The 72,089-nt window shown below is 39.5% G+C and overlaps 2 protein-coding genes and 1 long non-coding RNA gene across 4 annotated transcripts; 2 read left to right on the plus strand and 1 right to left on the minus strand.

The window, feature by feature from the left end:
* Positions 1-11,964: 11,964 nt before the first annotated feature.
* Positions 11,965-40,253, plus strand: fhdc2 (FH2 domain containing 2). The gene is made up of 12 exons (XM_062045821.1): positions 11,965-12,122; positions 16,863-17,361; positions 17,429-17,490; positions 27,888-27,990; positions 28,188-28,273; positions 28,508-28,608; positions 32,931-33,001; positions 33,168-33,275; positions 33,714-33,784; positions 33,988-34,105; positions 37,465-37,629; positions 37,699-40,253. The coding sequence occupies exons 2-12, from the start codon at positions 16,909-16,911 to the stop codon at positions 39,487-39,489; spliced, it is 3,129 nt and encodes a 1,042-aa protein (XP_061901805.1). The 5' UTR covers positions 11,965-12,122; positions 16,863-16,908; the 3' UTR covers positions 39,490-40,253.
* On the minus strand, positions 24,594-43,930 carry LOC133649065 (uncharacterized). The gene is made up of 3 exons (XR_009825977.1): positions 43,777-43,930; positions 25,552-25,582; positions 24,594-24,835 (listed from the first exon to the last, which is right to left on the minus strand). It is a non-coding gene; the product is annotated as an uncharacterized LOC133649065 (long non-coding RNA).
* Positions 43,931-46,802: 2,872 nt separating this feature from the next.
* rhogd (ras homolog gene family, member Gd) lies at positions 46,803-55,561 on the plus strand. 2 transcript variants are annotated; one of them, XM_062045806.1, is made up of 2 exons: positions 46,803-46,937; positions 52,758-55,561. In XM_062045806.1, the coding sequence occupies exon 2, from the start codon at positions 52,787-52,789 to the stop codon at positions 53,360-53,362; it is 576 nt and encodes a 191-aa protein (XP_061901790.1). In that variant the 5' UTR covers positions 46,803-46,937; positions 52,758-52,786; the 3' UTR covers positions 53,363-55,561. The 2 variants fall into 2 exon arrangements, with proteins under 2 accessions (XP_061901790.1, XP_061901789.1); XM_062045805.1 differs by having other exon boundaries at positions 46,806-46,937; positions 52,738-55,561.
* Positions 55,562-72,089: the final 16,528 nt, after the last annotated feature.

The raw sequence follows: 72,089 nt of genomic DNA on the forward strand, positions 1-72,089 counted from the left end.
AGACAGTCAGAAAGCCACTTAGAGATGGTCTGTAAAACTAACATGATGCAAAATTTTGACCCAAGCACCACCATTAAATGTTATGTAGACAACAAAGAAGTGTTTTAGAAAAAAATCATAATGTGACCCCTTGTGGTCAATACATAACATGTAATGGTGGTGCTCTGGTCAAAATGTTGCATGTACAGACTAGGGTTGTCCCGATACCAATATTTTGGTACCAGTAACGGTACCAAAATCTATCTTGATACTTTTCGATACTTTTCTAAAAAAAGGGTACCACAAAAAATTGCATTATTGTCTTCAGTCTAACAAAAAATCTTACGGTACATTAAACATATGTTTCTTATTGCAATTTTGTTCTTAAATAAAATAATGAACATACAAGCAGTGTTGGGTTAGTTACTGAAAACCAGTAACTAGTTACAATTACTAGTTACTTTATTTCAAAAGTAACTCAGTTACTAACTCAGTTACTTACACCAAAAAGTAATGCGTTACTGTGAAAAGTAACTATTTAGTTACTTCTTCCCCCCCCCCCCTTTTTTTAAGGCTCCCATTAATGCCCTTTTAGCCTTCATTTCAGTACTGTTATTGCACTGGAGAATAATACCATCTGTTGATCAACTTGACATGCATTTGCATCACTGAACTTAGAAAGCAATGTGGTCTACATACAACACACAAACAATGTGGTCTACATACAACACACAAACAATGTGGTCTACATACAACACACAAACAATGTGGTCTACATACAACACACAAAGACAAAGATATGTTTCAAAGGGCCAATTTATTTCAGGCCAGAAAAAATTGACAGAACTATTTTAAATAGCTGCAACATAATGGCACTTTAACTTGAACTCTAAGTAGATAGGATCTTTGATCCAAGACACAACTTACATTTAACTAAAATTGTATTTTCTTTGTGCTCGACAAAAGAAAAGTATTGAGAATGTCTCCATGTTAAAAAACTCGACTTCTGGCTTCGCCATGATGTCTTGTTAGTTGTTATGAGAGTATAGTGTGTGTCTGTGTGTGTGTGTGGCCCTTTAAGATATGACAGCATGAGAGGTGAGTGACGTCAGTGAGTGAGTGGGCGAGAGAAGTGAGGGAGCGGCGACAGTGAGTGCGTGCAGGTGCAAAGTTGCAACAAACCGCCGGGCTCGTCATTCACCCTCAGCTGTAAAGACCCTCTTCCGGGTAAAGTTAAGGTTGTTAGACCCTGCGGGGAGGCGTGCTTTCTGTGGGTGTGGGAAAGCACACCTCTTCTTTTCCACCGGAGCGCTCCAATAAAATACACTCAGATCTTCAGTTTCTAGCCGATACTACATAAAAATAACGTAAAATAACGCAGTAACGCATCATGCAGTAACGGTAACTGAGTTACTGTATGTAAAAAAATTACGTGTTAGATTACTAGTTACCGCCGAAACTAACGGCGTTACAGTAACGCGTTACTTAGTAACGCGTTAGTCCCAACACTGCATACAAGACAACTTTTCTTTTATTAGTAAGTAAGCAAACAAAGGCTAATTTAGCCGCTGACTTATGCAGTAACATATTGTGTCATTTTCCATTCTATTATTTTGTCAAAATTATTAAGGACAAATGGTAGAAAATTAATCATTAATCTACTTGTTCATTTACTGTTAATATCTATATTTTCTCTTTTAACATGTTCTATCTACACCTCTGTTAAAATGTAATAATCACTTATTTTTCTGTTGTTTGGATGCTTTACATTAGTTTTTGATGATGTATCGATCCGATACCAAGTAGTTACAGGATCATACAATGGTCATATTCAAAGTCCTCATGTGTCCAGGGACATATTTCCTGAGTTTATAAACATAATATACATTTTAAAGAAACGAAAAAAGATTTTGTGATGCTAAAAAATATCGACGTAATCATAGTAGTATCGACTAGATACGCTCCTCTACTTAGTATCATTGCTGTGGATGTCAGGTGTAGATCCACCCATGGCATTTGTTTACATTGTGACGCTGGTGAGCTACGGTGTGTAGCGAAGCATGTTTAGCTATTCCTCGTCCTGCAGGGATGATACTTGTAAGAAACTAACTTTATTTGTCGCCATGGAGGCGCGGATTAGTGATTTATAAGTAGCTAAAATACTGCAGACTGCGGCTGGACGTTAGCCGCTAGCTAGCCATTTCTTAAATCACCTCTTCCTGAGGGCGTTTCAGTGTTATAGCTTCACCTTTATCGTTAGTTTTTAAGCCAAAATGCCTCCGTTCCTGCTTGTAAGTACTCTGTGATTGTGCGCTGCCGAACATGCTCCTTTGCTCATAAAACCAGCAATGTCACGACGTGACGACGACGCGCCGTCAAAGGAGGGGGGGGGGTACTTTTTAGAGGCAGTATAGTACAGAATATGATTCATTAGTATCGCGGTACTATACTAGTACTGGTAAACCGTACAACCCGAGTACAGACCATCTTCAAGCCACTTTTTGCCGCATTAGTGGCCTAGTGGTTAGAGTGTCCGCCCTGAGATCGATAGGTTGTGAGTAGGGATGTCCGATAATATCGGCAGGCCGATCGGCAGGCCGATAAATGCGTTAAAATGTAATATCGAAAATTATCGGTATCGTTTTTTTTATTATCGGTATCGTTGTTTTTTTTTTTTTTTTTTTTTTTTTTTTAAATTAAATCAACATAAAAAAACACAAGATACACTTACAATTAATGCACCAACCCAAAAAACCTCCCTCCTCATTCACACAAAAGGGTTGTTTCTTTCTGTTATTAATATTCTGGTTCCTACATTATATATAAATATATATCAATACAGTCTGCAAGGGATACAGTCCGTAAGCACACATGATTGTGCGTGCTGCTGGTCCACTAATAGTACTAACCTTTAACAGTTAATTTTACTCATTTTCATTAATTACTAGTTTCTATGTAACTGTTTTTATATTGTTTTACTTTCTTTTTTATTCAAGAAAATGTTTTTAATTTATTTATCTTATTTTATTTTATAATTTTTTTTTAAAAGTACCTTATCTTCACCATACCTGGTTGTCCAAATTAGACATAATAATGTGTTAATTCCACGACTGTATATATCGGTTGATATCGGTATCGGTTGATATCGGTATCTGTAATTAAAGAGTTGGACAATATCGGAATATCGGATATCGGCAAAAAGCCATTATCGGACATCCCTAGTTGTGAGTTCAAACCCCGGCCGAGTCATACCAAAGACTAAAAATGGGACCCATTACCTCCCTGCTTGGCATTCAGCATCAAGGGTTGGAATTGGGGGTTAAATCACCAAAAATTATTCCCGGGCGCGGCCACCGCTGCTGCCCACTGCTCCCCTCTCCTCCCAGGGGGTGAACAAGGGTGATGGGTCAAATGCAGAGAATAATTTTGCCACACCTAGTGTGTGTGTGACAATCATTGTTGGTACTTTAACTTAACTTAACTTTTAGCTGCCTGTTAAAACAAGCCATTTTAAGAGGCTGAGTTATTAGATGCAAATGAACCCCCCTTTTAGCATTCAACTGTACATTTTGGAGCCAGATCAAGCCTGCAAGAGGGAACCGAATAAGAATTAGTTTGCAGTGCAATACAGTCCTAATCTAAGTCAACATTGGGTGAAAATGTTGCATAAAACTTCCTCACAACAACAATCTTTACGTATCAAATTTTGGTTATTGATTGATTGATTGAGACTTTAATTAGTAGGTTGCACAGTGAAGTACATATTCCGTACAATTGACCACTAAATGGTAACACCCGAATACGTTTTTCAACTTGTTTAAGTCGGGGTCCACTTAAATTGATTCATGATACAGATATATACTATCATATATACTATCATCATAATACAGTCATCACACAAGATAATCACAATGAATTATTTACATTATTTACAATCAGGGGTGTGGAGGGGGGGTAGGATATGGACATCAAGTAGTGGACATAGAGAGAGAGAGAGAGAGAGAGATCAGAAGGCATAAGAAAAAGTATCTGCATTTGATTGTTTACATTTGATTATTAGCAATCCGGGGAGGGTGTTAGTTTAGGGTTGTAGCTGCCTGGAGGTGAACTTTTATTGCGGTTTTGAAGGAGGATAGAGATGCCCTTTCTTTTATACCTGTTGGGAGCGCATTCCACATTGATGTGGCATAGAAAGAGAATGAGTTAAGACCTTTGTTAGTTCGGAATCTGGGTTTAACGTGGTTAGTGGAGCTCCCCCTGGTGTTGTGGTTATGGCGGTCATTTACGTTAAGGAAGTAGTTTTTAACATGTACTTCGGTATCAGGGAGGTGTAGCGGATTTTATAGACTAGGCTCAGTGCAAGTTGTTTAACTCTGTCCTCCACCTTGAGCCAGCCCACTTTAGAGAAGTGGGTAGGAGTGAGGTGGGATCTGGGGTGGAGGTCTAGAAGTAACCTGACTAGCTTGTTCTGAGATGTTTGGAGTTTAGATTTGAGGGTTTTGGAGGTGCTAGGGTACCAGGAGGTGCATGCGTAATCGAAAAAGGGTTGAACGAGAGTTCCCGCCAGAATCCTCAAGGTGCTTTTGTTGACCAGAGAGGAGATTCTGTAGAGAAATCTCATTCGTTGGTTAACCTTTTTGATCACCTTGGTTGCCATTTTATCACAGGAAAGGTTAGCCTCTAGAATGGAACCTAGGTAGGTGACCTCATCTTTCCTGGTGATAACAATGTCACCCACTTTTATGGTGAAGTCGTTGACTTTCTTGAGGTTGATGTGGGACCCAAACAGGATGGATTCTGTTTTACCCAAGTGTATGGATGTATCAAATCTCAGATGCAGATAGAAGGCTATGGTTTGACGTTTGAGGGAAAAAAGAGCCCTACTATAAATTACAAGGTTTCATGAATTGCAATATAAAAAAAAACCATGAGGCTCCCACAGAAATCTTACACATGAACACTTTCATGCACATTCTCTACAGCTCACTGTTAGGCAAAGTGACGGATGCCAAGTTTAAAAATCCCTTCCTCACTGACCCCTGCCACCGTGCCAGTTATACACGAGTGCGGGCGTACGAGGTGAAATAGTGCAGTCTTGGACTATAAAGCAGCTGTCTGTCAACAGTGGCATTTCCGTGCATTCTGGGAAGTGCGCTGTATGCTGGGACGTCGTGTCTGACTGAATAGAAAATGAAGTTTCCTGAGAGAAGTTTGTTCTGGCACGGCTACACTACAACATGCCTCGCTGCACAGCAACAACAATAGCCAGATCTGCAGGGTCGTAACCTCCTAATTACTTCAGCCCAAGAGGCGATGACATGTACTTGTCAGCGGAGCCTATGAAGGAGGCTACCTGAGATGGATTCAGCGGCGCTAGGTGATATAGAACGGGGGGCGGGGAGGGGATGAAAGGTTAATGCAACGGGTCCACCTGCCAGCACCTGGGCTATTTCAGCACCGCCTTGCAACTTCTAGCCTCTTGCCTTTCACCCGTGCTATCTTTTCCCCGAACTGATGGTGGGTCGCGGTGGAGATGTGGATATGTGTTCCCATGTCTGAGAGCCATCCACTCCTGCTCTCGGGTTCTCAGCAGGATATATTTCTTAGCATGATCAAGGTCTTCAGCAGCAGCACCAGATCACAGCACTGCTTGCCTCAATGACAACAGAGGCTCACGTGTAACCAATATTACCATTGACATTATTCAGAGCTCTTTCATGCACTATTTGCAAGACTTGGCAAAAATGAGCATTGAGAGAATGTACTTTTGCTAGTCATTATATACAGAAGAACAGGCTTCAGTCAATCCCGCGCTTATTTCCACATCCTGTCAATGCCAAGTTCCCGTCTACCAGTGTTACTTGTCAGTGTTACTAAGCCGATATCGCATATACTGTATGATCGACATCTTTTTTCGATTCTTATATATATACACTACCGTTCAAAAGTTTGGGGTCACCCAAACAATTTTGTGGAATAGCCTTCACTTCTAAGAACAAGAATAGACTGTCGAGTTTCAGATGAAAGTTCTCTTTTTCTGGCCATTTTGAGCGTTTAATTGACCCCACAAATGTGATGCTCCAGAAACTCAATCTGCTCAAAGGAAGGTCAGTTTTGTAGCTTCTGTAACGAGCTAAACTGTTTTCAGATGTGTGAACATGATTGCACAAGGGTTTTCTAATCATCAATTAGCCTTCTGAGCCAATGAGCAAACACATTGTACCATTAGAACACTGGAGTGATAGTTGCTGGAAATGGGCCTCTATACACCTATGTAGATATTGCACCAAAAACCAGACATTTGCAGCTAGAATGGTCATTTACCACATTAGCAATGTATAGAGTGTATTTCTTTAAAGTTAAGACTAGTTTAAAGTTATCTTCATTGAAAAGTACAGTGCTTTTCCTTCAAAAATAAGGACATTTCAATGTGACCCCAAACTTTTGAACGATAGTGTATGTCTATAGATATCTATACAATATCCTACCCTAACACCCTGCTGTCCAATATTACCTTTCGAGTGCAATACATCTGACACTCCGGTACTCTTGTCTTGTTCTGTATATTGTACAGTATTTTGTATATTGTTTTGTATATTGTACAGGATTGCTTATTATTTTTATGGAATAGTAGTCTATTTATTTCAATTCTTAGTTTTATCTTGATTACTTCTTGTGTAATTTATTTTTATCCCATATTTGTTCCCACTACCGCACCTTAAGTTGGAGTCCTTAATCTCGTTATATGCAAATATAATGACAATTAAAGCTGCAAGCAGCGATGGGCGGGACCGACTTTGAGGGCTCATAAAATCCAAACCGCAGCAGTAATTAATACTCTTTCATCAACTTTTAATCAGAAGGGTTCAGTCTCTCTCCTGTGCTAATTTGAAGCCAACACGACAAATGCGCTCAGAGGAGATAATGTTTGAAAAAAAGGTGACTGTTTTTACACGACTTTTGTATTGAAGGGGGGATTGCAAACTTCCTGTTGATTTTTGCTGTGGGTTGTCAGTGTATGAAACATAGGTCTAAGTGAGACCTACATAGAGGTTTTTGTTTCATGTCTGTACGACATTCCTACTGGGAGTTACAGGCAGTTTTGTCTGTGTTTTCTTCCTAGGGGGCGCAATTTTGAATTTTGGGGTTTGGTTTTTTGATTAGGTCGCAATTTTCGCCAGTCCTGATGTGTGTGTCCAATTTGGTGAGTTTTGAAGCATGTTAAAGGGGTCAAATTACAGCTCAAAGAGGCGGAGGTATAATAATAAAACGCTAGAAATACAATAGGGTCCTCTGTCCCAAAGGGACTCGGTCCCTAATAAAGTCTATTCTATTTTATTCTATACATTTTTTGCCTGAATCTGTGTCCTTCAAAATTCATCGCAAGGCTTTGTCAATCATGATCCTTTGGACAGGCAATGGACTATTCCATGGTACAGTACTGCAAATGTCGCAGACTTGACTCCGGAAGACAAATCAGATCAAACTCGTTGCCGCGATAATGAGAGGTTTTTAGAAAGATGAAGCAGAGTTATCCACGTCATGTGGAGAAGGCGAGAAGTAAGCAAACAGATTTGACTACAACTACCCACTGAGTCAACTTTTTTCTCAGTGACAGAAGGTTTGTGACCAACACAGCTACTGTCAATCAATCAATCAATCAATGTTTACTCATATAGCCCTAAATCACGAGTGTCTCAAAGGGCTGCACAAGCCACAACGGCATCCTCGGCTCAGATCCCACATCAGGGTAAGGAAAAACTCAACCCAATGGGACAATGAGAAACCTTGAAGGGGACCGCAGATGTGGGGGGATTGAGACTTTTATTAGTAGATTGCACAGTACAGTACATATTCCGTACAATTGACCACTAAATGGTAACACCCGAATAAGTTTTTAAACTTGTTTAAGTCGGGGTCCACTTTGTGCAGCCCATTGAGACACTCGTGATTTAGGGCTATATAAGTAAACTTTGATTGATTGATTGATTGATTGAGATCTAATGTTTAGATTTACAATTTAGATTAACATTTAGATTTTGCCTTGGGCAAATAAATAAAATAAAAATAAAATAAAAAGTGTTATAATATAACTAAAACAATTTATACTTACTTAAACTGTCCCTGTAGGAGTGTTTTCCTGCATATTTGTACGCGCTATCGTAATGTAATCAAGCGAGCGTTGTGGGCATTAGCTAATATGCTAACACGTTTTCACAGTCTGCTGTGTGCTCCTCTGAGCGCGCCTCGGGACACGCCCACAGGCGTTCCTCTCCCGCACACAATCAGCAATCTACACACCTGCCACTGATGAAAGCTCTACATCCTTCATAAGCCAGCGAATCCTGCGTTCCAGTGCCAGAACGTAGCTACTTGTCTCGTACAGTAAGCCCTGCACGTCTCTAGCTCTCCTCGCCTATGTGCTTCCTTGCTCTTTGTGTTTCCCCTCCGTGCTCATCGTCTTGTGTCCTGTGTCGTCACCCTGCAGCTCTTCTTCGTTCCCTGGATGCGAGCTGTGCATTTCATCTCCCCCGGTTTCCCTCCGGTCTTCTTGCTGCCTTCCCGGATCTCGAACCCCTCGCCTGGACACGGACTCTGACATCTCGCTCCGGCCCTTGACCTCTTGCTTGCCCACGGACCTCCGTACCTGCCTTGCTCCTTCTGGACTTCCGCACAGGGCCGGCCCATGGCATAGGCCGTATAGGCAAATGCTAAGGGCGCCGTCCATCAGGGGGCGCCACGCCAGTGCCAAAAATGTTGGAGGAAAAAAAAAAAAAAGTTGGTACTATTATTTCTAAATACAAAAAATAATTCCACGCTAATTAAAATGCAAAGTAAAGCCTATTTAATAGAAATATTATTTGTTACAACATTCCCCCCCCCCCCCCCCCGCACGGTGCGACCCCTCCCATCCCGTATCATGACTCTTTTTGGACGTCACCACATAAAAAAGTCAACACAAGATATCAAAACGGCCAAAACTGTCAGGTGCCCAGGGAAGAAAAAATGGAAAAGAAGAGGAGGAGAAACGAGAAAAAGACAGAGGTAGCAGGTAGGTAAAGTTAGCCTACATGAAATTATTTGTCTGTTACAGAATGTGATAGTAACCTGGCTTTTTAGCATTAAGCTAATGCTACATGATTCGGCAATTGCTAATCAATAAATAGCTAGTTCTGTTTTAACGTCGGGTTAATATTGTGGAGGGGGCTAAATTGTTATGGAAAATAATAATGTAACGTTAGGTAATTACAATACTCCCACCTTACATTCCTCAGGGACATTTGTATTAGATCTTTTAAGCAGGTGTTTTTTGTTTACATTGTTATTGCCTTCTGGTTAGCTAATGTTTGCCCTGCAGGTAATAGTCACTTTTCCACCCCTTTATATATTAGGTATAGTTGTAAGCCTAGTTGTTAAAGTGCACATCATTAATGTTAATTAAGCAATATCACATGAGAGGGAATGCTGTTTTTTAATTAGAACACTGCTGTGATTCGGTTAAAGATAATCATAACATAACATTCTTATATAATATGTTAATTTGCTTTCTTTAAGTAAAAAAAAAGGTCAAAGACAAAGCTATTCAGTTTCTTGTGAGTATATACAATTCACTGCCGATGTGGGGGGGCGCCACCTAAAATCTTGCCTAGGGCGCCAGATTGGTTAGGGCCAGGCCTGCTTCCGCACCTTCCTCAACACGCACCTTCAACAACTCCTGGTAACACTCCGCTAAACCCAACCCATAGTCACACCATACGTATTTGGATTACTTGCGCATGTCATTATCTTAATAAACACGCCTAAGGCTAAGCGACGTCCCTGTCTCAGTGCCGTCTCCTTCTCCACCGCACGTAACAGAAAAGTTGGTTTTGCACGATAACCTTTAACGTTCAGATCTAATGTTTAGATTTAACATTTAGATTACCATTTAGTTTTAGTATGCAAATCTAACATTTAGACTTAACATTTAGATTCAGCATTTATATTCAGCATTTAGATTTAACGTTAAGATCCACCATTTAATTTATACTTCAAATGGTGGAGCCCATCAAGATCCAGGGCCGGGAGGTGGCAGTAGTGGGGCAGTACAAGTACCTGGGAGTCCACTTGAACAGCAGACTGGACTGGAAGGACAACTGCAAAGCTGTTTACAAGAAGGGTATGAGCAGACTCTTTTTCCTGAGTACGCTTAGGCCCTTTAATGTGTGCAGCAAGCTGTTGGAGATATTTTATCAGTCTGTTGTGGCCAGTGCCCTGTACTTTGCAATGGTTTGTTGGGGCAGCAGCACCAGCAACAGGGACTCAAACCGGATTGACAAACTGATCCGGAAAGCCAGCCAAACTATTGGCACGCAGTTGGAGGCGTTTGTGTCAGTGAGGGATAGGAGGACACTGGACAAACTGCTGGCCATCATGGACAATCCTGCCCCCCCACTCCACCAGACAATTGAGGGACAGCTGAGTTCACACTCCAACAGGCTCCTTCAGATTCGTTCCCACAGTGTTCCATTCAAGAACTCCTTCATTCCGCACTCCATCCAGCTGTATAATCACTCGCCATACAGCAATAGATGATATCTGTCTATTACCTGACACCTTCTATGTTAGCTACTTCTCTTTGTTTCTAATGTCTATTTTCTATTTTCTGCTGGATTTACTCTCTATTGTATGCTGCAGCTGTCACATATACTGTAATATTGAATATTGTACATGGTAATTGTTATTAGGGCTGTGAATCTTTGGGTGTCCCACGATTCGATTCAATATCGATTCTTGGGGTCACGATTCGATTCAAAATCAATTTTTTTTTTCGATTCAACACGATTCTCGATTCAAAAACGATTTTTTTCCTGATTCAAAATTATTCTCTAGTCATTAAATACATAGGATTTCAGCAGGATCTACCCCAGTCTGCTGACATGCAATCAGAGTAGTGGATTTTTGTAAAAAGCTTTTATAATTGTGAAGGACAATGTTTTATCAACTGATTGCAATAATGTAAATGTGTTTTAACTATTAAATGTACCAAAAATATGACTTATTTTATCTTTGTGAAAATATTGGACACAGTGTGTTGTCAAGCTTATGAGATGCGATGCAAGTGTAAGCCACCGTGACACTATTGTTAATTTTTTTAATTTTTATAAATGTCTAATGATAATGTCAATGAGGGATTTTTAATCACTGCTATGTTGAAATTGTAACTAATATTGATACTGTTGTTATTGCTGTGTATTGTTTTGCTGGATTAATTAATTTAAAAAAAAAATAAAAAAAATAAATAAATAAATAAATAAAATAAATCGATTTTTTAAAAATGAGAATCAATTCTGAATCGCACAACGTGAGAATCGTGATTCAAATTCGAATGGATTTTTTCCCACACCCCTAATTGTTATATATTGTATATATGATATAGACATAATGTAATACATCAGTATATATATATTATACCTTACATATATTATGCAAATATTACGTATAAATGTTATATTTTATATCGCTATATTTAGTCTATTTATACCTGCATGGTCCTTTCCATCCTTACACTTTCCATCATTGTAACTGAGCTACTGTGTGGAACAATTTCCCTTGTGGATCATTAACGTTTTTCTAAGTCTAAGTCCAAAGAGGAAGAAAATTAATAAAAAGTGAGCTAAATATTAAAATAATGTGGTTGAATGCCTTGTTGTTTGTTACAGTAGCATCCTGCTCTGAATGCTGGATTCAAAGTTGGCCTGTTTTTTGCAGTTTCTCTTCAATATAGCCTGAAACTGTTTCCAATGCCTCGAGAAACTGGATTTGAAAATGTATTTGACGACGTCTTTGGAGCTTGTGCACACTGTAAAAGTTTCTACCAGCCGATGTAGACAAAAGTTGGGTTAATCTCTGCGCACTCCCACCTGACAACCCAAAATTCCGCCCCCCTCGAGTAAAAACTGGGAGGACTCGATCATGGCATATCAGACCTGCGAGAGCGCGCCTGCGCGTCCCCGGCGGCCAGTGACCCTTCTCTCCAGCGGCTGAGTGGTGCTGCTCTCCGGGATAGAAAAGCAACAAAAGACGGAGGGAGTAAAAAAATACGGCAGTGACATGTTGAAGTAAAGTGTTTCCCCCCGGGGAATTGTCGTCGCTCATTTTAGGTAAGAAAACTCTTTATTAGTGCCAGTGCGCACAACTTGATATCGTTTAACTGAACTGTATGTCATCATAATTGAGTTTACATGAACACACGTTGAGTTGTTGTATCCACGTTGTATGTAAAGTGTCACCAAATACGTCAAATTGTTACCAAAATCTGTTCTTAAAAAAGTTTCGCGCACTTTCGCTTTATCAAAAATACAACTTCCCCGCCTGTTTGAAAATAATATCCAACTCCATCATACGAGGACGTGTTCATGCCCAAACTCCGAGTCGTAATTAATGACTCTTTTTTTAAAACTGGCGTCTGAAACCTGTGAGTCACCCCCTAATTGCATTACTAATCCTGCTTAAACCTGCCGGTACAAGTGTGTGCAACCGGGGATTTAGCCGTTAACCTCTCATAACGAGGATAATATCGGCCAGTCTACACCCTTTTTTAATTTTTTTATTGTGTGGTTAGCCTTGCATCACCATTCCCATCTTTATGTATTCTAATTAGCAGGGAGGAGGTGTGCATGATGAAACAAGCACTTCCAGCAGAGAAGGAGTCATTTTTGTCAGCATATACTTTTGCCTCCACACTAAATACAAATGCTGGGTTATTTTGATAACCCAATTTATGAGTTGCGAGTGTTGGGTTAAATTTTGGGAGTTTTTTTTTTACAAACCCCGTTTCCATATGAGTTGGGAAATTGTGTTAGATGTAAATATAAACGGAATACAATGATTTGCAAATCATTTTCAACCCATATTCAGTTGAATATGCTACAAAGACAACATATTTGATGTTCAAACTGATAAACATTTTTTTTTTTTGCAAATAATCATTAACTTTAGAATTTGATGCCAGCAACACGTGACAAAGAAGTTGGGAAAGGTGGCAATAAATACTGATAAAGTTGAGGAATGCTCATCAAACACTTATTTGGAACATCCCACAGGTGAACAGGCAAATTGGGAACAGGTGGGTGCCATGATTGGGTATAAAAGTAGATTCCATGAAATGCTCAGTCATTCACAAACAAGGATGGGGCGAGGGTCACCACTTTGTCAACAAATGCGTGAGCAAATTGTTGAACAGTTTAAGAAAAACCTTTCTCAACCAGCTATTGCAAGGAATTTAGGGATTTCACCATCTACGCTCCGTAATATCATCAAAGGGTTCAGAGAATCTGGAGAAATCACTGCACGTAAGCAGCTAAGCCCGTGACCTTGGATCCCTCAGGCTGTAGTGCATCAACAAGCGACATCAGTGTGTAAAGGATATCACCACATGGGCTCAGGAACACTTCAGAAACCCACTGCCAGTAACTACAGTTGGTCGCTATCTGTAAGTGCAAGTTAAAACTCTCCTATGCAAGGCGAAAACCATTTATCAACAACACCCAAAAACGCCGTCGGCTTAGCTGAGCCTGAGCTCATCTAAGATGGACTGATACAAAGTGGAAAAGTGTTCTGTGGTCTGACGAGTCCACATTTCAAATTGTTTTTGGAAACTGTGGACGTCGTGTCCTCCGGACCAAAGAGGAAAAGAACCATCTGGATTGTTATAGGCGCAAAGTTGAAAAGCCAGCATCTGTGATTGTATGGGGGTGTATTAGTGCCCAAGACATGGGTAACTTACACATCTGTGAAGGCACCATTAATGCTGAAAGGTACATACAGGTTTTGGAGCAACATATGTTGCCATCCAAGCAACGTTACCATGGACGCCCCTGCTTATTTCAGCAAGACAATGCCAAGCCACGTGTTACATCATAGTAAAAGAGTGCGGGTACTAGACTGGCCTGCCTGTAGTCCAGACCTGTCTCCCATTGAAAATGTGTAGCGCATTATGAAGCCTAAAATACCACAACGGAGACCCCCGGACTGTTGAACAACTGAAGCTGTACATCAAGCAAGAATGGGAAAGAATTCCACCTGAGAAGCTTAAAAAATGTGTCTCCTCAGTTCCCAAACGTCTACTGAGTGTTGTTAAAAGGAAAGTCCATGTAACACAGTGGTGAACATGCTCTTTCCCAACTATTTTGGCATGTGTTGCAGCCATGAAATTCTAAGTTAATTATTATTTGCAAAAAAAAAAGTTTATTGAGTTTGAACATCAAATATCTTGTCTTTGTAGTGCATTCAATAGAATATGGGTTGAAAAGGATTTGTAAATCATTGTATTCCGTTTATATTTACATCTAACACAATTTCCCAACTCATATGGAAACAGGGTTTGTAGCTGCCACCCCTCTCCTGCATGGAGAGGTTATTAGGTGACCACAGATGACGCGCTAGCTGTTCAAAGTCGGGACCCGGGGTGGACCACTCATCTGTGCAATAAATTCAACCCAATAGTTGGGTTATGAATCAACCAACATTGAGTTAGCATGCCTCAACTTTTTGGTTAAATAATTCAACGCAAAAGTTGGGTTGAAAAAATTAATGTTGAGTTAAAATAACTCAAATAAGGGGTTTGTCCTTTTCTGAGCCATCCATCCATCCATCCATTTTCTACAGCAGTTGGGTTAAAATTGGGTTATTTTTTAACCTAACATTTTTTAGTGTGTGGTGTTTGCATGCATGTGAGGTGAACATGATAAAACAAGCACTTCCAGCAGAGAAGGAGTAATTTTTGTCAGCATATCCTTTTGCCTTAACACTAAAAAAAATGCTGGGTTATTTTGATAACCCAATTTATGGGTTACAAGTGTTGGGTTAAAGTATGGAGTTGTTTTTATGAAGTGAAATCCCTTTTTTGGGCTATAAGGGTATTATTTTAACGGCGTGGAGAGGTTTTTAGGTGACCACAGATGAGGCCGCTAGCTGTTCAAAATCGGGACCTGGGGTGGACCACTCATATGTGCAATAAATTCAACCCAATAGTTGGGTTATGAATCAACCAACATTGAGTTAGCATGCCTCAACTTTATGGTTAAATAATTCAATGCAAAAGTTGGGTTGAAAAAATTAACCCAAAATGTTGAGTTACAATAACTCAAATAAGGGGTTTGTCCTTTTCTGAGCCATCCATCCATCCATTTTCTACAGCAGTTGGGTTAAAATTGGGTTACTTTTTAACCTAACATTTTTTAGTGTGTGGTGAACATGATGAAACAAGCACTTCCAGCAGAGAAGGAGTCATTTTTGTCAGCATATATCTGATCTTAACCGAGGATGTCGTTGTGGCTTGTGCAGCCCTTTGAGACACTTGTGATTAAGGGCTATATAAATCAACTTTGATTGATTGATTGATTGATGATTGAACTCAATTTCTGGGTTTTCAAAACTATGAACCATTGTTGGGTTGTTTTACAATGAGTTACGCATTTTTGGGTAAAAGGCTCTGTTTATTAAAAAGGTACTTTTTTTCTTAAAGGGAATTTTATTAAGGATTAATCTCATTAACATTATTTACAATCACACATCTTATGTACCGTATTTTTCGGACTATGAGTCGCAGTTTTTTTCATAGTTTGGCCGGGGGTGCGACTTATACTCAGGAGCGACTTATGTGTGAAATTATTAACACATTACCGTAAAATATCAAATAATATTATTTAGCTCATTCACGTAAGAGACTAGACGTATAAGATTTCATGGGATTTAGCGATTAGGAGTGACAGATTGTTTGGTAAACGTATAGCATGTTCTATATGTTATAGTTATTTGAATGACTCTTACCATAATATGTTACGTTAACATACCAGGCACGTTCTCAGTTGGTTATTTATGCCTCATATAACGTACACTTATTCAGCCTGTTGTTCACTATTCTTTAGACATTTTAAATTGCCTTTCAAATGTCTATTCTTGGTGTTGGGTTTTATCAAATAAATTTCCCCCAAAAATGCGACTTATACTCCAGTGCGACTTATATATGTTTTTTTCCTTCTTTATTATGCGGCCGGTGCGACTTATACTCCGGAGCGACTTATAGTCCGAAAAATATGGTACATGAAAATATTTGAGCATGCTGTATACAACTCTTATGACCTACACGGCAATTCTGGAAAAAAAAATAAAAAAATGTCAGTCATATCTTGCTTTTGAGTATAATTTAATGGAAAAGAATAATTTTGATCAGTAGTTGGGAAGGAGTGGGACAAACCAGCATTAAAATGTATAATTTCTAACCAACTTTTGGGTCAAGGAGCACTAAATTGCACAACCCAATAGTTGGGTTTAAAATAACCCAACATTGTAGTGAGCATTACTCAGCTTTTGTGTTGAATAAATTCAACCCAATAGTTGGGTTATGAATCAACCAATATTGAGTTAGCATAACTCAACTTTTGGGTTATATAATTCAACCCAATAGTTTAGTTGGGAAAACCCCAACATTAAGTTATCATAACTCAACTTTTTGGTTAAATAATTCAACGCAAAAGTTGGGTAGAAAAAATTTACTCAAAATGTTGAGTTAAAAAAACTCAAATAAGGGGTTAGTCCTTTTCTGAACTCTTTTTAACCAGCGAGGATGGGTTAAAATTGGGTTGTTTTTAACCTAACATTTTTTAGTGTGGAGCGTTTGCATGCATGTGAGGTGAACATGATGAAACAAGCACTTCCAGCAGAGAACGAGTCATTTTTTTGTCAGCCTCCTAAAAAAACACCTTGAACTTGCACGGACAGTTGAAGCAGAGGTGAAGCCTAAAGTTAATGAAAGGAAAGGCAGGCTGATAAGCATAACTTCCTCTCGTCTTTTGTGCTCAATGTTGCCTGAGTCGACCTTTCTTGTTGCCTTCTGCTAGACCGGTGAACCTTTGAACCTTGAGAAGATGTCCAAGTAGAGCCCCTATGCACATTAACCTGACTCTGGCCGTCAAGGAAACTGGTGCCTTTCATGGAACGCTGCCTCCCTTCCCCTCCGCCCCCGCTCCTGTGCAAGTGAAAGCCATGGATTCATGCACGGCGATGACGGCACCTCCTCCGGCACCTCCGCCGCCGCCACCGCTTCCACCTCCGCCGCCGCCTCCACCCGCTTCTTCCTCGCCTTTGAGCCGGGCGGACAGTGCAAGTCGGAGTCGGCTTAGGAAGCTCAACTGGGAGTGTATCCCCAAAGAGAAGGTGGAGGGGAGGAAGAGCGTGTGGAGTGGCGCGAGCCCGGGCGAGGATGAATTTCCCATAGATCTTCACTCTCTGGATGAACTGTTTAGCCAGAAGGACAGTAAGCCTCAGGACAGGACAGTCACGCTGAGACGGCGGTCTGCTCTTCTACGCTGCAGAACTCCTCAGGACAGTCCGGAGGAGGTCAGTTCTGTATACTTCTCTCGTGCCAAAGAAGCATGTGTTCTTTAACTGACCTTTTCCATTACAGATCTCTCTGCTGGACTCTAAACGCAGTATGAACATTGGGATATTCCTTCGCCAGTTCAAAATGTAAGCCATTTTCCATTATTTACGATTACCGTATTGCGCCTAATGAATGGAATAATTCTGGTTTTGCTTACCGACCTTGAAGCAATTTTATTTGGTACATGGTGTAATGATAAGTGTGACCAGTAGATGGCAGTCAAACATAAGAGATACGTGTAGACTGCACTATGATGGCAATATGACTCAAGTAAACAACACCAACATTTGATATGTTTCATTGAAAATATAGAACATTACACACGGCGCTCAAAAATCTATCAAAATGTTTTAGTATGACTTTGGTAAGCTATGAAGCTTGATGTGCTTCAACATACGAGTATTATTATGGTGTGTGTATAAGGTAAGACATATTATCTGGCGTTTTGTTTCACAATTTTACGCAAAAGCAACTTTTCTTACCTTCTGGTACCTGCTGATCTGTATTTGGGATCTGCATAAATCCTGTACAATTGTGCGCGTCCGTCTTTGTAGTCCGTGCCGACAACGTAGTCGATAAGCTTCTTCTTTTTCTCTATCTTCTTGTTATGTGACATTCATCCTCCGCTGTTGCCATTTCTAATATAAAGTAGTGTAAAGTTCTTACTTATATCTGTCAGTAAACTCGCCATGAGAGCGGTAAAACATACCGGTATAGTGAGTTTACATTATTCACCCAAGGAACTTTAGTTATTAGAGCGTTCCGGTCGGACGGTTTTTCACCGGACACATTTCCTGCGTTGTTGTTTCTGGACGAGGAGATGCTGCTCCGTTATTGATTTAAGTAAAGTCTGAATGTCATTAAAACAGTTAGCTCCATATTTCGACACTTCTTCCACTCCCGTCCTTGCATGCTACACCGCTACAACAAAGATGACGGGGAGAAGGCGCTGCCGAAGGTGAGCCACGTAAATAACACCGCCGATATTATCGGTCGATAAATGCTTTAAAATGTAATATCGGAAATTATTGATATCGGTTTCAAAATTATCGGTAACGGTTTCAAAAAGTAACATTTATGACTTTTTAAAACGCCGCTGTACGGAGTGGTACACGGACGTAGGGAGAAGTACAGAGCGCCAATAAACCTTAAAGGCACTGCCTTTGCGTGCCGGCCCAGTCACATAATATCTTTTCACACACACAAGTGAATGCAAGGCATACTTGGTCAACAGCCATACAGGTCACACTGAGGGAGGCCGTATAAACAACTTTAACACTGTTACAAATATGCGCCACACTGTGAACCCACACCAAACAAGAATGACAAACACATTTCGGGAGAACATCCGCACCGTAACACAACATAGATACAACAGAACAAATACCCAGAACCCCTTGCAGCACTAACTCTTCCGGGACGCTACAATATACACCCCCCGTTACCCCCCCACCTCAACCCCAACCCCGCCCACCTCAACCTCCTCATGCTCTCTCAGGGAGAGCATGTCCCAAATTCCAAGCTGCTGTTTTGAGGCATGTTAAAAAAAATAATGCATTTTGTGACTTCAATAACTGCGATGAGGTGGCGACTTGTCCAGGGTGTACCCCGCCTTCCGCCCGATTGTAGCTGAGATAGGCTCCAGCGGGAATAAGCGGTAGAAAATGGATGGATGGATGACTTCAATAATAAATATGGCAGTGCCATGTTGGCATTTTTTTTCCATAACTTGAGTTGATTTATTTTGGAAAACCTTGTTACATTGTTTAATGCATCCAGCGGGGCATCACAACAAAATTAGGCATAATAATGTGTTAATTCCACGACTGTATATATCGGTATCGGTTGATATCGGAATCGGTAATTAAGAGTTGGACAATATCGGAATATCGGATATCGGCAAAAAAGCCATTATCGGACATCTCTAATAATAATATGAAAGGGACAAGCGGTAGAAAATGGATGAATGGAATATGACTCCTTAGTGCGGCCTATAATCCGGTGCGCCTTATATATGAAAAAAGATTTTAAAAAAGACTATTCATCGGCAGTAAGCCTTATAATCCGGTGCGTCCTATGGTCCGGAAAATACAGTATCTTGCAATATTAGGCAGGTGCCACAGTGTGGAAAATATTACTTTAAATGAGAATCATCAACGTGGGAATCGACACTAGTACTCAACAGTACCAATGTTTGGTACTTTTGTGTGTTTATAGATAATAATTGTTTATTAATACAATCAATTTTTAATTTAACAATGAGCTGATTATGATAACTGTGCTGTTCAGTTCTTATATCTCGATTTATTACACTTCTGAGTCTCATTTGCAAGTATCGTATTTTCCGGACTATAGAGCGCACCAGTATATAAGCCGCACCCACTAAATTTGAGAAGAAACCTACATTTTTCCATATATTAGCCACACCGGACAATAAACCGCTGTGAAATTAGTTATTTACACAAAAATATCTTGAAAATGTTTATTTGCTCACCATAACTGTTTCCAAATGGCTGATCAAACACAACAGAAGTCATCGTAGCAGCGGAAACTAGCTCTCCAATTAGTTCATCAGTCTCAAGAACTCCACGGCGACGTTTTTGTGAATTTACTGAGGAATTTGTGAAACTGAACAATTCAAAAAGAATACCATTGTATGTTTAATACTAACACAGACACTCGTGGACGTGTTAGCATATGAGCTAATGATGCTAGCTTCATTACATCACAATAGCACAGACAGATATGCATGAAAGCACTCCCACAGACATCACACATGGCACGGTTTAGTAAGTATGAATTGTTTTAGTCAAATTGTGAGACTTACAAACGTTGCTTGGAGTGATGAAGAATCCTTTCGAGCAGAAACGTTATGGACGGTTTTATCTTCGGTTTGCAGCACCTGCAGTGAGGAGAGAACTCATCCAAAAACATGGCACCATTTCTCTTTAATGAAAACTATTGAACACAAAATGTTTTGGCAATTAGCAAAAAAAAAAAAAAAATCCATGAATTAGCCACACAGTTTTATAAGCCACAGGGTGCAAAGTGTAGGAAAAAAGTAGCGTTTTTTTAGTTCGGTATTTGCTGTATTATGTATAGTAAATTTTGCATGCAGTTACAGTTCAAGGCATTAGATGGGAGTAGTGTATAGACTACAGTGTGTTGCCTTAGCCAGGAAGTAGTCTTTGCCATTAAGTTGAATGTGCCAGCCTGTGTTGAAACCGCCATGTAAAATCGCTAATTCTAGAACTATGTCTATGGCAAAGCCAATGTGATTTGGCATCGAGCGAGCACATTTTGAAAAAAGTGGACTCATACTTTACGTTTGTGTGTTTTCTATCAGGCACACTTGCTTTGTTGGCATTGACAATTGTAACTTTACAGTTTGGCAGAGTCTGCTCTGAGTGCTGCTTAGTAAGTGATTGTGTTGCTTTAAGAATTAAATGAGTGTAACTAATAAAAGTGGATACTATTCGTGCAGAATGGAGTGCATGGAACTTTAAATATGCGGACGTAGTTTCTGCACGGCCGCTGCAATAGAGTGCACATGAGAGCAAAATACGCATTGAGGCTATAAAGTGTGTTTTATCGGAATACTCAATGAATTGAACAAAGTAATGCATAGATTCCTCAATTACTAAAACATTCAATATATGCAATACATGGATAGTTGATTCATCGTTGTTGAAACAATTGATTCAAAATGGAGTGCAGTACTTAACTGCAACCAGCAGAGATGCTGTAGTTTCAGTATTTACCAAATGCCCTTCTTAAGAAGAACATAAGACTAGCTATGCTCTTTATGTGTAATTGTTAATAAAGGACTCTTAAAATAAAACACTTTTTTTTTTCTTAGTATTTTGTGATATTTAAATATTTTTTCCAAAAAATTTAAATTAGGGTCTCGATCCAATATTGATATCGGATATTGGTCCGATATCAGCAAAAAGCAAGTATCGGATGATATCGGCTTGCATCAAAAATTGCAGATACTGCAGCGTGTTTACTTGTGCAAAGCTGGACAGTTAACGTCCAAATGTCCTCTAATAAGCACGCAAGATGTTTTTTTTGTATTTAAGTTAATTTATCAAAAGGAAACGTAGGCTATTAGGAGCTTGCAGCTACACAGAAGCTAAGCACACAATAGCACACAAGCTAGACATACATTATGAGTGCCCTTAATTAAACACCACATTTGTCAATATGAGCAAATATCCAATAATTATTAGTTGCATATTACTTACCCATACAAGGTAGATGCATATTAGTAACAAATCGTTCAACTTACTGCGCAATGACCTCGATTGAATGAATTCCTGTGACTACTAGGTGTTGCCAAAACAGATTTAACACTTCAAACGCATACATTTGTCATGAGGTCAGTGTTTTTCATACCTGCCATTGTTCTCTAAGTCATTCCAATTGCTCAAGCTATTTCCAACATTGCACACTACAAAACAATAAATGTATGTACTATTGGATTAATACCGGTTTCCGACAATAGTAAAGGCTCCATTATTGGTATCGTATCGGAAGGGAAAAAGTTGTATATCGTGACTCCCTTAATAAAAATGAACCGTTTTAATTTTCCCTCAAAGCTAAAGTGCCCATCCCGAAATGGTGTACTATATTTGGATCAGCACCATTTGTCATTTCAGTGCATTATATTATACATCAAGAATTTGCGGAAGGCGTTTCAAGAAATGTCATGTCTTACTTATCTCCCAATGTTCAAAGCAGATATTAAAAAAAAAAAAAATTGAATAAACTCCAAAGGGTAAAAAGTTCACCTTATTCTACCCTTGGGCAAATTGGCTTAGTTGTTGTTGTGTAATCCTGCTCACTTGGAAACTCAAAACAGAAATTACTCTAATTGAGTAGAACCTCCTGTTAGCAGTTTTGGTTTTTGCAGGTTTTGCTTGAGGTCTCGTCAGTTCTAAAGGGTGCAGGAAACAGACGCGGCGTTTAAAGGTGCCCTGAGGGGGGTGGGCACCAATTAAAGCACCATAAATCAATCTACATGAAGTTTGGTGGAAGGTGTTTACCAGGAGGTTGTGGGAGTCATGGGTAGGGTTCTTGAGGATATTGCAGAAGACAGGTGCTAAGGGAGGGTCCGGTCTAAGCAGATGGACTGAACGTCTCGAAGTGTCCACTTAAAGCCCTTGTTAGGAGTCAGAGTTGACACCTGCTAAGGCCCCCAGGGAGTGTCTCCTGTTTAAGTGACCCCCTACTGTGAGGGACCTCGCTGGTGACCTCTAATGTCATTACTTTTTTCTTTTTTTTTTCACTGTTGCTCTATTGGGTTGTATTGTAAAGCTAATGACGCCTGTTTGTGCAAATGTTGACTATTGTGCTGTTGTGGCGGCAACATGTCTATTCCAAACCAGACTGTGTCAAGACTTGTAGGTGAAGCTTCTTGTAAAAAAGAGCCTCTTTTTTAAGCAAACATTAGTCCCGTCTGGAGCTTATTCGACTTCTGTTCTAAATGCAATTGGAGTCCCTGTTGAAATGTGGCATGAGTTAAAACAGCGTACATGTTGTTTGTCTATAGAACGAGCGCACAGGTGAGCGCAGTGTAATAGAATAAAATAGAAGAATAAAAATGGAAGTTCCGCATTTACAAAGGTAACTAGAAAGGCACTCCGTTCGACACAGGTGGAGAGATTATGGTCTGTGTATCGGCACAAAGGATTTCTGTTTAATTCACACGTACAACAGAGAGAAAGCTTGTATTAAAAAGAGTAGCCCACACACATACTGAGTTTCAACATGTTTCCTTGTGCCTTCACTTCTGTATGCCACTTTATTTTGAGTTGTTGTTTCTACTTAGATGTGCACTTTGTGGTGATTTTTGAATCTGTGTTTATTTCTTATTTATATGCAATGTGCATACTATCTGTTTGGATTGATACTCTTAGAGAGCTATTACTCCAAGTGTTCATTTTAGGGCTGTGGAAAAATAAGGAGTTAACTCATGTGATTGATAATGTATGAACACTAGGGGTGTAACGGTACACAAAAATTTCAGTTCGGTACGTACCTCGGTTTAGAGGTCACGGTTCGGTTAATTTTCGGTACAGTAAGAAAACAACAAAATATACATTTTTTGTTTATTTATTTACCAAATTTGCAAAATCTTCCACCAAAAATTTTTTTCTTAGTGGAATATTTGATGTGAAGTAATGGGAACCTTGGATAGGTCAATAATTCATAATAACATTGATTTTGATTAAATATTATGTTTTGAGCAATCCGACAGTTTGAAAGAAAAAAAACCAGCTTTGTTTTATTAGTCAACATTGCAACTTTTTCTAAATTACATTTAACCTTTAAGCTTTTTTATTTCACTTTTGTTATGTTTTTGTTTATTTTAATAGTATTTTTAGAATGTGCCATGGGCCTTTAAAACATTAGCTGTGGGCCACAAATGGCCTCAGGGACACACTTTAAACACAAAATTAAATCTGATAAATCTATGGATAAAAAGCAGAGCCTGACGACGCATGCGCGTTTATCATAACTCTCTCGCTCTCTCTGTCTCTGCCCCTCCCTCACCAATACTGCTGCGTGCACAATTTGTTTTGTTTTTAACCCCTTCTGAACCCTGAACGTACATTGAAAATACACGCAACCCTAACTCAAAATGCCGGACATTTGAGGCATTTAAGAAACTCCGCCCTGACAGCTCCGCAAAAGAGGACATGTCCGGTGAAAAGAGGACGTATGGTCAGTCTATCGTAGCCCGTTAGCTGCTAGCATGCCGTGTGTTGTGCCTCAGCGTGCATCGTTTACACAACGTGCGTTACGCTACTTAATATGTCCGTGTGGAAACTCGTTCGGCACACCTCCGAACCGAACCGACACCCCCGTACCGAAACGGTTCAATACAAATACACGTACCGTTACACCCCTAATGAACACAGATTAATCACATTTTATTTTGAGGGTATATGCTCCTTTAACTTGACCGTGAAGGGTTACCTGAACGGCGGCGTGGGTTGTTATAAGGTCTGTGATCAGTTCAATATATACCGTGCATCTGGAAGTTATTCACATAGCTTCACTTTTCCCACATTTTGTTAAGTCACAGCCTTATTCCAGAATGGAATGAATTCATTTTTGTTCTCAACATTCTACAGAAAAAGAACCCATGATGACAATGTGAAGAAATGTTTTGTTTAATTTTGCAAATTAATTACTTAATTACTCAATTACAGCCTCAAGTCTTTTTGAATACAATGCCACAAGCTTGGCACACCCACTGTATCTTTTGACCATTCCTCTTTGCTGCACCTCTCAAGCTCCATCAGGTTGGATGGGAAGCGTTGGTTTTCATCCAGGATGTCTCTGTACATTGCTGCATTCATCTTAATCTAGTCAAGGCGACCAAGAACTCGATGGTCACTCTGTCAGAGCTACAGGATTTCTCTGTAAGTAGAGGAGAAGTAGTACCAGTGGTTATTTCACGGATTATATTATCTTTAAAAAAACATTTGGGGGTGTAAAAAGGGTTACCGTGCTGTCCATTATCCGAGTAAATATGTTATTATTGTAGTTTGCAGTGGTAACATGACATACTGACATGTTTTAAATGTTTTCCCGTCCATAGCAAAATAATAAAATTAAATTAAATCAGAGACACTCGATATATTAATTGGTGCCATTGTTTTTTTCAAAATAACACACCTCTACAAGCAAGGCAAGTTTATTCATCAAGCACAATCCATACACGAAATGCAAATCAAAGTGTTTTACAGATAACTACAAGAAGTGTCATGATCCGTTGCCCAGGTCCTGTTTTGTTTAGTTTGATATTTCATTAGTTGTTGGTTAATTCTGTTTCAGCACACTTGTTTGTGTTCTTAGTTGCCATGGGTGCTAATTTTTGTCACCAGCCTCTGATTAGTGGTCGGGACGCTCACCTGCTCCTGGTCACTAATCAGAGAGCTATTTATTCCTTAGTCTTGTTCGCAACACGTGACATTTACGTTGGGTATTTATTTTCTTGAGAGTTTAGAATGACTAGTTTCTTGCTCCGTTGTCGACTACTAGTCTATTAGGCTTGGCTGTAGCTTCTAGTGCCATCGGCACGTTTTCCTTTTTTTTGTATCTTTTGCCTTATTTGAATAAAGCATCCTTCTTACCTGCACACTGCTTCTGGACGTCCTTCTGCATCTTGGGGAGGCGACCACCGCAAAATCATGCGACCCCGACGTGACAAGAAGGCAAAGAAAATAATGAATGAAAATAAAATCATCGGAAACATAATCATGAATTAATTAAAATCAAAGTTGTCTATGAATGTTCTCATTCATCCAGGTCGTTGTCATCTCAGGGCATTCAATCGACCGCAACTTGACTGTTTGGTTTGTCTTAGAAGACGTTTCGCCTCTCATCCGAGTAGACTTCATCAGTCAGTGCTCATAGACTTAGATTGGTCAGATCTAGTCTAAGACTTAGATTGGTCTGATCCAGTCTTAGATTGGTCAGATCTTGTCTCAGACTTAGATCGTCCGATCTAGTGTCAGACTTAGATTGGTCTGATCTAGTATTAGACTTAGATTGGTCTGATCTAGTCTTAGACTTAGATTGGTCTGATCTAGTCTTAGACTTAGATTGGGCTGATCTAGTCTTAGACTTAGACTGGTCAAATCTAGTCTTAGATTGGTCAGATCTAGTCTTAGAGACTTAGATTGGTCTGATCTAGTCTTAGACTTAGATTGGGCTGATCTAGTCTTAGACTTAGACTGGTCAGATCTAGTCTTAGATTGGTCAGATCTAGTCTCAGACTTAGATTGGTCTGATCTAGTCTTAGACTTAGATTGGTCTGATCTAGTCTTAGACTTAGATTGGTCAGAACTAGTCTTAGAATTAGATTGGCCAAATATAGTATTAGACTTAGATTGGTCAGATCTAGTCTTAGACTTAGATTGGTCAGATCTAGTCTCAGACCTAGATTGGTCAGATTTAGTCTTAGACTTAGATTGGTCAGATTTAGTCTTAGACTTAGATTGGTCAGATCTAGTCTTAGACTTATATTGGTCAGATCTAGTCTTAGATTGGTCAGATCTAGTCTCAGACTTAGATCGGTCTGATCTAGTCTCAGACTTAGATCGGTCTGATCTAGTCTTAGACTTAGATTGGTCAGATTTAGTCTTAGACTTAGATTGGTCAGATTTAGTCTTAGACTTAGATTGGTCAGATTTAGTATTAGACTTAGATTGGTCAGATCTAGTCTTAGACTTAGATTGGTCAGATCTAGTCTTAGATTGGTCAGATCTAGTCTCAGACTTAGATTGGTCTGATCTAGTCTTAGACTTAGATTGGTCTGATCTAGTCTTAGACTTAGATTGGGCTGATCTAGTCTTAGACTTAGATTGGTCAGATCTAGTCTTAGAATTAGATTGGTCAGATCTAGTCTTAGACTTAGATTGGTCAGATCTAGTCTTAGACTTAGATTGGTCAGATCTAGTTTTAGACTTAGATTGGTCAGATCTAGTCTTAGACTTAGATTGGTCTGATCTAGTCTTAGACTTAGATTGGGCTGATCTCATCTTAGACTTAGATTGGGCTGATCTAGTCTTAGACTTAGATTGGGCTGATCTAGTCTCAGACTTAGATTGGTCAGATTTAGTCTTAGACTTAGATTGGTCAGATTTAGTCTTACACTTAGATTGGTCAGATCTAGTCTTAGACTTAGATTGGTCAGATCTAGTCTTAGATTGGTCAGATCTAGTCTTAGATTGGTCAGATTTAGTCTTAGACTTCGATTGGTCAGATCTAGTCTTAGACTTAGATTGGTCAGATCTAGTCTTGGACTTAGATAGATCAGATCTAGTCTTAGATTGGTCAGATCTAGTCTCAGACTTAGATTGGTCAAATCTAGTCTAGCGGCTAGTGCTAAAACCCCAAATATTTATACTCCAAAAATGTTGTGCCTGGGCAAGGATGGTTTTGCCCTATTGTTACTTTAAAATGTTGGAATTGTGATGCATGATAGTGATGAGTTAAGGGACGTACAGTACGGCCTACATCCAGTAGCATGCTGGTGATAGCGTGTGTGTGTGTCTGTGTGTGTGTGTGTGTGTGTGTGTGTGTGTGTGTGTGTGTGTGTGTGTGTGTGTGTGTGCATCTGTGTGTGTGTAGTCTGTGGTAAAATGAGGCTAATGGAAAGCTGCTGGAGTAAAAAACAAAATGTGTCACTGGGACAAAGTAAGCCAGAGGTCAACAAGATCAGTTTCTTGATATCCCAAAGCTCTTCAGACATGTTCCGCATTATAAAACACACAACTTTCCATGTTGGCGTCAACCAATCCTCTTCTCCACGCCGACTGATAAAAATAGGGTAAACCTCATTATCTCATTATTGTGTGAAAACAAAGAGCTGATATTGCTCAGAGGAAAGGGGGGTTGGAAATGACACTATTGCTGGTCTGGCAGCCTCATTGCGTGCATGATGTCATACTTTTTTTTTCCACAGGCCAGCTAAGGAGATAGTTGAGGATATCAGGCATGGAACTGGGGATCGTTACGGAGCAGAGAAGCTCACGGAGCTCTGCAAACTACTGCCGGACAATGAGGAGGTAAATTGCACCCTTCGTCCCCTGCCCGGCTCCTCATCTGGCTCTGCTTAAAATGATCAAAAAGTGTGGCGTTACACCACGGTGTAAGATGTGGTCTGTTCCTTCCGCGGAAGGAACACGGTGAAAGATATTGGAATAGACTCCTAAACTGCAAGCTGGTTTTCCAGATTTTTTCCCCAACATCTGGTCTCTTTCAGGAATCCCGCCTGAGGAGGTTCAGCGGGGAGCGGCGATGGCTTGGAGAGCCTGATCTATTCCTGCTCCTGCTGGTGGAAGTCCCCAGGTACGCTCCACCTTAGCCCTGCTATGGATAAAATTACCCAGCAAACCCTTCCGCCCCCCCCGATAGCCCTGTGTGCCTTTCATTTTTTCCCCGCTCTGTGACTCACGTGCCTTCTCTTGAAATGACGTGTGTTTATTTAGGTGATGATCAGGAGTGCTTTTTTTTTTGTCTTCATCATCACTCATCCGCGCTTATTCACTCATCCGTCCCCCTCTTTTCGCCCCTTTCCATTAGTTTTCGCCTACGTTTGGATGCAATGATTCTCCAGCAAGAGTTTGACCCTGCTCTGACCTCTTTGTGTGTGGCAGCCAGATGTCTGAGGGAGGCGGCCAGAGGTAAAGGAACAGCAGGGAGTTATGTACTCTGCCCCTATAAAGATCTTTGTCTTTGCCCTTTTTCAATGCGCACATATAGAATTAGGTGGTAAGTGGGGAATGCAGAATACGGATTTTCTTCCTTTTTTGGGAGAATTTTAAAGGTGACTCATGATGAATTTCGTCTTTTCTGAACGTTAAATTTTACAATGTTGGATACTCGTGTCGAACAATATCAAACTGTCAAATTATAAGGCTCATGCATTTTGGCATGAGCTTGCACGCAGTTTTGGATGCCTCTGTTCGCTGGCTTTTGTAGTCACCGCGAGCTGGACGTACTTATTTATACAAACCCCGTTTCCATATGAGTTGGGAAATTGTGTTAGATGTAAATATACACTGAATACAATGAGTTGCAAATCATTTTCAACCCATATTCAGTTGAATATGCTACAAAGACAACGTATTTGATGTTCAAACTGATAAACTTTTTTAGTTTTTTCAAATAATCATTAACTTTAGAGTTTGATGCCAGCAACACGTGACAAAGAAGTTGGGAAAGGTGGCAATAAATACCGATAAAGTTGAAGAATGCTCATCAAACACTTATATGGAACATCCCACAGGTGAACAGGCAAATTGGGAACAGGTGGGTGCCATGATTGGGTATAAAAGTAGATTCCATGAAATGCTCAGTCATTCACAAACAAGGATGGGGCGAGGGTCACCACTTTGTCAACAAATGCTTGAGCAAATTGTTGAACAGTTTAAGAAAAACCTTTCTCAACCAGCTATTGCAAGGAATTTAGGGATTTCCCCATCTACGGTCCGTAATATCATCAAAGGGTTCAGAGAATCTGGAGAAATCACTGCACGTAAGCAGCTAAGCCTGTGACCTTGGATCCCTCAGGCTGTACTGCATCAACAAGCGACATCAGTGTGTAAAGGATATCACCACATGGGCTCAGGAACACTTCAGAAACCCACTGTCAGTAACTACAGTTGGTCGCTACATCTGTAAGTGCAAGTTAAAACTCTCCTATGCAAGGCGAAAACCGTTTATCAACAACACCCAGAAACTCCTTCGCTGGCCTGAGCTCATCTAAGATGGACTGATACAAAGCGGAAAAGTGTTCTGTGGTCTGACGAGTCCACATTTCAAATTGTTTTTGGAAACTGTGGACGTCGTGTCCTCCGGACCAAAGAGGAAAAGAACCATCCGGATTGTTATAGGCGCAAAGTTGAAAAGCCAGCATGTGTGATGGTATGGGGGTGTATTAGGGACGGCGTGGCGAAGTTGGTAGAGTGGCTGTGCCAGCAATCGGAGTGTTGCTGGTTACTGGGGTTCAATCCCCACCTTCTACCTTCCTAGTCATGTCCGTTGTGTCCTTGGGCAAGACACTTCACCCTTTGCCTCTGATGGCTGCTGGTTAGCGCCTTGCATGGCAGCTCCCGCCATCAGTGTGTGAATGTGTGTGTGAATGGGTAAATGTGGAAATACTGTCAAAGCGCTTTAAATACCTTGAAGGTAGAAAAGCGCTATACAAGTATAACCCATTTATCATTTATTAGTGCCCAAGACATGGGTAACTTACACATCTGTGAAGGTGCCATTAATGCTGAAAGGTACATACAGGTTTTGGAGCAACATAGGTTGCCATCCAAGCAACATTACCATGGACGCCCCTGCTTATTTCAGCAAGACAATGCCAAGCCACGTGTTACATCAACGTGGCTTCATGGTACAAGAGTGCGGGTACTAGACTGGCCTGCCTGTAGTCCAGACCTGTCTCCCATTGAAAATGTGTGGCGCATTATGAAGCCTAAAATACCACAACGGAGACCCCCGAACTGTTGAACAACTTAAGCTGTACATCAAGCAAGAATGGGAAAGAATTCCACCTGAGAAGCTTAAAAAATGTGTCTCCTCAGTTCCCAAACGTTTACTGAGTGTTGTTAAAAGGAAAGGCCATGTAACACAGTGGTGAACATGCCCTTTCCCAACTACTTTGGCACGTGTTGCAGCCATGAAATTCTAAGTTAATTATTATTTGCAAAAAAAAAAAAAAGTTTATGAGTTTGAACATCAAATATCTTGTCTTTGTAGTGCATTCAACTGAATATGGGTTGAAAATTATTTGCAAATCATTGTATTCCGTTTATATTTATATCTAACACAATTTCCCAACTCATATGGAAACGGGGTTTGTACATTAAAGGGGAACTGCACTTTTTTATTTTTAAATTTTGCCTATCGTTCATAATCCTTATGGAAGACTAAATGTTTTTTGTTTTTTTTGTGCATTCGAATTTGTAATAATCAGCTTGTTCTAGGTGGGTAGCAATGCAGCTAATGGGAGCGTTTCAATTCTACCACTAAATCACTTTAAAATGCATCCAAAAACCATCAACAATACTTAATTTACATTCCGTAACCTGTATAATAACCAAACTGTAGCGACATAGATATTGTAAGAGCAAACACTAAGAAACTCTCTTTCTATCGTAGTAACACATTGGCGTGTTACGGTATTAGCCGTAAAAGCCAACTACGGCAAGAGATAAGCTAGCTTTTACGTCAGCAAGAAATACGTTTGCGTTTGTAATGCTCAGAAAAATGCGATAAGACACCAATTTGTACTGACTGAAAAACATGAACAATCATATTACAGTGTAAAGTTTCCTGTTTTGTTTGTACACCGCTAGCTTGACCGTATATACAGTTGTACTAAGAAGCATGACGTGCTGCGTGTATCACGATCAACTTACTCGATAGACAGTTGTCTGTTTGATCCAGCTGCCCGGGGACATTTTTTCCCGGTTTATTTTGGGTAAGCACTATATTTCTGTCGGCATAACTTGGCTCAGAGTTCCACATTTGTAGCGGCATGCTGGTCCTGACTCTCTCGGCTTCCGTCTGCTCCAATGTTTTACCTTCTCTTTACGCTTTCTTCGGTAAGCAGCAGTTCCTCCGTATATTCAGGTTCAAAAAGATAAGGTTGTGAATCCTCATTTGTCAAAAACTAGTCATCTTCGTCGTCTATTACAAAGTCTGCCATAATTAGAACACACACACACCGGAAGCAGGAACACACATTTGTTGCCGGAAGTGCGTTTCTATGGGAACGGAAATAAATGCGCTGACAAAATAAGTTCCAAAATATTGAACACATTACATATTGTTATGAACGTGTCTGTTACTACATTATGTATAGACTTGCAGTGTGTATACAAAAAAGTTGTTTCTAGACGGCTTTGAGGGTTTTTTTTATCATCTTTATAATCCTACAAAAAAAAAAAGCTGTGTTCTTGTCTCTCATTGTTATTGTTAACGATAGGCAAAATTCCAACAATATGCAGTTACCCTTTTAAAGGGGTCTTAATATGCAAAATAAACTTTTCTTACACCTTTGTACCTGTTTGTGTATGGATCCTCATACCTTCCAAAATTTGAATCAAAACTACAAAGTAATAAAACCCTTTTGTCTCTTTTTAAACAAGCTTTTAGGAATTTGAGACTTTAGTGATGTATTTTACCTTAATTATGTCAGCAGATATCTCCATATATGGTAGAGGTTCACCTCATGAACTTTGCGCGAGTCCGCCATTTTCATTCAGTTGTAGTCCAAAGTTATTGTTAATAATTTCTCCATTTTGCTCTATCGTCTTGTTGTGGGGCAGACTGGCTCGTGCATGCACATGCATGTTGAAATCCTCCGCTGTTGCCATCTTTCATAAAAAGTAGCGTATAGTTCTAATTTATATCTGTCGGTAGACTAAATATGTAAGTGCTAAAAACTACAACATGGCTGACAGGGTGGAGACGCCTGGAAGAGGGCTTTGACACGTAAATAAAGCTACCTACAAAACACAACATTCTGAAGAAACAGTCAGAAAGCGACTTAAAGATGGTCTGACTGTAAAACATAATTTTGCAAAATTAAAACATCATGTTGTGACTCCTTTAAGTCAAGCTGTCAGTTCTACTTCAGGCTATGAGGAAACCCAAATAAGTAAGATTAAGTATTATTTTCATTTAATCATAGCATGTGCACAGACGTGCGACATGCAGTGCCATAAATGCTGTTAAAAGCATTTTAAAAGTCAAAAGTTTTTTCTCTGATTCAATCAACTGTGCAGGTGTACCTAATGTTGTGACCGGGTGAATCTATATGTTTACGAAGTTTGTTTTCGACCGTGTCTGGAAAAATAATTAAGGTGACGATTTCAAGATATACAGTATATTTAAACAGTGTACATTTTCAAAAGATAAATTATGATACTTATGAACGCCACTAGAGTTCGGTCTTGTTAATTTTTTACTTGAATCTTTATCTCCCTAGAACTGCTGAGCTGTCCTGAACTACACTCTATCCTCCGTTTGGTCCTTAAAGCAGGGAACTACATGAATGCTGTGAGTGCCTCTCTCTTCATTGTTTCTTCCACAAACCTGATAAGGCTGACATTTTGTTTGTGTACAATACACTGTGTGTCACTCTGACACCCCCTATCTTTGTTTGAAATGATCACAATGTGTCTGTGTGTCTTTACTTTTTCAACCTTGTATGTGGTGTTCTTAGGGTGGATACGCAGGGAATGCAGCTGGATTCAGAATTTCATCTCTGCTCAAACTGGCTGACACCAAAGCAAACAAACCCGGCATGAATCTGCTCCATTTTGTAGCAATGGTTAGTATCTAGAGTATGCATTTAGAGCGAGAACTGGAAGTTAAAAAGATAGCAAATAGCCAGATAAATAAAAAATAAATGAAAATCCTGCAGATCAGTGCCCAAATTGCAAAAGTGTTGAATAGAATAGAACAAATATAATTAACTTTAAAATATCTCCTGGCAAAAAGGTTTTTGTCACTTTAGGACTATATAGACAAACTGAAATGGACCAAAAACAATAAAGTTGACTATTAAAAAACAAAAAACAAAAAAAACCAACCATTATTTAAATGTACTACTTTTTTTTCCCCTCGTTGTATTTATTTATTTTTCAACGTGTCCCTGATACTTTTTCATGCAATATTTAATGTATTTCATCTAAGAAACCAATTTTGTGTTTAATTGTTTTACTTCATTTGGGACAATAGCTCCACAATCATTTGTTTGTCTCCACAGGAAGCTGTGAAAAAGGACCAGAGTTTACTGTCATTTCCTAGCCAACTGGGCCATGTTGGCTCCGCCTCAAGGTCGGTCTTTTCCCAAAACATGGATTCCATTATGAATATACAAGCTAAACGCAATACTACCAATACTGCAGCTGCTACAGACAGCAAAAGCACATGTTTAATTGTTATGTCTTTGTAGTATATGTTTCTAGAACTTTTTTAATGTCATTTAATTGTCTTTAATGTCTGTTATTTAAATGTTGTGATTTTATGTTTCCATTTAGGTTGTGTGAGGAGTCTGTGTTGGAGGATTTATCCAAGTTAAAAAGCAAAGTGTTGGCGCTGAAAGCAAATGTCCAGACGGAGGCAGAAATTTTGGAGCATACACAACTTTTCCTGGAGGTATAACACATTGATCCAAGTCACAGGTCCCATATTATACAATTTTTCAACAATTTGCCGTAAGTGTCAGAGGGCCCAGATATAAAAACATATGCAGTGTAATACTGCACTTTAAGTGGGGTAGCCATATAAAAATGTAATGTCACGGTTATCGTGACCAAATTATTACAGTTATTATCATTATTACCACAGTATTGTTGAATGTGCTCAAAAAGTACTTACACTGTAATATTTTAACCAAGTTTTATTTAAAAAAAAAAAAATATATATATATATATATATATAAATTAGGGCTGCAACTAACGATTAATTTGATAATCGATTAATCTGTCGATTATTACTTTGATTAATCGATTAATAATCGGATAAAAGAGACAAACTACATTTCTATCCTACCAGTATTTTATTGAAAAAAAAAAAACAGCATACTGGCACCATACTTATTTTGATTATTGTTTCTCAGCTGTTTGTACATGTTGCAGTTTATAAATAAAGGTTTATAAAAAAAATTCAAATAAATAAATAAAAGTTTAAAAACTAATTAAATAAAAAATTGCCTCTGCGCATAGCATAGATCCAACGAATATATATATATATATATATATATATATATATATATATATATATATATATATATGTATATATATATATATATATATATATATATATAAATAAATAAATAAACACAATACATTTTTTGGCAAAATAAACATTGGATATTATTCTGGCTTCTTAACAGCCATATTATTTTTATGTGTGTGTTTAAATAGCTGGGTTGCATATGACGTTTGATCCGTTGTTCTTCTTCGCGGCTTACTTCACACGATAGTCGAGCAGCTTGAGCGTAGCATTAAAACAAGTGAGAGTGAGTGTAGAGTTTGAGCAGAAAACCCCTTATTGCTGTTCTGTTCTTGGGTGTTCCAGTCGTTCAAATGGAAAGATAAGAAATAACTTTCATAGAATCCCGAAAGAAGTGGTTCACAAAGGTAATAAAGTCAGGGGGAAAAAATGAAAGTGTGTCCAAGAAAATGGCTCTTGAAAATGATCACTTTCATCATCTTTTGGAATACAATCAGACCATGCTTGTGCCTGCAGCGATTACTTTGTAAAATGTTTGTTTGAAGTAGTCTGTGTTCTATTGTGGTTTCTATGTCTAAATATAACCACCAAGACCTGCTTGTGCAAATAAACTAACGTCATGTTAAGTCATAGTAATAAATATTGTGATTGTTAGTCCAATCCACTGTATTTTTGCTGTCCATTTTCATAACATAAACTAAAAGCTTAGTTGTTGTTGTTGTGCAGAAAAGCCAAGTGCTTTATTTGACACGGATGACCACATTATAGCATCTTTACTGATATTTGTTAGCATCAAGAAAATATTCTTAATAGTATTAATAAACTAGATGAATGAAACTCCCCTAGGCTCAACAGCATATACTGAATCTTGATATCATTAGCAAAGATTCATGCTGAACAACAGGGACATCTCTTGCTCAATAATGAGGCAAAATATACACTTTACACCATAAACAACTGCAGACATGAATTGTAGATGACACAAATATTTGTAGCAGGAAATCACTACCAACAAACGTATCCTTCCACTTAGCGTCACGGTCACAGCAGCACAACACTCGTTATGTCAAATCAAATACAGTACTTAGCGATGCATGAATAAGTCCAACTTTGTCTTTCACCGATTAATGCTTAATTTTTGGACCACTCCCAGATTTAATGACATGATGTGCCTCTAATCTTTTCTTCTCTAATTACCGTGAGTGTCAAATGAAGTGAGATCGTAGCAAGCAGTAACCTCTTGGTGATGACAAATGGTTTAAATCTATACAAAATATATTTTTCTTGAGTGTAAAAATCCACTCCATCCCATTTTAAATATTTTTTTCATGATCAGTTTTAAATTTGCCTCTAAACCTTTCAAAATATGCCCAAATTTGCACTGATTCAGGTAAATAAACAGTAGCCTAATGGGACTCAAGACTATCGCCTGAAACCCGGAAGTGCCCGGATCCACCTCGGGGTCACCTGATTGCAACCCAGCTATATGTTTATCTTCGTCCGTTTTAATTTGTAAAGTTTCTAGTGTTTTTTTAATGATACAGGAAAAACGGTAACTTCACTTTTGGTTTATGTGACATCCCGTGAGTTCACTTCCTGTTGTAGACACTGTGTCATTATTTCTAGAGATTGATCACTGATAAGAGAGCACAGCCTGTAGGTTCAATAGCTTAGTTGGTCAGACTGCAATTTGTTGACACAAGTTTAGATTATGGTATGTCGTTTCTTTAAGAGGATATACTTTAATGCCTCTTGTTTTCATGTTCGCATTTAAGCTAGCTTGCGTCTCCAGTAAATGAGCAGTGTCACCGGTCAGTGAGTTTATCAAAGTGTTATTAATCACGGTTTTACGCTAATTTTAATTGAACATAGTAATACTAACTGTTGAGAATTTTACTGCAGATTATCATTATACTGTTTTTTACATTCCTGAGTCCCAACGTTTTGATGGCATGTATCAGTAACGTGTCTGTTTCAACAATGTATGAATAGGGAGTAAGAGGGTAAACATTAGCTGCAATAGAATAGCTATGAGTGACTGCGTTAACTTCACAGTCACAATTTAACAGGTTGTCATAGTTTAGCCTATTGGCACAAACAAAAACCAAATTATAAAATATACTGTTCCCAAATCTGTACTGTATCTGATTGACATAGTTGGCAGATCTCAAGGCTTTATTTTAAAACATGAAGTGAAGTAATGCTTTCCTAGTGGTTTGAGTGTCCGCCCTGAGATCGGTAGGTTGTGAGTTCAAACCCCGGCCGGGTCATACCAAAGACTATAAAAATGGGACCCATTACCTCCCTGCTTGGCACTCAGCATCAAGGGTTGGAATTGGGGGTTAAATCACCAAAAATGATTCCCAGGCGCGGCTACGCTGCTGCCCACTGCTCCCCTCACCTCCCAGGGGGTGATCAAGGGGATGGGTCAAATGCAGAGGACAAATTTCACCACACCTGTGTGTGACAATCATCGGTACTTTAACTTTAACTTTAACTTTGTGAAGTGGTAGGCGTCTCCGTGAGGCGGGCTTATTTCGCTAGGTGTGGGCCAGAGGCAGTTTCATCAGAGGTTTTTCCTTCCTGACCAAAACCTTCCACTTAAAAAAACGATCGTTGGAATGCATCATCTCTCAAAATTTCAGCAGAATTGAATGTTAGAAAATCATTAAAAAGTATTATTTGCAAACAAGTGGACCGTTTTTAAAGTGAAACTTTCCATTCAGTACAAAGATTTTGTTGAATCCATTGTTTACTATAGTGTCTGTGTCTGTGTGCAGATGACAGAGGAACGTCTGAAGGAGGCAGAGGATGAAGTTGAGGGTATGAGGATGTCAAGTAGAGCGCTGGTGGATTTTTTTTGTGAGGACGACAGCACATTTAAACTAGAGGAGGCCTGCAAAGTCTTTGACTTGTTTTGCCACCGCTTCCAAAAAGCTATCAAGGTTAGAAGCAGAAATAAAATAAGTCGAGGCTCAGAACTACTGTATATACTCATTCGCTCTTTTCTACAGGAGAATGCAGAACGTGAGCTGAAGGAGAAGAATCGTGTGGAACGTCAGAGGGTGATTGGGGAAAAGCGCCGCTCTCTGGCTGTGTGCACAGATCTGGATCCTGGCCTCAGCCTGGCCAGAGAGCCTCACGGTCACGACAACCAAGATGAGCTGGAAAAACTTCTGGAGAAAAACTTGAGCTACACTTGGAGCCGCCGTAGCCTGAGAAACTCTGAGTCGCGCAGGTACTCCCACCACCTGTACAGTGACAAGAGTTTCCCAGAGCTGGGTAGCAGCCCAACTTCCTTCAGTTGTCATTCGAACAGCTCCTCAGATCACGAGAGTTCTGTCGTGCTTTGTAGCTCTCCAGAAATGGAGGGTACTTGTTCTCCCGTTGGTCAAGGACATGTTTTTGTAAGTGGCAACAGGACTCAGTCGAATATGGAGGGTGTTCATGACCCTCTTATTGCATCATACTCTCAACACGGACATGGATTTACACTTAGGAAACATGGGTCTAAGAGTTTTTCTAATGAACAAATAAGTGGAAATACGACTACAAAGAACACTGAGTTTTCCCCCTTCTCCTGTCGGAATTCTGCTGCTATAAACACTGATGCACCTCCCCAGACCTCCAGTCATGGACACAGCTTTGGTCTACCAATGACTGATAAGAGTCATTCCCTCCAGAATAAGTCAAATGATGTGTGTGCTAACAAGAGTGGAATACTTCACAGTGACAACCGGGCTGCATCTGTGATGTATCGAAGATCTGAGAAAGAATGTGTTAATGTTCCAGATAAAAGGGAGTTAAAGCCACTAAACACAGGAATTAAAGTAAGTTCTGCGATATCCGGTCCTGATGAAACTCTGAAAAAGCAAACAGACACAGAAGGGCTGTTGACTCCTCCTGTCAAGGAGACTTGGATGCCACCCAGTCTTCCAGAGTTCAGCCAGTCACACCCAGATGAGTGCTCGGATGTCCCGAGTCCTGAGAGGGAACAAAGAAGGTCATACTCTTGCGTGGGGGAGACTTTAGAGTGCCACACTCTTGTGAAAGGCCTCCGATCCTATGACCCCTTGTCAGCCCCTACGTCTCCACTCCCGCGCCCTACGCCAAGCCTCTGCTCCAAGTGGAGAAAAGAGAGAGAGAGTGATCCTCGGGAGGCGTCATTAAAAGAGGAGAGTCGAGGCTTTAAGCTTCCGGTGCGGAATGGGATCAGGGCCAAAAGAGGACTTGGGTCACGTGCTGGACCGTCTAACAGCCCAGGTATTTCAAAGGTGCGACCTGAAATGGAGGCTTCAAATAATTCTGCCCCTGCCGTGACACAGTCACCAGCCCCAAGCCGTCCAACAAGCTCAAGTTTGTTTTTGCGTTCAACACCTGTCACACAACCTACTTCACTTCGTGCGAATGTGAAAAGAAGTAGCAGCACACGTGAGAGGCCACAGACAGTGAATGACACACAACCTCCAGCTAAGTCCGCCCTAAACAAAAGAACGCTAGAGAGACCAACCGCAGAGAAGGTCTTAAACAGGACCCAATCCACCTTCATCCGAGGAAGTCCTTCGCGTGTGTCCAAACGAGTCGCCCCCAACTCTGAGACCCCGGCTACAGCCCAGGCTCTCCCTTCCCACAATCCATCGTCGGCCACCGCCAAGACAATACGTACGACAGCCATATCTGCCACCCAGAACAACAACCCCAAAACTGCAAACACGAGCGTCTCTTCTGCTACCTCTAAACTCCCTTCACGACTTCCTGGTTCCAAAATGCCTCGACCTGCTACAACACAGCCACTGTGGAAGTAAAAATAAGCCTTTTTATCTCCTGGAGTCTATGCAGATCTGGCTATTTCTGTACTTGATAGACTCCACTGCCGTGTACATCTTGCGTCTGTAGCTGATCTACTTTGCTATCAACCGGGACACGTTATCTCATGTGTTTCACGCACTGGCAGAAGAGTAGATCCTCTAAATAAGCCCTACCTCCTTTTTTACGTCCATTTGTGTCCTTTGCAGGCAATAGGATGCAAGTGTGTAGCAGGTAAATTCTCGATTGGTGTATGAACTAACAGCCAAATGTGCCCAGTCAAAAACCATGAGTGCTCTTGGCAATTAAAAGGTGCATTCATCAGCAGCCTTTAGGTATAATATTGTTTTCCGACACTGTGATGCGGATGCTATTGTGTTCCCACTCTTGCTTGGTACAAACTATGTATCTTGTTGTGAAAGCCTCATTCTGATGCACATGTTTTTACTGAAGAAAATGCCATGAGGAGAATTTGACTGCTTTATTACGGTTTTATATGAAAAAATTTATAACTGAATAACATTGGTTGTTATTCACTGTATTATGTGGATTTGTAAATAAGATAAATAAAGGAGGTGTTGAGGAAAATGGTATTCCATCTACTTATGAGAAGTTGTTTTAACTTAATTTTTTTTTGTTTTGCCTCTGTGGCATCTCTTGACACAGTACCCCCAATTCTGTAGGTGGCTGTCGTCATGGAGATGCTTAAGACGCTGCTTCTGCCAGAACAAGGGTTGGGGTGGAGGGCAACTGCGGGTGTCGGGGTCCCAGCAGTGGGAACTCTCTCTTTACAGGCCACAGTGACGCCAGAACTTCTTGGGAAACGCAATAAAGCTGTGCCTCTTTTGTATGCTCAAGTGTCCGGTTGTCGCAGCACTATAGCCTCTTAACCCCCAGTGTGTAAAGGTGACATCATCAGTGAGTCTCCAGTGGAGCAGGAGTGGTCCAAAGTGATCCCACTTGGAGTTGCTTTTGTCTATTCTCCATGGATCTTAATTTTCCTCTTATGCCAAGCGAATGTCAATTGGGTATAGGCCTGCGCTGTATAAACTAGAGGAGGGCATTTGACCGAAAGTGTATAAGTAATGGTAAAAAAAATAACATCCAATTAATTATTTAGGTCATGTAAGAAAAAAAACACCCCATGCTTTTTAATATAATGCAGGTGTTTTCCAACCATTATTTCTCAAATGTGCTTGTAGATACACTTGAGACAAAGTCAGTACAACTTAGGAAAAATAAAAGCACTGACAGGCAACACTACGGAGCCCCTAAAGCAGTGGTGTCCAAAGTGCGGCCCGAGGGTCATTTGTGGCCCCCAGCTAATTTGTTAACGGCCCCCGGCACATTCAGAAAACACTATAATCAAAAATAAAAACGTAAAAAATTTTAATAAAAGAGTAAACCGTTGAAATGTAACAAGTAAAAAGTTGCAATGTTGACATTACTAACACAAAGCTGCCATGCGGACTGTTATTGACCTACTGAAGGCTCCAATTACTTCACATGAACAATTCCACTTTGAAACATTTTTTTGGGGAAATATTGCATATTTTGTGCGAAACAAAGTTTTCTTTCACAAAAAGGGCATCAAACAAACAAATATGAAAAAAAAAAAAAAATCTTACAATCAACAGATCTACAGACTTAAGCGTTAAAAGTAAAAAATATAAATATAAATTTGGTTTATTTTCAACACTTACTCTTTATCTTTTTTTATTGTTATGAATTATTGACCTATTTAAGGCTCCAATTACTTCACATCAAATATTCCACTTTGAAATGTTTTGGGGGAAAATGTTGCATAGTTTGTTTGTTTGCCATATAAATAAGGGTTTTCACATAAAGGGCTTAAACATAAAAACATTTTTAAAAACTTTATAACGACAGACAGACTGGAAGTGATCTCGAGATTTAAGCGTTGAATAAAAATAAAAAAAAGATGACATTTTTATGACTGAAACCCTCCCGACCAAACTTGAGAAAAGCCATAAAGGTTAAAAAAACAACTACCGTATATATTGTATTGGTTTTAAAAAATGAAAAAATATCAAAATGGCCCCCACATGCTTTGATTTTTCAGTCTGCGGCCCTCAGTGGAAAAAGTTTGGACACCCTTGCCCTAAAGGGAAATGGGGAAAAAATATTTTTTATAACATTTTTTTATTTTTTTTTAGACATGTATCTCGTGCGCACAAGAAACTTTGTATACAGTTATAACAATTAAAAATAAATGTATAATTTTTTATTTTTTTTTAGACATGTATCTCGTGTGCATGTCTAAAAAATTTTTTTTATACATATATATTTTTTTTAGACATTCATGCGCACGAGATACATGTCTAAAAAAAATAAATTATTATTTATTTTATTTATTTTTTTTATATAACTTTATTAAAAAATTCTCATGCGCACGAGATACATATCTAAAAAAAAAAAAGAAATTACAATTATTAAAAAAAAAATGTCCCCCATGTACTACATGGGGGACATGTACTACACCGTATACAGTATAGGCCAAACGTTTGGACACACCTTATTTATTCAATGTATTTTCTTTCTTTTCATGACTATTTACATCAGGGGTGTCAAACTCATTTCAGCTCAGGGGCCGCATGGAGGGAAATCTATTACCAAGTGGGCCGGAATGGTAAAATCATGGCATGATAACTTAAAAATAAAGACAACTCTGGGTTGTTTTCTTCGTTTTACTTTGGCCAAAAATAGAACAAGCACATTCTGAAAACTTACAAATCACAGATAATCCTCTGGACAAATCACTTCAAGTTTGTTGAAAATTCTGAGGAAATTGGTGCAGCTTCAAAAAAAACAATGAGCTTAGACTTTGTCTCGGTGTATCTACAAAGCTAGGATTAAACTTTAAAGATTCAATCAATCAATCAATCAATGTTTATTTATATATCCCTAAATCACAACGTGTAAACTCTTCTAGGTATCTATTACCTCCTTTGTCATGTCCACGTATCAATCCAGTGCTAACTCAACAAACCGTAAGAAACGGAGGTAAAAACTATTCAGAAGGGTTAAGTTTTCTCGTTTTTGACAGAGACATGATGGGGGAGTAAGGGAGCCAAATTAACGATGTGTTTGAAGCACAAGACATAAAACCCAAGATTTTTTCTGTTTCATTTCGGTCGAGGGAGAGGAAGACGCCACGCTTTACTTTGTACTTCTTGCTAGTCCTAACAGAAATGCTATTGTGACATCCAGTGGACACATTTAGAACAGCAGTTTCTTTCTTTCAAAATACTTTAATACTTGGCAAACTCATCACGCGGGCCGCATAAAACCTGTTCGCGGGCCTGATCCGGCCCACGGGCCGTACGTTTGACATCCCTGATTTACATTGTAGATGTCACTGAAGGCATCAAAACTATGAATGAACACATGTGGAGTTATGTACTTCACACAAAAAGGTGAAATAACTGATAACATGTTTTATATTCTAGTTTCTTCAAAATAGCCACCCTTTGCTCTGATCACTTTTTCGCACACTCTTGGCATTCTCTCGATGAGCTTCAAGAGGCGGTCACCTGAAATGGTTCTCACTTCACAGGTGTGCTTGAAGCTCAGCGAGAGAATGCCAAGAGTGTGCAAAGCAGTAATCAGAGCAACAATGGGTGGCTATTTTGAAGAATATAAAACATGTACGCTTTTTCACCTTTTTTTGCTAAGTAAATAACTCTGCACGTGTTCATTGATAGTTGTGATGCCTTCAGTGACAATCTACAATGTAAATAGTCATGAAAATAAAGAAAACGCACTGAATGAGGAGAAGGTGTGTCCAAACTTTTGGCCTGTACTGTAGGTACATTCCCTGCTTAGGCTGCTGCCCCCGCGACCCGACCTCGGATAAGCGGAAGAACATGGATGTAGGTACATCTTTTGCCCAATCGTCACCCTTGTTTTGTGCGGCGGTTCAAGAGTAATACAACGAGGTGAATCAACAGTTTTTTTACACCCAAGTATTGCCCTCTATTTTGTCTCGATATGTCTAAATAATTCCACACTCATCAGTAATAACGAGCAATTACTCATCCCCAGAGGAGCATGCCTTAGCGCATATGTCACAAGTGTCTTTGTAATCATTTTAGTATTACGAAAGGGGAAGGGAGGATAAAATATTATTTATTTGATTAGTCTACTTAACTATTGCAACATTTGTACCAAATATGATTATTTTTGCACACGCAATTGCTCAAATGGATACAAAAACACAAAAACTATTTAAAAAAAAACGTTCACATTTAGACGCATCCGCTCACCCATGCAGACTGGACACTGGCCGAGAGTCAGTGGGCGGCCGAGGGTGGAGTCGGCTCTCTTGGTTGCTTTGTTGGGTCCGCTCCTGTCTCTGGCCATGCTCCCCCCCGGGGAACACGGCAGAGGCCACCACAGTGTATATCTTTTTGTTGTTGTTGTCTTTGTTTTACTTTTGTAGCTGTATGTAGAAATGGCTGGTTACATCAGCTCTGCTCTTTTAGTGTCTTTAATGTTCTTTGTGTTCTTTAATGTTTGATGTCTCCCTCTTACACACATGCTTATGTGTGATTGATTGATTGATTGATTGATTGAAACTTTTATTAGTAGATTGCACAGTACAGTACATATTCCGTACAATTGACCACTAAATGGTAACACCCGAATAAGTTTTTCAACTTGTTTAAGTCGGGGTCCACGTTAATCAATTCATGTGCTATGGCTATGAGGTTTTTTTCCCCCTTGGCCTCAGTTTGGACCCCCACTCCAGGGGCCCAGGCTTAGATTGGACCCTCCAGTCTGTCTCCCTATATCAATCAATCAATCAATCAATGTTTATTTATATAGCCCTAAATCACAAGTGTCTCAAAGAGCTGCACAAGCCACAACGACATCCGCGGTACAGAGCCCACATAAGGGCAAGGAAAAACTCACAACCCCAATGGGACGTCGATGTGAATGACTATGAGAAACCTTGGAGAGGACTGCATATGTGGGTGACCCCCCACCCCCCTCGGGGAGACCGGATGCAATGGAAGTCGAGTGGGTCTGACATAATATTGTGAAAGTCCAGTCCATAGTGGATCTAACATAATAGTGAGAGTCCAGTCCATGTCCTGTCATTTTTGTCTGATCTTGGATGGGATTGTGCTGAAAATTTGAATTTCCCCTCGGGGATTAAGTATTTCGGATTCTGATTCAAGCGAACTATAGTTGCATGTTCGCATAATTTTGTAAAGATAATTCGAGAAGAGGGCAGCACGGTGGAACAGGGGTTAGTGCGTCTGCCTCACAATATGAAGGTCCTGGGTCCGATCCTGCGCTCGGGATCTTTCTGCGTGGAGTTTGCATGTTCTCCCACTCCAGCTTCCTCCCACCTCCAAAGACAAGCACCTGGGGATAGGTTGATTGGCAACACTAAATTGGCCCTAGTGTGTGAATGTTGTCTGTCTATCTGTGTTGGCCCTGCGATGAGGTGGCGACTTGTCCAGGGTGTACCCCGCCTTCAGCCCGATTGTAGCTGAGATAGGCTCCAGCACCCCCCGCGACCCCAAAAGGGACAAGCGGTAGAAAATGGATGGTTGGAATTCGAGAAGAAGGCAGATCAGCAGTTTTTTTTTCCATCCTAAATTTAAAACTAAAATTTAAAAAGTCACTAAATGAATGTATATATTTGTAAATGCTCTGAAGTGGGAAAGGGTAGTGTTAACCCTTGTGTAATGTTCATATTGTTGTTACTCAGCCAGGGTTTGTGGGTTTGATGGACCTGTTGCATTTTGTGGCTTTTAATGCCTCACAATCAAACACTTTTATGTTAAAAATACTGAACAGATGTTTATTGGGACAAGCCACAAAATGCAACGGGTCCATCAGACCCACAAACGCTGGCTGAGTAACAACAATATGAACGTTGCACGGAAAATTTCTCTGCCAGATTCTGCATCCCACAGGGATTCTTCTTTTGTGTTTCTGCACCTGCGGTTCCCACACAAGGTTGCAACATTGTTTGTCAACACTGTCTGCTCTCATTTTCTCACACATTTGACCCTCTGATGTTCTGTGTACCTACACGCTGTCCTCCTCCTGTCTAGGCCTGCTGTGTGTGTGTGTGTGGTACACAGAACATCAATTTCCACACTTCTATTAGCCACTGGACCCGGGAATCTTATATGCATACTTGCCAACCCTCCCGATTTTCCCGGGAGACTCACGAATTTCAGTGCCCCTCCCGAAAATCTCCCGGGGCAACCATTTTCTCGAATTTCTCCCGATTTCCACCCGGACAACAATATTGGGGGCGTGCCTTAAAGACACTGTCTTTAGCGTCCTCTACAACCTGTCGTCACTTTCGCTTTTAACTCCATTCAAACAGCGTGCCGACCCAGACACATAATATATGCGGTTTTTACACACACATGAGTGACTGCAAGGCGTACTTGATCAACAGCCATACAGGTCACACTGAGGGTAGCCGTATAAACAACTTTAACACTGTTACAAATATGCGCCACACTGTGAACCCAACACCAAACAAGAATGACAAACACATTTCGGGAGAGCATCCGCACCGTAACACAACATAAACACAACAGAACAAAGACCCAGAATTCCCTTGCAGCACTAACTCTTCCGGGACGCTACAATATACACCCCTCGCTACCACCAACCCTCCCCTCCCCCATCTCCCGAATTCGGAGGCCTCAAGGTTGGCAAGTATGCATATGTGTAATAGAAATGTGTAGGGGGTGGGTGGATGGTGTGTGGTCATTAAATATGTATTCTGATATATGTTCTTCACAGAGAATGAGCCAAAGTCAGTGAGTCTCAGTTTGAAAAATTAATTAATTGTATCATTTTTCTTTTAATAAAAAATGAAAACGGGTCCCACAGACTCCTTTTCAGACATGATGTAAACTTAGACTTAGACTTCCTTTTTATTGGCATTCAAATTTGACCTTTACAGTATATAGTATATATGATAGTATATATCTGCATCATGAATCAATTTAAGTGGACCCCGACTTAAACAAGTTGAAAAACGTATTCGGGTGTTACCATTTAGTGGTCAATTGTACGGAATATGTACTTCACTGTGCAACCTACTAATAAAAGTCAATCAATCAATCAAGCGATAATTATGATGCGTTCAAGAGTCTTACGGCCTGAGGGAAGAAGCTGTTACAGAAGTTGTTAAAGTGAAATGATATGAAATTGTGTGGTGTATTATGCTGTAAGTGTGTTCATGTTCGAAATAAGCTGAAAAAATAAATAAATAAATAAAACAACACTGCCACCTCTTGTTAGCAAAACGACACTCGCATGATTTAAAAAACTACAATTCCCAGCTTCCGCAACGTCGTGACGTCAGAGTTTACGTCTCGGGCAGCTCCCCGGATGCGGCTGTGATTGACTACACCAGGCAGAAGCGATCGCTTGCTAAGTGGCGGTAAGTGCCGAAGTGCTTTAAATGTCACCGCTAACGCATACCGTTGCGTCTAAAACGAGGTTCACGCCGTAGCCAATATTCTACCGTGGCCAGCGCCAGCTCTGTCGGGTTCTGTACGCGTCGTTGGGAGCGGCGGCGTGGAATGAATTCATCAAGGTGTTTGCTAGCTGGCTAGCTATCGTGGATGCTAGTTCCTTAGCACGATGCTAGCCGCGAGTGGGGAACGCCTAGTGCCATCCGAGATCACTGAGCGATAATAACCAGACGTTAACCGTTTTGCTATTAGATTACATCTTTTAAACGCTTCTTTTCAGACGTCAGTATTCACTGGATGGAGGAACTGGTTTTGCAGCTTACCTAGCTAACATTTATACACGACGATTAGCCAACATAGCGGCGGTTAGCTTGTTTGCTATCGAAATGAGTAGATTGTACCTGTTTATGGTGTGAGTTGTAGTCCAAAGTTATTGTTAGTCATTTCTCTATGTATCCCTATCGTCTTGTTGTGGGGCAGACTGGCTCGTACATGCACATGCATGCTGAAATACTCCGCTGTTGCCATTTTTCATAAAAAAGTAGTGTACAGCCATCCATCCATTTTTTACCGCTTGTCCCTTTCTGGGGTGGCGGGGGGTGCTGGAGCCTATCTCAGCTGCCTTCGGGCGGAAGGCGGGGTACACCTTGGACAAGTTGCCACCTCATCACAGTATGCAGTTACCCTTTAAAGGGGTCTTAATATGCAAAATAAACTTTTCTTACACGTTTGTACCTGTTTGTGTAGGGATCCTCATACCTTCCAAGATTTGAATTAAAACCACAAAGTAATAAAACCCCTTTGCCTCTTTTTAAACAAGCTTTTAGGAATTTGAGACTTTAGTGATGTACAAACCCCGTTTCCATATGAGTTGGGAAATTGTGTTAGATGTAAATATAAACAGAATACAATGATTTGCAAATCCTTTTCAACCCATATTCAATTAAATGCACTACAAAGACAAGATATTTGATGTTCAAACTCATAAACTTTTTTTTTTTTTGCAAATAATACTTAACTTAGAATTTCATGGCTGCAACACGTGCCGAAGTAGTTGGGAAAGGGCATGTTCACCACTGTGTTACATGGCCTTTCCTTTTAACAACACTCAGTAAACGTCTGGGAACTGAGGAGACACATTTTTTAAGCTTCTCAGGTGGAATTCTTTCCCATTCTTGCTTGATGTACAGCTTAAGTTGTTCAACAGTCCGGGGGTCTCCCTTGTGGTATTTTAGGATTCATAATGCGCCACACATTTTCAATGGGAGACAGGTCTGGACTACAGGCAGGTCAGTCTAGTACCCACACTCTTTTATTATGAAGCCACGTTGATGTAACACGTGGCTTGGCATTGTCTTGCTGAAATGAGCAGGGGCATCCATGGTAACGTTGCTTGGATGGCAACATATGTTGCTCCAAAACCTGTATGTACCTTTCAGCATTAATGGCGCCTTCACAGATGTGTAAGTTACCCATGTCTTGGGCACTAATACACCCACATTCCATCACAGATGCTGGCTTTTCAACTTTGCACCTATAACAATCCGGATGGTTCTTTTCCTCTTTGGTCCGGAGGACACGACGTCCACAGTTCCCAAAAACAATTTGAAATGTGGACTCGTCAGACCACAGAACACTTTTCCACTTTGTATCAGTCCATCTTAGATGAGCTCAGGCCCAGCCAAGCCGCTACATTTCTGGGTGTTGTTGATAAACGGTTTTCGCCTTGCATAGGAGAGTTTTAACTTGCACTTACAGATGTAGCGACCAACTGTAATTACTGACAGTGGGTTTCTGAAGTGTTCCTGAGCCCATGTGGTGATATCCTTTACACACTGATGTCGCTTGTTGATGCAGTACAGCCTGAGGGATTGAAGGTCGCGGGCTTAGCTGCTTACGTGCAGTGATTTCTCCAGATTCTCTGAACCCTTTGATGATATTACGGACCGTAGATGGTGAAATCCCTAAATTCCTTGCAATAGCTGGTTGAGAGGTTTTTCTTAAACTGTTCAACAATTTGCTCACGCATTTGTTGACAAAGTGGTGACCCTCGCCCCATCCTTGTTTGTGAATGACTGAGCATTTCATGGAATCTACTTTTATACCCAATCATGGCACCCACCTGTTCGCAATTTGCCTGTTCACCTGTGGGATGTTCCAAATAAGTGTTTGATGAACATTCCTCAACTTTATCAGTATTTATTGCCACCTTTCCCAACTTCTTTGTCACGTGTTGCTGGCATCAAATTCTAAAGTTAATGATTATTTACAAAAAAAAATGTTTACCAGTTTGAACATCAAATATGTTGTCTTTGTAGCATATTCAACTGAATATGGGTTGAAATTGATTTGCAAATCATTGTATTTGGTTTATATTTACATCTAACACAATTTCCCAACTCATATGGAAACGGGGTTTGTATTTTACCTTAATTATGTCAGCAGATATATCCATATATGGTAGAGGTTCACCTAATGACCTTTTTGCGAGTCCACCATTTTTATTCAGTTGTAGTCCAAAGTTATTGTTAATAATTTCTCTCTTTTTCTCTATCGTCTTGTTGTGGGGGCAGACTGGCTCGTGCTTGCACATGCATGCTGAAATCCTCCGCTGTTGTCGTCTTTCATAAAAAGTAGCGTATAGTTCTAACTTATATCCGTCGGTAGACTAAATATGTAAGTGCTAAAAACTTCAACATGGCTGACAGGGTGGAGACGCCTGGAAGAGGGCTTTGACACGTAAATAAAGCTACCTTTATTTACGTGGGGCGGTATAGCTCGGTTGGTAGAGCGGCCGTGCCAGCAACTTGAGGGTTGCAGGTTCGATCCCCGCTTCTGCCATCCTAGTCACTGCCGTTGTGTCCTTGGGCAAGACACTTTACCCACCTGCTCCCAGTGCCACCCACACTGGTTTGAATGTAACTTAGATATTGGGTTTCACTATGTAAAGCGCTTTGAGTCACTTGAGAAAAAGCGCTATATAAATGTAATTCACTTCACTTCACTTCACCTACAAAACACAACATTCTGAAGAAACAGTCAGAAAGCGACTTAAAGATGGTCTGACTGTAAAACATAATTTTGCAAAATTAAAGCATCATATTATGACTCCTTTAAGTCAAGCTGTCAGTTCTACTTCAGGCTATGAGGAAACCCAAAAGAGTAAGATTATGTATTCTTATCCATCCATTTTCTACCTCTTGTCCCTTTCGAGGTCGCAGGGGGGGCTGGGGCCTATCTCAGCTGCGTTCGGACACCCTGGACAAGTCGCCACCTCATCACAGTTGTAATTTGTATCTGTCGGTAGACTAAATATGTAAGTGCTAAAAACTACAACATGCCAGATAGGGTGGAGACGCCTGGAAGAGGGCTTTGTGTCAGGTTCAAACACTGATGACATCTATTAAACAGACGAGAAGCAAGGAATCATGCAGAGACCAGAGTTACATTTTGCTCAATTGAGGAAAGACGTTATTTGGGCTGTACTCTAGTTACAGATCCAAAAAACACTCTTAAAGTCCAGCCCACATGCTTCCTCTATTTATTTGGGAGGTCCCTGGTTACATCACTGAAGCTGTCGCTAAGGGAAGGGTGTAATCTCGACAGCTCCAGTTAGACACAATATATGACTATACAAAAATGCAAATGTGCTGACAGTCGTGATATCGCCTTTTCTCTGCTCTGTCTGCGTCACGGTACTCGATGTTCGGCCTGGGCAGTCAGCAGGCCGATTCTGGAAACAAACACTGATACGAGACTGGCTTGCAATCTTTTGGATTGCCAGCTTTGCACAGACAAAGAAAAATACAATTTCAGCACAATTGATAATAATTACAGCAATGGCCCTTAAGCATAAGAGTTGTGTGATAATATATACATAATTATTCTATCACTTTGACACGTAAATAAAGCCCCCCACAAAACACAACATTCTAAAGAAACAGTCAGAAAGCGACTTAAAGGCCTACTGAAATGATTTTTTAAAATTTAAACGGGGATAGCAGATCCATTCTATGTGTCATACTTGATCATTTTGCGATATTGCCATATTTTTGCTGAATGGATTTAGTAGAGAACATCGACGATAAAGTTTTGGTCGCTGATAAAAAAGCCTTGCCTGTACCGGAAGTAGCGTGACGTCACAGGTTGAAGGGCTCCTCACATTTCCCCATTGTTTACATTGCAGTGAGAGCGATTCGGACCGAGAAAGCAACGATTACCCCATTAATTTGAGCGAGGGTGAAAGATTTGTGGATGAGGAACGTGAGAGTGAAGGACTAGAGTGCAGTGCAGGACGTATCTTTTTTCGCTCTGACCGTAACTTAGGTACAAGGGTTCATTGGATTCCACACTTTCTCCTTTTCTATTGTGGATCACGGATTTGTATTTTAAACCACCTAGGATACTATATCTTCTTGAAAATGAGAGTCGAGAACGCGAAATGGACATTCACAGTGACTTTTATCTCCACGACAATACATCGGCGAAGCTCTTTAGCTACGGAGCTAACGTGATAGCATCGGGCTTAAATGCAGATAGAAACAAAAGAAATAAACCCCTGACTGGAAGGATAGACAGAAAATCAACAATACTATTAAACCTAAACATATTGGATATGTAACTACACGGATAATTCTTTCCAGCCTGGCGAAGCTTAACAATGCTGTTGCTAACGACGCCATTGAAGCTAACTTAGCTATGGGACCTCGTCAGAGCTATGATAAAAACATTAGCGCTCCACCTACGCCAGCCCTCATCTGCTCATCAACACCCGTGCTCACCTGCGTTCCAGCGATCGACGGAGTGACGAAGGACTTCACCCGATCATAGATGCGGTCGGCGGCTAGCATCGGATAGCGCGTCTGCTATCCATCTCAAAGTCCTCCTGGTTGTGTTGCTGTAGTCCGCCGCTAATTCACCGATCCCACCTACAGCTTTCTTCTTTGCAGTCTTCATTGTTCATTAAACAAATTGCAAAAGATTCACCAACACAGATGTCCAGAATACTGTGGAATTTTGCGATGAAAACAGAGCTTTTTGTATTGGATCCAATGGGGTCCGAATACTTCCGCTTCAACCATTGACGTCACGCGCATACGTCATCATACATAGACGTTTTCAATTGGAAGTTTCGCGGGAAATGTAAAATTGCACTTTATAAGTTAACCCGGCCGTATTGGCATGTGTTGCAATGTTAAGATTTCATTATTGATATATAAACTATCAGACTGCGTGGTCGGTAGTAGTGGGTTTCAGTAGGCCTTTAAAGATGGTTTTGACTGTAATACATAATTTAGCAAAATTAAAACATCATATTATGACTCCTTTAAGTCAAGCTGTCAGTTCTACTTCAGGCTATGTGGAAACACAAAAAAGTTAGATTAAGTATTATTTTCATCTAATCATAGCATTTGCACAGACGTGTGACATGCAGTGCCATAAATGTTGTGAAAAGCATTTTAAAAGTCAAAAGTTTTTTTCTCTGAATCATTCAATCAAGTGTGCAGGTGTACCTAATGTTGTGACCAGGTGAATCTATGTTTACGAAGTTTGTTTTCGACCGTGTCTGGGGAAAAAATTTATGTGACGATTTCAAGGTATACAGTATATTTAAACAGTGCACATTTTCAAAAGATAAATGATGATGCTTATGAACGCCACTAGAGTTCTGTCTTGTTAATTTTGACAGGGTACTTTTAATAGTTTCATTGTACAGTGTTTATTATGGAATTATAAAATGAAATCATATAATTTGGGGTTACCTAGGTGCCCTTGTTTGTTTGCAGGTGCTGCAGCCCCAGTGGTCGTTGGCAGGATGCAGACCATAAAGTGTGTGGTTGTTGGCGATGGGGCAGTGGGGAAAACCTGCCTACTCATCTCGTACACCACAAATGCCTTCCCCGAAGAATACATTCCAACAGTGTTTGACAACTACAGCGCTCAGATGAGCGTGGATGGCCGCACTGTCAGCCTCAATTTGTGGGACACAGCTGGCCAGGAGGAGTACGACCGCTTGCGTACTCTCTCCTATCCCCAAACCAACGTATTCATCATCTGCTTTTCCATCGGCAGCCCCTCCTCTCACGCCAACGTCCGGCACAAATGGCACCCGGAGGTGTCCCACCACTGCCCCAATGTGCCCATCCTGTTGGTGGGCACCAAGAGGGACCTGAGGGGCGACGTGGAGACGACGAAAAAGCTGAAGGAGCAAGGGTTGGCGCCCACGACCCAGCAGCAGGGAAATGCCCTCGCCAAGCAAATTGGGGCTGTCAAATACATGGAGTGTTCCGCGCTGCTGCAGGAAGGCGTCCGGGAGGTGTTTGCAGAGGCGGTGAGAGCGGTGTTGTACCCCGTCACAAAAAAGAATGCCAAGAAATGCGTGCTTTTGTAATGAGGATACCCGGATTTGGATTGCGGAGGGGTGCTATTGGAGTTCCACAGATGCAACGGATGACTGAAAGCAGTCACTTCCCGGCTGCTTCCAAGCAGTTTTGACGTCTTTATCAGCTCCTTATTTATCCTCAGGAGGACTTCACCCTAATGCCATCATCACCAAAGTGACTTTGCCAGAATGGGGGCGAGAAAAAACAAAGCAAATCTCTTATTTTTTCTTACATTTAAAATTTTGGTATTTACACTTTCTTCACTTGTTACTACACATGTTCTAGATGTATAGCTTTTCTGCTTGGCCTTTGATAAGAATGCTGATAATGGTTGTCACAAGCCATAATTCCATCTAAACCAAGCTGACCTGTTTGACTGGAGAGATCTACTGTTGTTTAGGTGGAGAAATAGTGACTACCTCATACTCTTCACATAGGTTTTTGCATCTCGCGAGTGTCAAGCAACTGCTTTGTGACGTCTGCCGTTTAGTCGGCGAGTAGGAGCCGAGCAGCTTTTCAATTTCAAGCAGCTTGAGTCCGGAGAAGGCGCGACAACCCCCAGACAAGGGCCAGTTCCCAGCGCATCACCAGTTTGCGCGGATTAGCGTTGAGCTCGGTGCTCAGTGTGGCGTGTTTGAGATGTCCATCCCGCCGCCCACGCATGGAAGAGCCGGCGGGCCTTTTCAAGATAAGCCCGTCTCATTAAAATCAGCCGACCATGCGTCTTTTAAGCCAAATTAAACCAAATTGCAACTGAATCATTTACGGTGACCGAATAGGTTGTATTGCAGCTCGTCAATTTAAAATATGCCTCGGACTGACCTTGACACCTGGAACTCCTGAGATGAACATTTGGCAAGGTTTTCTTGATTGATTTTGGCAGAGTTAAGGATGTGGTGGTCCGGTTGTATTGACATGGGAAGATTGTTCTGAGCTTCTGTTTGCCTAAAAAGATGAAAGCTTCTCGGAGGCGTTGCCATACGTGGAGGTATGCACATATTTAGCTCAACTTCCCATAGTTGTTTCTTTGGACCGCAAACTAGTGACTCCACAGTGCCTCTGCTGGTTGCAGCCAAGTAGTGCACTCAGTTGCTCCAATGACGCGATTAATCGATTATCGTGCTCCTCCCTCTTGGAATCACAGACTGTATTTTCAGATCAGGAAATGTTGAATCGACTCAAAACGGTTTTAATCTACTATGTGGCCAAAGTTGAATATATTTTGTAATATCCTCTGTTTATTAGATTGTTATTGTCAATGATCTCGCTGCCTTGCACCACATTAAATATGACCACTGCATATTTGACCCAGTATATCCTGTAATACTAGAACACGGTTTAACTGGCTTGTTCTAGGCTGTGTATTTCTTTCCATGTATTTCGTTACAAATAATTCCCTTATTGAAGAAGACAAAAAAAAAGCAGTCATTGCTGTTGCGAAGTATATTTTTGTACAGCGTTTTAACTGTCCTTTTTGCCTAAGCCACATGCCTTATCCAAACCAAAAGCCTCGGCGGTGCTATTTTGTCGACCCCAAAGGTTGTCATTTCAGTACCACAAGAGCGTTTAAATGCAGCTCCCCGCCAAGCTATGAATTTCACGTTTGGCAAGTGAAGCCTTACTTTCTTCCTGTCAGTAAGCACATTGCAGCACTCTATAAAACACGGCTGCAAAACTGACATGTCAATGTGCGGCCACAGTTCCTAACGCGCTGTGGTTTTAATTGCTAGGTGCAGTGACTGCTTCGGTGAAAGGTGCCTTCCCAGTTGAGATGTTTTTTTTTAGCAATAAGTGCTTGGGTTCTTTAGCTTCACGCAGCCAGTAATAACTTTTTGACTTGTACTGAATGAGTTTATTGCGGCCTGTAATAATAACCGAAGCGCATTAACATTTGAAAGGGCTGAACCAATGTGCATAGTATTGAATGTAGGTGCACAATTACACAAACTGTGGTCATTTTGTTCCCTTCCTCACCCTTGAACATGTCCTGATTTCACTCAAAACAATACGATGGAAGTGGAACATAAACCCTGTGGACTCTCTTGTTGTCTGTTGTCCCAGAGCGCGTGGTACTACGCTTTTACACTGGGAACTTGATCTGTAGAAATCTGTAATTGTTTTATATATAACAAAGCATATTTGTATAAATGAACTAACAGTGAGATATAACTTTAAATTATGCTAAATAAAACGGTGGTTGAAACCAGCTTCGGTGTTGTGGTGTTAGAAAGCAAGAAAGTGTGCAGTTACCATGTGTGGCCGCTAGATGGCGTCTGTAGACCATTTCAAGTGTCGCTGACGTCTTCCACTAATGAGCACCATTTTTCAAAACCGTTCCCCGTACATTAAAGAGTCGATGGTCTATTCCCGAAATGTTTTTCATCTTTGCAGACAACACTGGTTCAATCAGTGACCAGCACTTAAAAAGTCTGCAAGCTGTTTGCTGTGAAAACTCCCCGTGACCTTTGGGCTGCTGGTTCTGATGACAGATGTGTCCGACCCCACCCCAAACTCATTAGAACTGCACTGGTGCCATCTCTCTGCTTTACAACCATGTGTATTTAGGGACAAATGGGACATCCATCCATCCATCCATCCATTTGATAATTACTTGAATATAAAAGTCAAAGTACCAATGATAGTCACACACACACTTAGGTGTGGCAAAATTATTCTCTGCATTTGACCCATCACCCTTGATCACCCCCTGGGAGGTGAGGGGAGCAGTGAGCAGCAGCAGTGGCCGCACACGAAAATCATTTTTGGTTATTTAAAGGCCTACTGAAACCTACTACTACCGACCACGCAGTCTGATAGTTTATATATCAATGATGAAATCTTAACATTGCAACACATGCCAATACGGCCGGGTTAACTTATGAAGTGACTTTTAAAACTTCCCGGGAAATATCCGGCTGAAACGTCGCGGTATGATGACGTATGCGCGTGACGAAGTCCGAGTAACGGAAGTTATGGTACCCGTAGAATCCTATACAAAAAGCTCTGTTTTCATTTCATAATTCCACAGTATTCTGGACATCTTTTGCAATTTGTTTAATGAACAATGAAGGCTGCAAAGAAGACAGTTGTAGGTGGGATCGGTGTATTAGCAGCGGACTACAGCAACACAACCAGGAGGACTTTGTTGGCGCGCTAGCCGCCGACCTCACCTTGACTTCCTACGTCTCCGGGCCGCCAAACGCATCGGGTGAAGTCCTTCGTCCTTCTGCCGATCGCTGGAACGCAGGTGAGCACGGGTGTTGATGAGTAGATGAGGGCTGGCTGGCGTAGGTGGAGAGCTAATGTTTTTAGCATAGCTCTGTGACGTCCCGTTGCTAAGTTGCTAAGTTAGCTTCAATGGCGTCGTTAGCACAGCATTGTTAACCTTCGCCAGCCTGGAAAGCATTAACCGTGTATTTACATGTCCACGGTTTAATAGTATTGTTGATTTTCTATCTATCCTTCCAGTCAGGGCTTTATTTTTTTGTTTCTATATGCAGTTAAAGCACGATGCTATCCCGTTAGCTCGTAGCTTAAGCATTTCGCCGATGTATTGTCGTGGAGATAAAAGGCACTGAATGTCCATTTCGCGTTCTCGACTCTCATTTTCAAGAGGATATAGTATCCGAGGTGGTTTAAAATACAAATCCGTGATCCACAATAAAAAAAGGAGAGTGTGGAATCCAATGAGCCAGCTTGTACCTAAGTTACGGTCAGAGCGAAAAAAGATACGTCCATCACTGTCTCTCAAGTCCTTCACTGTAACGTTCCTCATCTACGAATCTTTCATCCTCGCTCAAATTAATGGGGTAATCATCACTTTCTCGGTCCGAATCTCTCTCGCTCCATTGTAAACAACGGGGAATTGTGAGGAATACTAGCTCCTGTGACGTCACGCTACTTCCGGTACAGGCAAGGCTTTTTTTTTATCAGCGAGCAAAAGTTGCGAACTTTATCGTCGATTTTCTCTACTAAATCCTTTCAGCAAAAATATGGCAATATCGCGAAATGATCAAGTATGACACATAGAATGGATCTGCTATTCCCGTTTAAATAAAAAAAAATCATTTCAGTAGGCCTTTAACCCCCAGTTCCAACCCTTGATGCTGAGTGTCAAGCAGGGAGGTAAAGGGTCTTATTTTTATAGTCTTTGGTATGACTCGGCCTGGGTTTGAACTCACGACCTACTGATCTTAGGGCGGACACTCTAACCCAGGCCTGGGCAATTATTTTGACTTGGGGGGCCACATCTAGAGAAAAAAATGTGTCTGGGGGCCGGTATATCTATTTTTCGGAACACTAATACAAAACCTCTCAATAATGTCTGATTGAATGCTAAAAAACGTTATGACAGACCGCGTTAAAAAACTTAATGGATTGTTACATTTTTCTATGAACGATAAAACACTGAATATTGACAAAATATGAACGTCAGACCCCCTTTCGATCGACATATTTTACAATCAAGTGAAACGCAAACAAAAATGCAACAAACAGTGAAATATGAACGCAAAGGGTACAAAATAAACCCCACCTACAATCTGATATATATACATCACTAAGCTTTAGAACTTTGTTGTGAAAATCTCCTTCCGCGTCTGTGGAAACGCTTCCCGCCCACACTGCTTGGTGCCTCGTCTGAGCTGCTGTGACGTAGATGACCATAGTAACTAATTAGATGACCATAGTAACTAATTCGATTACCATAGTAACTGGTATATCAGCCATAAGCGCAGATTCCAACCATTGAAAGACTTAGTATAGTTGAAGACTTGATGACAGCTACACTTTCCATCTTAAAGATCTAAAAAAATTATTTGGGAATGTCCGGCGGGCCAGATTGAAAAGCTTAACGGGCCGCATGTGGCCCCCGGGCCTTAATTTGCTCAGGTCTGCTCTAACCACTAGGCCACTGATGTCATTGATTAATAAAAAATGTAATTTCATGTTACTAAATTGTCCTTAATTTATGTCATGTAAAATTACATCAACGTCAGTGATTTCATTATTTCACAATTTAACCACCTAATGATGTATTTATTGATTCAATGCATGCTTGATTTAAGTAAGTAAACGTATATTTATAAAAAGTTGGCCCTCATGTCTAACCACTAGGCCACTGATGTCATTGATTAATAAAAAATGTAATTTCATGTTACCAAATTGTCCTTAATTTATGTCATGTAATATTACATCAACGTCAGTGATTTCATTATTTCACAATTTAACCACCTAATGATGTATTTATTGATTCAATGCATGCTTGATTTAAGTAAGTAAACGTATATTTATAAAAAGTTGGCCCTCATGTCTAACCACTAGGCCACTGATGTCATTGATTAATAAAAAATGTAATTTCATGTTACTAAATTGTCCTTAATTTATGTCATGTAAAATTACATCAACGTCAGTGATTTCATTATTTCACAATTTAACCACCTAATGACGTATTTATTGATTCAATTCATGCTTGATTTAAGTAAGTAAACATGTATTTATAAAAAGTTGGCCCTCATGTCAGCACTTTATGAATTTATTTCATCTGTCAAACTCAATCGTCAAAGTTAGTGGGTGGGTATTATTCTTTGAATACATCATAGAATTTTGCATCAAATTAATGACATTTAATAACACAAATGTAATTAATTACGATTAACATTAATAATGTATTTATTTAACGTTGTTCCATTTGGCCCTCCCTAAGAAGGTGCTTGGAATGTGTCAAGTGTGTGTGTGACAATCATTGGTACTTTAACTTAATAATAGTAATATATCAACAATAATTGAAAATTGATTCTCAAAAAAATTGTTTTTTAAGTTGATTCTCAAAAATTATGAATTGATTCAGAATCAAAATAAATACAAAACGCACGATTTTGACTTTAAATCGAGTCTTTTGAACTCCCAAAGTGGCACCCGTGCACTAAAAAATGGCTCCCAAACAAGTTGACGTACAAACCCTGTTTCCATATGAGTTGGGAAATTGTGTTAGATGTAAAAATAAACGGAATACAATGATTTCCAAATCATTTTCAACCCATATTCAATTGAATGCACTACAAAGACAACATATTTGATGTTCAAACTGATAAACATATTTTTTTGTTGCAAATAATCATTAACTTTAGAATTTGATGCCAGCAACACGTGACAAAGAAGTTGGGAAAGGTGGCAATAAATACTGATAAAGTTGAGGAATGCTCACCAAACACTTATTTGGAACATCCCACAGGTGTGCAGGCTAATTGGGAACAGGTGGGTGCCATGATTGGGTATAAAAACAGCTTCCCAAAAAATGCTCAGTCTTTCACAAGAAAGGATGGGGCGAGGTACACCCCTTTGTCCACAACTGCGTGAGCAAATAGTCAAACAGTTTAAGAACATTTCTCAAAGTGCAATTGCAAGAAATTTAGGGATTTCAACATCTACGGTCCATAATATCATCAAAAGGTTTAGAAAATCTGGAGAAATCACTCCACGTAAGCGGCATGGCCGGAAACCAACATTGAATGACCGTGACCTTCAATCTGTCAGACGGCACTGTATCAAAAACCGACATCAATCTCTAAAGGATATCACCACATGGGCTCAGGAACACTTCAGAAAACCACTGTCACTAAATACAGTTGGTCGCTACATCTGTAAGTGCAAGTTAAAGCTCTACTATGCAGAGCGAAAGCCATTTATCAACAACATCCAGAAACGCCGCCGGCTTCTCTGGGCCCGAGATCATCTAAGATGGACTCATGCAAAGTGGAAAAGTGTTCTGTGGTCTGACGAGTCCACATTTCAAATTGTTTTTGGAAATATTCGACATCGTGTCATCCGGACTAAAGGGGAAGCGAACCATCCAGACTGTTATCGACGCAAAGTTGAAAAGCCAGCATGTGTGATGGTATGGGGGTGTATTAGTGCCCAAGACATGGGTAACTTACACATCTGTGAAGGCACCATTAATGCTGAAAGGTACATACAGGTTTTGGAACAACATATGCTGCCATCTAAGCGCCGTTTTTTTCATGGACGCCCCTGCTTATTTCAGCAAGACAATGCCAAGCCACATTCAGCACGTGTTACAACAGCGTGGCTTCGTTAAAAAAAAGAGTGCGGGTACTTTCCTGGCCCGCCTGCAGTCCAGTCCTGTCTCCCATCGAAAATGTGTGGCGCATTATGAAGCGTAAAATACGACAGCGGAGACCCCGGACTGTTGAACGACTGAAGCTCTACATAAAACAAGAATGGGAAAGAATTCCACTTTCAAAGCTTCTACAATTAGTTTCCTCAGTTCCCAATCGTTTATTGAGTGTTGTTAAAAGGAAAGGCCATGTAACACAGTGGTGAACATGCCCTTTCCCAACTACTTTGGCACGTGTTGCAGCCATGAAATTCTAAGTTAATTATTATTTGCAAAAAAAAAAAAAAAAAGTTTGATGAGTTTGAACATCAAATATGTTGTCTTTGTAGTGCATTCAACTGAATATGGCTTGAAAAGGATTTGCAAATCATTGTATTCCGTTTATATTTACATCTAACACAATTTCCCAACTAATATGGAAACGGGGTTTGTAAAAGAGCCGTTCAAAAGACTTGATTCGTCCACATTTCTAGTATTATGATTATAATAAATGTATATAACTTTTATATTCGCCTTACCGTGACACCGCCACAGTTTGGCATATAGCGTCGCATTAAACGTGTCATTTGAAAGACAATACAGTATAGGAAAATGGACAATTAGACATACTGTGTGTGCAGAATGTGCAATGAGAACATTTACTTCTACTGTTTGCCCGCAAATAAATGAAGCATCCTCTCTTGACAGCTGCGTGACAGATGACACATTTGCATGCAACCCCGTGTCCTTCCTCCTCCACGACTACCTCTGCGATGAAAGGAGACAACTAAAAGCCGTCCGGCAGACGTCCTTTTCAGTGAGTCATGTGTACGCGGCGAAAAGGAAGACCTTGATCTCAACACCGCCTTAATATCCCTCACTCCCCTCTCTCATCATCATCATCATCATCGTCATGATGGCAATCACCATCATGTCATGGGTGTAAAGCCATAAAAGAAGCAAGGATTTTCCTCATCTTTGTCCTTGTCTAAACACATTCAAAAAAAAAAAAAATCACAAGCTGTGAGCTCCCAGGCAGGGAGAGGCTCCATTTAGAATAGGAGTGGGGAAGCTGCAACATATTCAAATCAAAGTGTTCCAGTAGAAAGAACGAGGGGGGAAAATGAGATTTCAAAGGAACACGGAGGGGAAGTGAGGGCAATTGGCTGTGCTTCGGCTGAAAGGATGGTGGGGTGGAATCATATTTTGGGAGGAAAATAATGCAGCAGGAAGAACAAGTGGCTGAGCGAAAGGTTTTTGTGCACTTTCTTGCACTCTGCTTGCCAGCCATTCATGCAAAATGTATCAAAACAATCAGTCAATGCTCGATTTGGACCGTCGGTAAAGTATTTACTAGAGATGTCCGGTAATATCGGGCCGCCGATATTATCGGCCGATAAATGCTTTAAAACAGGGGTGTCAAACTCAAAATACAGAGTGGGCCAAAATGTAAAACTGAACAAAGCCGCGGGCCGAGGTTGAACAAATTAACCTTTTAATAGGGACCCAAACAAGTTTTGCATTGAATATTGAACAAGCAAGGCTTATATAACTTTAGAGTGACGTGCAAAATCAAGTTTCAAATTAAAGCTGCAAGCAGCGTTGGTCGGGTCCGCATTTTGGCAGGTGCTAGTCCTAGGTGTCCCGATTACTTTTGTCCAGTGGTAGTCCTGAGTGAGACCTACATAGAGGTTTTTGTTTCGTGTCTCTACGATATTCGTACTGGGAGTTAGAGGAAGTTGTGTAGTGTACTACCTTCTCTGCGTTCTGTGCTCACGCTGGTGCTTCCTGCTTTTAAGCAGCACTCTTAAAACAACAGCAGCGGAGCAACTTTGAAGGCTCGTAAAATCAAAACGGTAGCACGAATCACAACGCCGTCTTCAACTTTTAATCAGAAGGGTTCAATCTCTCTCCTGTAGCAGTTTGAAGCCGAAACGACAAACGCGCTCGGAGGAGATAATGTTTGATGTTTGGTGACCGGTTTTAACAAACATTTTGTTTTGAAGGAGGGATAGCAAACTTCCTGTAGATTTTTGCTAAAGGGTGTCAATCTATGAAATGTAGGTCTACGCGAGACCTACGTAGAGGTTTTTGTTTCATGTCTCTAAGACGTTCCTACCGGAAGTTACAAGCAGTTTTGTCTTGAGTGTTCCTCTGAGGAGCAGTTTTTTCTCTGTTTTATTCAAAAATTGCACTATAGCACAATTTTGAGTTTTGGGGTTCGGTTTTTTTTTTAGATTGCAATTTCCACCAATCCCGATGTGTGTGAGAATTTTGGTGAGTTTTGAAGTATTTTAAGGGGGTCAGATTACAGCTCAAAGAGGCAAAAACAAGTTTTTTTAGTACAATTTTGTCTTGAAGGGGAAATTGGTTTTGACAGAGGTTGTAAAATTATGAAATGTAGGTCTAAGTCTGACCTACATAGAGGTTTTTGTTTCATGTCTCTACGACCTTCCTAGTGGGAGTTACAAACAGTTTGTTTTTGGTTTTTCCTAGGGGGCGCTAGAGCGCAATTTTGATTTTTGGGGTTTGTTTTTTTATTAATTTGCAATTTTCGCAGGTCCTGATGTGTGTGTCAAATTTGGTGAGTTTTGAAGCATGTTAAGTGGGTCAAATTAGCGTTTTTTGTGGCGGCGGAATAATAATAATAATAATAATAATAATAATAATAATAATAAACCTTACAATTTCAATAGGGTCCTTTCGTCCCATTGCAAAAGGACTCCCTTTGGGATTCCTTTGACAATGGTCCTGTGCGGACCCTAATAATAATAATAAATAAAAAAAATCAATGGCATATCAAATACAATATAAATAAAAATGGAATGCCTCTTTTCTATTTGCAGCCTTCTGAGGTAAATATCAAAATAAACTTTTTCCACAGGCTAACAATAAATTTGAAAATAAAATAATAAATGAATCAAACATTCAAGCCTTGAAGTAGCAAGAGAAAGTGCATGAATAAAACGTTAATTATTGCTCAGTTTGCTACACTGATTTGCTTTAACACTGAATATGGAACAAGCCACGCTTATATAACTTAATAGTGCAAAATCAACTTTCAAAAAACAAACGAAAAAAACATCAATGGTGTATTAAATAAAATGTAAATAAAAAATGTAATGCCTTTTTGTATTTGTAGCTTTTTGAGGTAAATATCAACATTAACTTGGTGGGCGGGGGCGGGGTTTGGTGGTAGCCGGGGTGTATATTGTAGCGTCCTGAAAGAGTTAGTGCCGCAAGGGGTTCTGGGTATTTGTTCTGTTGTGTTTATGTTGTGTTATGGTGCGGATGTTCTCCCGAAATGTGTTTGTCATTCTTGCTTGGTGTGGGTTCACAGTGTGGCGTGTATTTGTAACAGTGTTAAAGTTGTTTAAACGGCCACCCTCAGTGTGACCTGTATGGCTGTTGATCAAGTATGCCTTGTGTGTGTGTGTGTAGAAGCCGCATATATGTGACTGGGCCAGCACGCTCTTTGTATGGAGGAAAAGCGGACGTGACGACAGGTTGTAGAGGATGTTGAAGGCAGTGCCTTTAAGGCCCGCCCCCAATAATGTTGTCCGGGTGGAAATCGGGAGAATGGTTGCCCCGGGAGATTTTCGGGAGGGGCACTGAAATTCGGGGAAATCGGGAGGGTTGGTAAGTATTGAGTATTATTGAGTAAATTTGGCCCGCGGGCCAGAGTTTGACACCCATGCTTCAAAATGTAATATCGGAAATGATCGGTATCGGTTTCAAAATGATCAGTATCGGTTTCAAAAAGTAAAATGTATTACACGGTGTGTGCACGGACGTAGGGAGAGGTACAGAGTGCCAATAAACCTTAAAGGCATTTCCTTTGCGTGCGTGCCGTCCGAGTCACATAATATCTACCGGCTGTTCTCGTCACGAATTAATGCAAGGCACACTTGGTCAACAGCCATACAGGTCACACTGAGCGTGGCAACTTTTGTGCATGTTATCAGATCAAAGTCACCGGGGTATGTAAACTTTTGATCAGGGTCATTTGGGTACTTTCTTTTGTCATTTTGATTTAAAAAGAGTAAACACAGTTGTTTGCCAATAAATAGCGTCACACAACCATTAAGCATGAGTGGAAGAAAGGTTTTTGTGATATCATTCATATTCTCTGGAGAATGGCCAAGAAATCATAAATTCTCCCAGGGTATGTAAACTTATGAGCACGACTGTACATATGTAGCATCATGTACAAAGATACAAAGAATTGCTATTGCGACATCTAGTGGACACATTTAGGACAGCGGTTTCTTTCATTCCAAAATATCGGCTAATTTTTATAATTAGCAAACTCATCCCGCGGGCCGGATCAGGCTTTACCCTCACCCCATCCTTGTTTGTGAATGACTGAGCATTACTTTTATACCTAATCATGGCACCCACCTGTTCCCAATTAGCCTGTTCACCCGTGGGATGTTCCAAATGAGGGTTTGATGAGCATTCCTCAACTTTCTCAGTCTTTTTTTGCCACTTGTGCCAGCTTTTTTGAAACATGTTGCAGGGCATCAAATTCCAAATGAGCGAATATTTGCAAAAAATAACAATGTTTACAGTGTGAACGTTAAGTATCTTGTCTATTCAATTGAATATAGGTTGAAAAGGATTTGCAAATAATTGAAATCTGGTTTTATTTACGTGACAACTTTACTGGTTTTGGGTTTTGTATTATTCAATTTTTTTAAACATTATATCGTGCAGAAAGTCAAAACCTGCAGTATTATTACTAGGTCTACTGAATGAGTACATGAATAATGAATACAATTAATTGGAAACATTAATTGTCCACAGGTGTGAATGTTTGTTTATCTTTATGTGTCCCGTGACAGTCCAGGTGGTACCCAGCCTCTCCCCTAAAGCCGGCTGGGATAAGCTCCAGTTCACCTCTGACCTTAAATAGGATAAGCGCTAGAAAATAAATAACTAAATACTGCAAGCTGGTGTTCGGTGTGTGTATCTCTTTAAGACCACAAGAGCCTCTACAAGATGTCTGCCCACTTATGGTGACCTTTAGATTGTTTGGCTTTGAGAATACATTTGTAGCTTCTTTCTAATTATTCGAGTGCGGCGTGCAGCTCAGAGGTGGCGAAGCGATACTTGTGCAAATCACACAAAAAAAGAAAAACAATCTCTAAAGAGTTGCAGAGGCTGATGAGATATCTTGTGGGTGTCGGCTTGGGGTTGACGTGCAATCCTTCTAAAGCCACAAGAGGTTGTTCAAAGATTGACATTCTTTAATGTCTCCTGCAGCTCAATTGTGACCTTTTGCACAGCCGCACTGAGCAGCACAGACACATTTTTGCAGGTGGAATTATGTTTTGGCAACATTTTTCCAAATGATTAATACCTTTTTTTTATCATTATATTATTTATGTATTTAATATTTGTTTACTTACTATGGCATATTCTTTATTTATTATTCATTTATTCACTGTTCTGTTACAGAGAGCTAGGAAATGGGATTAAATTGCTATGACGTGAAAAGGGGCCCACTCAAATATTAACAGTGAATTAGTAATCTTACACATGATTTTAATCGTATTCAAAAACTAAATTTATAACCTTGTCAAAAGATATGAAAGCATGTGTTAATCACAAATAATATTATTTATTTATTAACACATGAACACATTAACAAGTAGGCTTAGGTCAGGCTGATTAGAAAAATAAGTACTAACCAAATACATTGCATAAATGGCTGACCAAAAGTAAATTTACATACATGTGCTAAAATAAATACACTGAATTAATAATGATCCCGAATCCCGACTTTTTGACACTTAGAAAGCATTTCCGACTTTTTGACACTTAGAAAAAATCCAGACTTTTTGACATATAGAAAATATCCAGACTTTTTTACCAAAAAAATTCAGACTTTTTAACATCTAGAAAAAATCCTGACTTTTTGACACTTAGAAAAAATCCAGAATTTTTGACAAAAAATTTCCGACTTTTTGACACTTAGAAAAAATCCCGACTTTCTGACAAAAAATGTTCCGACTTTTTGACACTTAGAAAAAATCCAGACTGTTTGACATTTCCAAAAAATTCAGAATTTTGACAAAAACATTTCCGACTTTTTAACACTTACAAAAAGTCCAGACTTTTTGACACTTACAAAAAGTCCAGACTTTTTGACATTTAGAAAATATCCAGACTTTTTGACCAAAAAAATCCTGACTTTTTGACACTTAGAAAAAATCCCGACTTTTTTGCCAAAAATTGTCCGACTTTTTCAGAAAACTATTTCCGACTTTTTGACAGAAATTCTTTATTTATTATTCATTTATTCACTGTTCTGTTACAGAGAGCTAGGAAATGGGATTAAATTGCTATGCCGTGAAAAGGGGCCCACTCAAGTATGAACAGTGAATTAGTAATCCTACTCTTGATTTTAATCGTATTCAAAAACTAAAGTTTACAACCTTGCCAAAAGATATGAAAGCGTGTGTTAATCACAAATGTTATTATTTATTTATTAACACATGAACACATTAACAAGTAGGCTCAGGTCAGGCTGATTAGAAAAATAAGTACTAACCAAATACATCATAAATGACTGACCAAAAGTAAATTTACATACATGTGCCGAATTTTGACAAAAACATTTCCGACTTTTTAACACTTACAAAGAGTCCAGACTTTTTGACACTTACAAAAAGTCCAGACTTTTTGACACTTACAAAAAGTCCAGACTTTTTGACATTTAGAAAATATCCAGACTTTTTGACCAAAAAAATTCAGACTTTTTGACATCTAGAAAAAATCCTGACTTTTTGACACTTAGAAAAAATCCCGACTTTTTTGCCAAAAAGTCTCAGGTCAGGCTGATTAGAAAAATAAGTACTAACCAAATACATCATAAATGACTGACCAAAAGTAAATTTACATACATGTGCTAAAATAAATACACTGAATTAATAATGATCCCGAATCCCGACTTTTTGACACTTAGAAAACTTTTTTCGACTTTTTGACATGAAGAAAAAAATCCTGACTTTTTGACACTTAGAAAACATTTCCGACTTTTTGACACTTAGAAAAAATCCAGAATTTTTGACAAAAAATTTCCGACTTTTTGACACTTAGAAAAAATCCTGACTGTTTGACACTTGGAAAAAATCCCGACTTTTTGACCAAAAAATTTCCAACTTTTTGACACTTACAAAAAATCCCGACTTTTTGACACTTACAAAATATCCCGACTTCTGACAAAAACATTTCCGACTTTTTGACACTTAGAAAAAATCCAGACTGTTTGACATTTACAAAAAATTCCGAATTTTGACAAAAACATTTCCGACTTTTTAACACTTGCAAAAAGTCCAGACTTTTTGACACTTACAAAAAGTCCAGACTTTTTGACATTTAGAAAATATCCAGACTTTTTGACTAAAAAAATTCAGACTTTTTGACATCTAGAAAAAATCCTGACTCTTTGACACTTAGAAAAAAATCCCGACTTTTTTGCCAAAAATTGTCCGACTTTTTCAGAAAACTATTTCCGACTTTTTGACAGAATTCTTTATTTATTATTCATTTATTCACTGTTCTGTTACAGAGAGCTAGGACATGGGATTAAATTGCTATGCCGTGAAAAGGGGCCCACTCAAGTATTAACAGTGAATTAGTAATCTTACTCTTGATTTTAATCGTATTCAAAAACTGAAGTTTACAACCTTGTCAAAAGATATGAAAGCGTGTGTTAATCACAAATGTTATTATTTATTTATTAACACATGAACACATTAACAAGTAGGCTTAGGTCAGGCTGATTAGAAAAATAAGTACTAACCAAATACATTGCATAAGCAGGGACTCATAAATGACTGACCAAAAGTAAATTTACATACATGTGCTAAAATAAATACACTGAATTAATAATGATCCCGAATCCCGACTTTTTGACACATAGAAAACAATTTCCGACTTTTTGACATTAAGAAAAAATCCTGACTTTTTGACACTTAGAAAACATTTCCGACTTTTTGACACTTGAAAAAAATCCCGAATTTTTTACAAAAAATGTCCTACTTTTTGACACTTAGAAAAAATCCTAAATGTTAGAAAAAATCTCGACTTTTTGACCAAAAAATGTCCAACTTTTTGACACTTACAAAATATCCCGACTTCCTGCCAAAAAAAATTCCGACTTTTTGACACTTAGAAAAAATCCCGACTGTTTGACACTTACAAAAAATTCTGAATTTTGACAAAAACATTTCCGACTTTTTAACACTTACAAAAAGTCCAGACTTTTTGACACTTACAAAAAGTCCAGACTTTTTGACATTTAGAGAATATCCAGACTTTTTGACCAAAAAAATTCAGACTTTTTGACATCTAGAAAAAATCCTGACTTTTTGACACTTAGAAAAAATCCCGACTTTTTTGCCAAAAATCGTCCGACTTTTTCACAAAACTATTTCCGACTTTTTGACAGAATTCTTTATTTATTATTCATTTATTCACTGTTCTGTTACAGAGAGCTAGGAAATGGGATTAAATTGCTATGACGTGAAAAGGGGCCCACTCAAGTATTAACAGTGAATTAGTAATCTTACACATGATTTTAATCGTATTCAAAAACTAAAGTTTACAACCTTGCCAAAAGATATGAAAGCATGTGTTAATCACAAATAATATTATTTATTTATTAACACATGAACACATTAACAAGTAGGCTTAGGTCAGGCTGATTAGAAAAATAAGTACTAACCAAATACATCATAAATGACTGACCAAAAGTAAATTTACATATATGTGCTAAAATAAATACACTGAATTAATAATGATCCCGAATCCCGACTTTTTGACACTTAGAAAACTTTTTTCGACTTTTTGACATGAAGAAAAAAATCCTGACTTTTTGACACTTAGAAAATATTTCCGACTTTTTGACACTTAGAAAAAATCCAGAATTTTTGACAAAAAATTTCCGACTTTTTGACACTTAGAAAAAATCCCGACTTTTTGACCAAAAAATTTCCAACTTTTTGACACTTACAAACAATCCCGACTTTTTGACACTTACAAAATATCCCGACTTTCTGACAAAAACATTTCCGACTTTTTGACACTTAGAAAAAATCCAGACTGTTTGACATTTACAAAAAATTCCGAATTTTGACAAAAACATTTCCGACTTTTTAACACTTACAAAAAGTCCAGACTTTTTGACACTTACAAAAAGTCCAGACTTTTTGACATTTAGAAAATATCCAGACTTTTTGACCAAAAAAATTCAGACTTTTTGACATCTAGAAAAAATCCTGACTCTTTGACACTTAGAAAAAAATCCCGACTTTTTTGCCAAAAATTGTCCGACTTTTTCAGAAAACTATTTCCGACTTTTTGACAGAATTCTTTATTTATTATTCATTTATTCACTGTTCTGTTACAGAGAGCTAGGAAATGGGATTAAATTGCTATGACGTGAAAAGGGGCCCACTCAAGTATGAACAGTGAATTAGTAATCTTACTCTTGATTTTAATCGTATTCAAAAACTAAAGTTTACAACCCTGTCAAAATATATGAAAGCATGAGTTAATCACAAAAAATATTATTTAACACATGAACACATTAACAAGTAGGCTTAGGTCAGGCTGATTAGAAAAATAAGTACTAACCAAATACATTGCATAAGCAGGGACTCATAAATGACTGACCAGAAGTAAATTTACATACATGTGCTAAAATAAATACACTGAATTAATAATGATCCCGAATCCCGACTTTTTGACACTTAGAAAAAAATTTCCGACTTTTTGACATGAAGAAAAAATCCTGACTTTTTGACACTTAGAAAACATTTCCGACTTTTTGACACTTGAAAAAAATCCCGAATTTTTTACAAAAAATGTCCTACTTTTTGACACTTCGAAAAAATCCTAAATGTTAGAAAAAATCTCGACTTTTTGACCAAAAAATGTCCAACTTTTTGACAATTACAAAAAATCCCAATTTTTTGACACTTACAAAATATCCCGACTTTCTGCCAAAAAAAATTCCGACTTTTTGACACTTAGAAAAAATCCAGACTGTTTGACACATACAAAAAATTCCGAATTTTGACAAAAACATTTCCGACTTTTTAACACTTACAAAGAGTCCAGACTTTTTGACACTTACAAAAAGTCCAGACTTTTTGACACTTACAAAAAGTCCAGACTTTTTGACATTTAGAAAATATCCAGACTTTTTGACCAAAAAAATTCAGACTTTTTGACATCTAGAAAAAATCCTGACTTTTTGACACTTAGAAAAAATCCCGACTTTTTTGCCAAAAATTGTCCGACTTTTTCAGAAAACTATTTCAGACTTTTTGACAGAATTCTTTATTTATTATTCATTTATTCACTGTTCTGTTACAGAGAGCTAGGAAATGGGATTAAATTGCTATGCCGTGAAAAGGGGCCCACTCAAGTATGAACAGTGAATTAGTAATCTTACTCTTGATTTTAATCGTATTCAAAAACTAAAGTTTACAACCTTGTCAAAATATATGAAAGCATGAGTTAATCACAAAAAATATTATTTAACACATGAACACATTAACAAGTAGGCTTAGGTCAGGCTGATTAGAAAAATAAGTACTAACCAAATACATTGCATAAGCAGGGACTCATAAATGACTGACCAAAAGTAAATTTACATACATGTGCTAAAATAAATACACTGAATTAATAATGATCCCGAATCCTGACTTTTTGACACTTAGAAAAAAATTTCCGACTTTTTGACATGAAGAAAAAATCCTGACTTTTTGACACTTAGAAAACATTTCCGACTTTTTGACACTTGAAAAAAATCCCGAATTTTTTACAAAAAATGTCCTACTTTTTGACACTTCGAAAAAATCCTAAATGTTAGAAAAAATCTCGACTTTTTGACCAAAAAATGTCCAACTTTTTGACAATTACAAAAAATCCTAATTTTTTGACACTTACAAAATATATATATAAAATATTTTTTGACACTTAGAAAAAATGCCGACTGTTTGACACTTACAAAAAATTCCGAATTTTGACAAAAACATTTCCGACTTTTTAACACTTACAAAAAGTCTAGACTTTTTGACACTTACAAAAAGTCTAGACTTTTTGACACTTACAAAAAGTCCAGACTTTTTGACATTTAGAAAATATCCAGACTTTTTGACCAAAAAAATTCAGACTTTTTGACATCTAGAAAAAATCCTGACTTTTTGACACTTAGAAAAAATCCCGACTTTTTTGCCAAAAATTGTCCGACTTTTTCACAAAACTATTTCAGACTTTTTGACAGAATTCTTTATTTATTATTCATTTATTCACTGTTCTGTTACAGAGAGCTAGGAAATGGGATTAAATTGCTATGACGTGAAAAGGGGCCCACTCAAGTATTAACAGTGAATTAGTAATCTTACTCTTGATTTTAATCGTATTCAAAAACTAAAGTTTACAACCTTGTCAAAAGATATGAAAGTGTGTGTTAATCACAAATATTATTATTTATTTATTAACACATGAACACATTAACAAGTAGGCTTAGGTCAGGCTGATTAGAAAAATAAGTACTAACCAAATACATTGCATAAGCAGGGACTCTTAAATGACTGACCAAA

This window comes from Entelurus aequoreus, linkage group LG04 (assembly GCF_033978785.1).
Source record: "Entelurus aequoreus isolate RoL-2023_Sb linkage group LG04, RoL_Eaeq_v1.1, whole genome shotgun sequence".
Taxonomy (NCBI): Eukaryota; Metazoa; Chordata; class Actinopteri; order Syngnathiformes; family Syngnathidae; genus Entelurus; species Entelurus aequoreus.

Coding starts and splice junctions, on each gene's coding strand:
- rhogd (XM_062045806.1), top strand. CDS start 52,787: ATGCAGACCATAAAGTGTGTGGTTGTTGGCGATGGGGCAGTGGGGAAA.
- fhdc2 (XM_062045821.1), top strand. CDS start 16,909: ATGCACATTAACCTGACTCTGGCCGTCAAGGAAACTGGTGCCTTTCAT. Junction 17,362..17,428: donor CTCAGGACAGTCCGGAGGAG/GTCAGTTCTGTA, acceptor TTTCCATTACAG/ATCTCTCTGCTGGACTCTAA. Junction 37,630..37,698: donor GCTTCCAAAAAGCTATCAAG/GTTAGAAGCAGA, acceptor TCTTTTCTACAG/GAGAATGCAGAACGTGAGCT.